Source organism: Mytilus galloprovincialis, chromosome 7 (assembly GCF_965363235.1).
Source record: "Mytilus galloprovincialis chromosome 7, xbMytGall1.hap1.1, whole genome shotgun sequence".
NCBI lineage: Eukaryota > Metazoa > Mollusca > Bivalvia > Mytilida > Mytilidae > Mytilus > Mytilus galloprovincialis.
In genome coordinates, this window is record NC_134844.1 from 93592549 (window position 1) to 93664637 (window position 72089).

Sequence of the window (72089 nt, forward strand, 5' to 3'; positions counted from 1 at the left end):
TTCTTAAATAAAAGTCAACAGAATCGAACAAGCATGCAAAACATACCCATCACCAAAATTGCTGAAATATAGTTTCTTAAACTTAATACATATATTATATGTGAAATGTATGCTATGGGGTAAACTTTGTTTAGTAAGTAGAATACTGAAACAGTAAAATGAGAAGCAAAATTTCAAAACTTCATGTCTGATTTCTAGTTTGTGTAATCGGAACATACTACATGTGCTAGAACAAATTTTTTAATACGTAATGTTAACCTTTTGTAGGAGATTAAAGGAAGCACTACTTTTTTTTATACCTTTTCTGGTTCAAATTAGTCAGTTACAGAACATGTAAAAGATAACATCTATTTTTTAGTTAAATTAATGAAAGAAGGATGAATAATTGGTAAAATTAACTTTCTATAAATTCTTTAACCAAGTTCACTGATTCTTCACAAGAAGAATTTTCATAGTGTGGAGTGTACACCTTCAAATATGGAATTGTTTGAGAAATTTTGTCTATGATGATTCCAAAAAACAGGATCCAGACTCTGAAACTGTAACCATGTTTACTGACAGGACTACTTTAGACTTTCTGTGGTATGGCTTAGTCTTTTATTTTGAACAGACTGTTTCATTAAGATTAGTTATTATTGACAATTATTGAACTTGTTATAGTATTACTTGTTGTATTTGTTGTTATTTATATAAATTAATTTTATTATTATATAAGTCAATTGGCAATTTGTTTCAGCACAGCACAGAAATTTGAAGACAACTCCAGGATCCTGTGTTTGAAAAACGAAGTTACAAAAATACAAAAATTTTCTTTACAGTAAAATTTTAATTAAATATACAGTAACATGTTAACGTCCAATTTGAGGTTTGAAAGAAGATGAATGCAGAAAATTTCTTAATATTTCAAGATGATGCCCATGTTATCATTTTTTCATGATATAACTTCAAAATGTAGGAGTTAAATTTAAATGGATTTTCAAAAATATATCTCATGTGGCAATAAATACAACCAAATGAATCTTCAGCATTTTTATTTACATGTACCAGAAGCATTGCGAGAAAGGATTTTAAGTCACATGTTTTGCTTTACATGTCAGAGTGTTGTGCCTCAGCATGTAGCCTTTTGAAAATGTTATGTTATGGTATTTTTTCATAGTTTATTAAATTGTTCATCAAAATATTTATTAATCAAGTTAACTGAGGATTATGTAGTTGATATTTAAGTATAGAAGGAATGAAAAGTGTATCCTCTTTAATTATTGTATTTATATTAATTAACTTAATTGTAAGTTACTAATACTTATGTTTATGTTAAAAAAAAAATGCATAATACTTGTTCCTTTACTTGTGTTTTCTGTTATTGAATTGTCCAAGTCATCGTTGCAAAATATGTTGATTTATTGTCTCCCATTTTTATTTAAAATATAACCAGGTGCTCCACAGGGTGCAGCTTTATATGACCACAGAGGTCAAATGAAGCAAACGAAGACGACATCATACCATTATACTACAGTGTACATGTACCCCAAAAGAAATGTGCGGCCATATAAAAAAAGTTGTGGCATGATTGCAAATGAAAAAAAAATGTCACAAGTGAACAAATGACAAAAGGAAAAACAAGAAAGTGAGCAAATGGCTTTCAGCAATGAGCAAAGTCTATGCCACATAGACTCCTAAAACAGTCTCGAAAAAAAACATGTACAGCAATTCTAAAACAAAACAAACTCTGGCTTCTATTCCAATATTGTTATAGGGGAACAGCAGTAACAGTTCAAAATTAGTTAGTTTTCTCATTTAAATTGTTTTATATTGTCTTATCAGGGCCTTTTATAGCTCAGGGTTCTTGCTAAGGTTTTTTGAAGGTGCGTCATTTTTAGCCATGATGAGCCCAACAGCAAGAAGAAAATATTTTATTTAAGGAATGACTGTTCTATTTTTTCTGTCCATGAAGAAATAACATAAAAAATTTGGTGCACACTGAATAACGCGTGTAGCGGGTTATTTAACAGTGTGCATCAATTTTTTTATGTTATTTCGAATAGACAGAAAAAATATTACAGTCATTTCTTATAATTTAATTCTAAATTCCTTTTGAAACCGTAGCTTATCCTTGAATTTGAATCAGGTTAATACCTTAACTAGGTTTGTAAGTCCATAGTATATTACATGTTAACCAGAGTGAAGAAAATTACCCAGTCTGAAACCAAAACTTTTGAGGGTACTAGTCCACTGGACTAGTCAATGCTAGTATTTATTTAAATTTACTAGTCCTGAAAAATTCCCACTAGTCCAACACTTGTAAGTGTCGTGAAGCGACCCGAATCAGCTAGGGGGTTTCGGGGCATGCACCCCCACTCTCAAATCTTGGATGCAAAATCCTGCATTTTGAGCATACCTGAAAGGGTTTGAGCTGGTTGAAAATTATCTTTTTAGCTAATTTTAAGGATTTTACATTTGCAAAAAATGATTAATAAGGAAAACTTTTACTCTTTTTATACGACCGCAAATTTTGAAAAAATTTTCGTCGTATATTGCTATCACGTTGGCGTCGGCGTCGGCGTCGGCGTCGGCGTCGGCATCGTCGTCGTCCGGCGTCCGAATACTTTTAGTTTTCGCACTCTAACTTTAGTAAAAGTGAATGGAAATCTATGAAATTTTAACACAAGGTTTATGACCACAAAATGAAGGTTGGTATTGATTTTGGGAGTTTTGGTCCCAACATTTTAGGAATTAGGGGCCAAAAAGGGCCCAAATAAGCATTTTCTTGGTTTTCGCACTATAACTTTAGTTGAAGTTAATAGAAATCTATGAAATTTTGACACAAGGTTTATGATCACAAAAGAACGGTTGGGATTGATTTTGGGAGTTTTGGTCTCAACAGTTTAGGAATTAGGGGCCAAAAAAGGGCCCAAATAAGCATTATTCTTGGTTTTCGCACAATAACATTAGTTTAAGTAAATAGAAATCAATGAAATTTAAACACAATGTTAATGACTACAAAAGGAAGGTTGGTATTGATTTTGGGAGTTTAGGTCCCAACAGTTTAGGAATTAGGGGCCAAAAAGGGACCCAAATAAGCATTTTTCTTGGTTTTCGCACCATAACGTTAGTATAAGTAAATAGAAATCTATGAAATTTAAACACAAGGCTTATGACCATAAAAGAAAGGTTGGGTTTGATTTTGGGAGTTTTGGTCCCAACATAATAAGGGGCCCAAAGGGTCCAAAATTAAACTTTTGTTTGATTTCATCAAAATTGAATAATTGGGGTTCTTTGATATGCTGAATCTAACTGTCATGTATGTAGATTCTTAACTTTTGGTCCCGTTTTCAAATTGGTCTACATTAAGGTCCAAAGGGTCCAAAATTAAACTTAGTCTGATTTTGACAAAAAATGAATCAGTTAGGTTCTTTGATATGCTGAATCTAAAAATGTACTTAGATTCTTGATTATTGGCCCAGTTTTCAAGTTGGTCCAAATCGGGGTCCAAAATTAAACTTTGTTTGATTTCATCAAAAATTGAATAAATGGGGTTCTTTGATATACCAAATCTAACTGTGTATGTAGATTCTTCATTTTTGGTCCTGTTTTCAAATTGGTCTACACTAAAGTCCAAAGGGTCCAAAATTAAACTTAGTCTGATTTTAACAAAAATTGAAATCTTGAAGTTCTTTGATATGCTGAATCCAAAAATGTACTTAGATTTTTTATTATGGGCCCAGTTTTCAAGTTGGTCCAAATCAGGATCTAAAATTATTATATTAAGTATTGTGCAATAGCAAGTCTTTTCAATTGCACAGTATTGCGCAATGGCAAGAAATATCTAATTGCACAATATTGTGAAATATCAAATTTTTTTTTAATTAGAGTGATCTTTCTTTGTCCAGAATAGTAAGCAAGAAATATCTAATTGCAAAATATTGTGCAATAGCAAGATTTTTTTTTAATTGGAGTTATCTTTCTTTGTCCAGAATCAACTTAAATCTTTGTTATATACAATATACAATGTATATTCACTTTTTACTACCAACTGATAAATTAAAATAATCTTTACCATTCAGTGATAACAAGCAGTTTTTTTACATCTTAATATTTTATGATGTATTTAAATGAGTAGTTATTGTTGCAAACTCCATTAGAAATTTTAATTGAGATTAGTTTTGGAATAAGGGAAAGGGGGATGTGATTAAAAAAATTGGGTTCAATTTTTCTCATTTGAAATTTCATAAATAAAAAAGAAAATTTCTTCAAACATTTTTTTGAGAGGATTAATATTCAACAGCATAGTGAATTGCTCTAAGAGAAACAAAAATTTTAAGTTCATTAGAACACATTCATTCTGTGTCAGAAACCTATGCTGTGTCAACTATTTAATCACAATCCAAATTTAGAGCTGAATCCAGCTTGAATGTTGTGTCCATACTTGCCCTAACCGTTCAGGGTTCAACCTCTGCGGTCGTATAAAGCTACGCCCTGCGGAGCATCTGGTTATTTATCATACCTGCATTAGCATAATTTGGAAAATATTATATGAAATTTCAGTACAGTACAATGTATAATTGTTATTCAGGGTTCACATGTACAGGGGATATGCATAGTATTTTATCTGACACTTGTTCATGTTTTCATTGATCTTATTGCCTAGAATATTTGTTCAGATTATAAACAGAACTATATATATAACTGTGAAATATCAGGCAATCACATTTTAGTGCAGCAGCATTGCATGTCCATCCCTGTTTAAAATTTGATAATCAAATGCATGCAACATCAGTCATACAAGCAGGAACTTTTGGCACATGTAACAGTTATGTCAACTTTTCATGAAGCAAATGCTGGAGATTTGGCCAAAATTGAAACGATCAATGGAAAATCACACCAAAAAATCATGAACATGTACAAGTCTCACACTTAAGCTAAATGCGTGAGAATTAGCAGTCGTGCATGTACAGCCTACAGGTATTTTTTGTGAATTTACTTATTTTATTCCTTATGGAGTTATTCACAACCAAATTACACCATGTACATGTAAGTTCCTTGATAAAAAAAAAATTTAAAAGATGTGAAAATTCCAAATAAGTTCTCCACTGTTAGCAACTTCTAACTAGATCTTTCATGATCTGCAATGTATGTATGTTCATGTGTCAATGGAACTCACTTTTGTCCAATGACTGTAGTTGGAACTTCTAAATGGGGGTACAAAAAGTTGCCTTATAGTAAAACACGTTGAATATATGCAAACATAGTTTACTGTCTAGTGTTTCGTGTAAAAACAATAATTATGAAGATCCCTTGATAGATATCAGATCGCCAATAAATCATCAAAATGCCACCAGAATATGCTAGCAAGTCTCATCGCCAGACATCGGCAAATATGAAAATGGAACTCCGAATTTTAAGTCGGTTTTTTTACCTTAAAACAAACTTTTTTCAACTGAAAACACTTACGTGTCGTTAAAACTGTATAAATAACAGTATTTATATTTTTATAATCGATATTAATTGTCTTTATTTGGTCACATTTCTTGCATTTGGCGGTCTTCCATCCGGTCGACCTTTTGACCCAAGATGGCGGATAAATAGCGATAAGGTGTCTAACAGTAAAGGAAAGATCAGGTGTTTCTAGACGTCGCATTGATTTTGACAATGGTCATGACCATTCATATACCAAGGATTCACCTTCATGTGACCTCAGACAAATCAGCGACCAAGATAGTAAGTAACCTGATTGAGGCTTTACTGTGCCAAAATTTGGATAGGTATATATATAATATTAATAATAATAAATGAATAAATAAACTTTATTTGGAGTCTGTAAGGTATACAAACAGAGACAACATATGCTGAAGTGAGCTTTTAACCGACATATCATTTATGATTTAAGATAACCAGACTCTTAATGCAGCCACACAAAGTATATTTGAGAAGTGAATCTTCTGTACAATACATTTTAATTGACAATCAAGACTAATTTTAACATGTAACATAAAATGTTGATATTAACATGTACATGTAAGTATCTTTGTCATAAATGGTTAGAGTGATGATACAGATCATAACATCTTAAGTTCACAGAAGTATAACACTGAGCTTTCTTATACATTTATACATGTATGTATGTCCTCCAATTGCATAAAGGAAAGATCAGGTGTTTCTAGACGTCGCATTGATTTTGACAATGGTCATGACCATTCATATACCAAGGATTCACCTTCATGTGACCTCAGACAAATCAGCGACCAAGATAGTAAGTAACCTGATTGAGGCTTTACTGTGCCAAAATTTGGATAGGTATATATATAATATTAATAATAATAAATGAATAAATAAACTTTATTTGGAGTCTGTAAGGTATACAAACAGAGACAACATATGCTGAAGTGAGCTTTTAACCGACATACAGTGGCGGATCCAGAAATTTTCATAAGTGGGGGCCCACTGACTGACCTAAGAGGGGGCCCGCTCCAGTCACGCTTCAGTGATTCCCTATATAAGCAACCAAATTTTTTCCCAAAAAGGGGGGGCCCGGGCCCCCCCCCCCTAAATCCGCCTCTGACATATATCACTGGCTTAATTTATGATTTAAGATAACCAGACTCTTAATGCAGCCACACAAAGTATATTTGAGAAGTGAATCTTCTGTACAATACATTTTAATTGACAATCAAGACTAATTTTAACATGTAACATAAAATGTTGATATTAACATGTACATGTAAGTATCTTTGTCATAAATGGTTATAGTGATGATACAGATCATAACATCTTAAGTTCACAGAAGTATAACACTGAGCTTTCTTATACATTTATACATGTATGTATGTCCTCCAATTGCATAATAAGGGTTTTTTGGCGCTGTCTTTCTTCTTTTAGTTGGACACCAGGTTCGAGCCCTGGGAACCCGAAGCAATTACTATATTGGAATGGATATATATACTGTATACTGTACATGATCATCATATATATATTTATGCATGTACCATATGGTTTAAAATAGACACATGCATGTAGCATATACATGTATATAGAAAGATATAAAAAAAAATCTTCTGTTTACAATGATCAAAATATTTGGTTGACATGGTTGTGTAAATAAGATACAACTAATTTTTAATATTGACGTTTCAGTATCTTTGTACCGGTACTATAGGTAAGAGTTATCATGGTTATTGTACCAGTAGAATAGCACAACAATTGTATAGATATATATATATGTGAACTACTATAATCTTGGTGATGGACTAATATGCATGTCTTTATATATAATCCTACTAAATTGAATATATGTCTTGTGCATTGTATAACTTCATTTCATTAGATAGTTTTTCTTAGGTGCCATGATTGACTCTTTTTTTTAATATTCTGCTTTTTCTGTCAATGTCTGACTCTTTTACATATTGCCTTGTAAATCATCTAACCTTCATGCTGTTGCATTATGTACTCGTACAACCTATTATTATATAGTATTCCATAGTTTCTGAACTTTTACTTGTTATGTAAAATTTAATTACCTTATGAAATATAATTGAAATGAATGTACATAACACTCATAAAGTCTTTAAAATCTCCTCATGTGGGAAATAATCTTCATCATATTAAAAATCTATAATTCAATGTCCAAATAATGTCAAATACATGTAGACTATGTAATGGAAAATGGAAAATAATGACATTTTGTTTTAAAATTTATGATTTTATTTTTAAACTCTTTGAAATATGACTATTTAATTCAATAAATATGAAATTGTACTTGAAGACTTTCAGTTAATTGTATTGAAAACTTGACTTTTTAATATTTATAATTTATAGTTAGAGAACATCAATAAAGTTGACCATTTTAAATATTTCTGAAGAAAAAGATGATGATAGTCTCAAAATCATTTTTTTGCAGTGAGTATGACAGTATTTGCAAAGAGATCAGCAAGCAGCTTTCTGAACTTGGAAACACAAAGAGCCTTCTTTTGAAGAATGATATTGGAAGACTACAGAATTCTGACATGTTTTTAGGATGTATTCTTGTTGAATACATGCCAGGATTTCAATGGATGAAGAAAGTTTTGCCAGATCATATAGATCATCCTCACAAAGAAGAGATGAAAAGAAAATCTGTGGTACATATGCTCCCTCTTTCCTTGAACAACGAATGCTCCTATGACGGATGTGTCAGAATTATGGATGAATATATTGAAATGATTAACAGATGGTATAGAAAAGCTGGCAGAGGTTGGTATTTTTCATGTACATGTATTTTACATTGGCTAGAAGTATAAGGGGAGGGTTGAGATCTCACAAACATGTTTAACCCTACTGCATTTTTGCGCCTGTCCCAAGTCAGGAGCCTCTGGCCTTTGTTAGTCTTGTATTATTTTAATTTTAGTTTCTTGTGTACAATTTGGAAATTAGTATGGCGTTCATTATCACTGGACTAGTATATATTTGTTTAGGGGCCAGCTGAAGGACGCCTCCGGGTGCGGGAATTTCTCGCTACATTGAAGACCTGTTGGTGACCCTCTGCTGTTGTTTTTTATTTGGTTGGGTTGTTGTCTCTTTGACACATTCCCCATTTCCATTCTCAATTTTATTCCATTCTCAATTTTAAATCCTACAAATGAAAAATGCTTAACATGGACAATTTATCATTTATATAACTAAATTATGTAATCATACCACTAAGAAACTATAAAACATTTTGATACTTTGTATTTTTCTATGTATTGTGTGCCATTGTGTCCCATATACATTTACTCTCTCTCCCATTCTCATATTTGTAACAACACAAATAAAACAGTTTAAAATTTCCTAAAAGTCTTTTAGGTGATATACAGAAACATCAGGACTAAGTATACATACATTTCTTTAATATTTCAATGATTGTATTGATTACATTTTCAATCCAGTACTATTTATTCTGAGAAATATCAATTTTTATGAAGATACAAATAGGAGAATGGGAGAGAGAGTAAATGTAGATGGGACACAATGGCACACAATACATAGAAAAATACAAAGTATCAATGAACATACTAGTTTTTATCATGTTTATTTTTGTTCATCATCTTGATAGTTATGAAGGGTCTTCAACAATGAAAGAATCATTCATACCCTTCAACAATGTAAAAAATAGACAGTTGTATATGAGTACCAGTCAAAAGAATTATGGAAACAAGGGCCATTCTAAAGTTTAATTTGTAGAATGGTAAATGTTCAGTGTCTTTTTTGTAATTGTTACATCATTTGGGAGGCCCCTCATGGGGGGTCCTAGTAATCACATAATCACCATTTTTTTGCCAATATAATCACATAATCATTAAATATTTGCTTATCTTTAGTAATCAAATAATCATAAACTAAAAATACAGTCCTAGGTAATCAAATAATCATGAAATATTTGGCTTAATAATCAAATAATCATTAAAAAAACGGCCAAGTAATCACATAATCAAAAACCCCATGAGGGCCCTCATTTGGTCTCTGTTCATGCTGTTTCACATGTACATTATGCCTATCCTTTTATTTTATTTTTTTAAGAAACTGACCAAAAGATTTCTCAAACTAGGTAACAGCAGAGACCAGGGGACTTTAGCAAACCTGAAGATTTTGATTCAGAGGTCAAATGTCAATGGAAAGGTGAAAAGTAGATTTAAGGTATGTGCGCATACTGTTTTAACTTCAGGTACTTTTAAAAATGGATCTTAAAATGAAAGCTAAATTTACCTCCAATTAATTTTGTCCTCTTTAATTTTAGAATGTGTACATCAATGAAATATGAAAAAAATTGGTGAACATAAGTTCAATAGCTAGATTCTAAAGGGAACAATTTTTGTTTGTTTGGTGATATATAAAAGAAGGTGTGGTATGCTTCCCAATGAGACTTATCTCCACAAGAGACCAACATGACACAGAAATCAACAACTATAGGTCACCGTATGGCCTTCAACAACGAGCAAAGCCCATACCACATAGTCATCTACAAAAGACCCCGAAAAGACAATGTAAAACAATTGAAACAAAAAAATTTATGTACAAAAAATTAATGAAAAATAATTATGTAACAGATAAACAAACAACAATCACTAAATTACAGGCTCCTGACTTTGGACAGACACAAACATGTATGCATTTATGTTATTAGTAAAACTCTTTTATTTTACAGCATCATAGCAATCAACACAATTTTAGGTTCATTGTTTTATTTCCTCTTGATAACAAAATTACATGTATAAATTTGTCAAATAATATTTAACTTTTTTGTTTAAAAAATAACCTGGTTCAAAGTATTTTTTTATAAAAAATACTGTGTTATTATTTATTTTGGTTTGTTTTTAGGCCCATGAAGACTTTGTCCTTACTGTAGGGCATTCTTACTTCCTTGATTATGTGATGAAAAAATTTGATATGAAAGACTTGGACGACACACCAACCCACAAACTGTTACCTGAAAATATTAAACAGTTACATGCTCCTTCAAAACAGAAGATTTTTGATGCCCTTATGGAGGAAGTGATAGCAGATATTTACATACCTTATGAAACTCAGGTATAATTGAATAGAATTCTACACTTATCAGTTAAACCATTTTTTTTTTTGGGGGGGGGGGGGGGTAATTCCATTGCATGCATCAAAAAAATGATTTCATTATTGTAAATTTCCAATATTTTTCTTTAATTTCACATTAATGTAGTAAATATAAGCAATTATATATCACAATACAGTCTTGTATATTGCATTCAGTTTATTTTAGTTTATGAAACAAATGTTCATTCATACCACAGATTTTTTATTCATATTTTCTATACATGTATATATACTAATTTCAGGCACCCAAAAAAGTGGATCTAAAACTACTGATAGCTAACCAGACATACCAATGTTCTGCATCATTAGACAATAACACAGCAGTAGTTCCACTCTCTATTAATGGTAGACAGACTATCATACAAGTTCCTGTTCCTAGACTACAAGAAGGCTGCATCATAAATGTGAATGGTATTACAATTTTTATTCAGGAAGTGAAAAAGGGACAAGATGACCTGTTTAATTATGTTCACAATTTTCTTCAATGGTATTTTATTATTTTGCAAATGGAAGATGCTATTCATGAAGGAGATATGGTTAGAACAAATGTAATCATTAAGACAATGATTCCATTTTTTTTTCTCACACTCAGTTCTTTCTAAGTATTTTACCGAATGTATTGACTTCATTCTAAAGACCGAGTTCACTTTGCCACCTCATGTTGCTACAGAGGTTAGGGCTGCATCTTTTGTTAACGTCCATGGTGGTATTGGGAAAAATAAGGCTGCAGACATGCACAAGGAAAATGAAGTGAAGTTAGTCAAAGATTTGATCAAAGGTCTTGGGGCAAACAAGACAGAAAAATCTATTATCACAATGTCAAAAGCAGCACCAGTTATAAACGACGTAACAACAAACTTTGACAAAATGTTGAAATTGAACGACTTCAAAACAAAACATAATAAGAGATCATCGGAAGAAGACATTCGTACTCTAGTTAAGAAGCTAAAAGACCTTGATCTTTGGAATTTTCATGAAAACAGAACACTAACATTATTCACTGGTATAGGTCAATCACCTTTCAACTTCGATACTGATGTGTTTTTAAGGAATATGAAATCAACCATATTCAGACTGCAAAGGGATTTGCCATGTGAGGCAAATGATGATAACAATCATGATGATGATGATGACGAAGAGGAAAGTGACATGGAAGATTAATTAAAACATATACATGTACTTGCATTTAAATAATTTACTGGTCATACATGTACATACAATTTATAAAAATCAAAAACGAAAAATGAAAAAATCTGTTATTGATGTGTAAATAAATTAATATGAAGTAGAAAGTTGAATGATGATGGAATTCAATTCAAGTCAATTCCATGCCATGGTTCACTCAACAAGGGGAATTTTTGACAATACTATAAGAGTAATTGAATATTTTTTACAGCATTTTGAGAAATGATTTTGCTATGAAAATGTGTACTATAAGTAAAAAAAAACTCCTTTAAAAAAACGAAATTTCTGTATAACATGATAAGGTCAATAGTTAGGTTGAATTTTTAAGCTTAAACTGTAATGGTTTAACAAGGATAATGAGTGTTTTAAAATATATGTCTAAATGTCAAAGCCGACTTACTTCTTTGCTTTTTTTCATAATAAAAAATAAGGCTATTAAAAACTTTCAACAAGTTGTTATTTTGAATTAAATGCTGCACGTCAACACAATGTAAAACAGTGAGTTGTCTTATAAAAAATATATTGCATTTTTCACTAAAAAAAATTCTATTTAAATCTTAAGGTAACTGTAAAGCAAATTGAAAGTCAAAATATAATGTGATATCATGAAATGGTAATTTCAATCAAAATTAGGCCACAATTGTCTACCTTACAAGACCTTGTTATGGGTTATAGTGAAAACATTCAAAATAGAATAATATATATGTACTGTTATTTATGAGAGAACATTTCAAATGGGTTCTGTATTTTAATCTTTGTCACTTTTGTTTATTGTAACTGCAACATTCATGCATTGGTCCATTAAATTTGGTTTCATTAAAGCCAAAGTATTGTAGCAGCTGAAGTCTGAGACATTTATCTTTTGTCTTGCAGTACTGCACCATAGCGTCCGATAAACCCTTACGATTTTTCGCTAGATCGTTGTTATTGTAGTACATTAACGCCTCAGCTTTCTGACCCTTTCTTCCTGCTCTGCCGACCTCCTGGAAATATTTCTCCAATGTAGTTGGGGGCCTACAATGTATGATTCTAGTAATTGCAGGTGCATCTAGACCCATCCCCAATGCCACAGTTGCCAAAACCAACCTAAGTTTTGGTTCCTCTTTCCGTAGTTCAAACAGAATGTGTTGTTTCATTTGAGATGTATAATCCTTGTGAAATTGGCCAAAAATTCTATTTTCAGGAATTGCCTCACCTATGTACTGCTCCTCTTTTAACTCATAATTTATAAATTGGTAGAAATACCCCAATGCTTCTAAACTTTCTATGTACACTATTGTTAATGGGAACTTGTCCTGCTTAGTTGTGCTGGAGGAACAACAATATCATCGTATTTGCTAAACTTCTGAAGGTTTGACAATCTTGTTTTTATTTCAAGGAACAAATTCGGTCGGTCCGGGTTTACTTTAATAATAGTTGGGTTAATATACTAAAGTATTTTGGAGAGAGATTGTATACAACTTGGTGTGGCAGTTGCTGTTACAGCTAGGTGAGCAGCATTTGGAAAAAGAGCTGTTAATTCTCCAATCTGCTTAAACTTTGGTCTGAAATCTTCTCCCCTGCAATTTTAATTATATGAAATTTGACAGCAGAAAAGAAATCAGTAAAGGGTATGACTTTTTTCTTCAGAAAATAACATAACAAAGCCTCCAAATACATGAAATAACATCACCTAAATATTAAATTTAAGTTAAAAATCATAATTTCAGACTCATTAACAAGAGCAAGTCACTGCATGATCGTCATGAGGTGTTATGATTTTGTAGATATGAAAATTAGTATGATTGGGAAAAAGACATGTCTAATATTTGTAAATTATTTGTATGCCAATGTTTGAAGTATTTGCATTGTTGTTTATCACTGTCATTGACTGCACATATGTTGGGTTCTATCAATAAAATTGTTTTTATCTTGAATAACTGGAAGGAAATGATAAAAACATGTAGATGTCTTTAGATCAGAAACTCATTAAATAGATTTTAAAGTGAAAAACAAAAACATTATGAACTTTACTAAAACTAGATATTCTCAAAATTTCTAGCAAACAACCAATAATTTTGAAGTTTTTTTCTCTCAATCTTTTTAAAATAAGGCATTGGTAATCGTTAAATTAATCTTTATTTTCCTTTAGCTTATATGTTTATATATATAAGAAATGTACCATTGTATAACATCATTGTAAAATTAAAACGAGACATGATATATCATTTGTATACATGTATTATGTGTATAATATATTTGCAAATCATGTAAATAAATAATAAATGAAGTTCACTTATCATCCAAATCAGTGTATATATAATGTAATACAGAATGGAAACCCCTACATGTATAAATGTGACATTCAGTTGCATGTGTTTAAGACTATTAAGACTATATTTAAGACTATTTGCAACATAGGATCTGGAGTAATGGGACAAAATATCACACAACGCATGAACAAAGAGAAAAATTATCAACGAAACAGGCCTTTGATTTTTGTTCTTCATCTTGATAGATGATGTAGGGTCTTCAACAATTTATATGAATATGGTGATCATGTACAGTATATATATCCATTCCAATATAGTAATTGCTTCGGGTCCCCAGGGCTCGAACCTGGTGTCTTACTAAAAGAAGAAAGACAGCGCCAAAAAACCCTTATAATGCAATTGGAGGACATATGCATGTACATGTAAAGAAATCACCATTTCAACTTAGAACTTGGTACACATGTAAAAAAAGATCACACAAAATTATCTAAAATAAAGGGGCATATTATTGTGTTTTTTCTGATCTTCAAACTTAAGTTTTCTTTAATAACAAGTGCCTCTGTTCTTGTCTTTTCTTTATTCAATCACTTTGGTATCTCCATTTTTTTTAATATACTCACCACTCCTCAATCATGTGAACTTCATCAACTGCAATGCAGCACACCTTTTGCTGAAAGACTTTGCTGCGTAGTATTCTGCTCAAAACTGGAGTGAACATAGCCTCAGGATGGCTGTACAAAATCTCAATGTCCCCACTTTTAATCATTTCCATATCAGTCATTGTAACCTACAATTGAAAATATTTAAGGGTCATCTTGAGAGGATTTACTGAATTATTGATCAGACATATTAATTGGTAAAACTTATTTCAATATACATGTACATTTGTTAGAAAAATTTGGACTGAATTCAGAAATTATTGCAAAAATGTGACATGTGTGACAGGGTTGTTATCATAGTAATTTGAACTCACTTTTTAGATTTGGACATGAATGAAGCAGAATTTTTCTCAATAACACTAAAATAAAAATCACATTTTGTTTTAAAAAGACAAAAACCAACAAAAAAACGCTTGCAATAATTTCTGATTTTACAGTAAAAAACATTTTCAACACCAGATGCACATTTCAACAAAGCTGTCTCTTCAGTAATGGCCAATGCAAAATCGATCTGAAAATCAAAACATTACAAAAGATGAAGATCTTATCAATAAAAAGTGTAGCTACAGGGATCTCCATGACCTGTTTAATGTTGGAGGTGCTCCATAGATGGTCTGTTCCTAATCCTGAATTCACTCAAACCAGATATTGTGTTGAATAGCTTTTAACATGTTTTATGAAAAATATTTACTAATTAACATTTTCTAAAATAGAAGTACCTATTCTAAAGTAACTTTGGGAGCTCATCAACTTGGACCATCTACAAATAATGTATGAAAAAAACTTGAACTGTCAAAACATGCAAGACAACTTGTAATATAAGTATAAAATAAGACTTTTGACAAACTTAGTTGTCTTATTGACAATCTGAGTTATCTTTTTTAGATAATCCAAGTAATCTTCTGACTTGTTTCTGGGCCAAATTGTCCTGCATTCTTCAGTATCAGGTTTGTTTGCGCCCAATACACTTTCGCACCTCGCACATTCGAACTCTACACGTTCACGCCAAACTTTAATTCAAATTTCAGTTGAATAATTGGAAAATCATGATTGTTGTTATAAATTATTTTGGTGTAAGTAAAACATTTAAAGATTTTAAATGAAAAACACGAAAGATAATTGTTTTTAATAACAGCTTGGTCCCTTTGATCTGAAACAACATATACAATAAAATATAGCAATACACTATTATAACTAAAAGATGATGAAATTTATTCAACACACAAAAAAAAAAACGTAGTCAGAATCTCACTTTATTTTTAAACAAGTCGATGAAATAAAGTTATAGCAATACACTTACCAAAACATGATTAAGAGTTATTCAACACAAAATAAAATGCTGTCTCACTTTATTTTGAGACAAAAACAACAAATATACATGATATAAGAATAAAATTGCCAAAACTTGATTACAAAGCTATAGTCATTAAAACACAAAACCAATTAAAGTTTGGCATGAACATGAAGGGTGCGAAAGTGAAAGGGGCGAACATGAAGAGTGCGAAAGTGAAAGGGGGCGAACATGAGTAGGTGTGAAAGTGAATGGGTGCGAACAGACCCGGATTCGCATTCTTCTGTCATCAAAAAAAGAATATCTTAAATCAGCATTGACAGTTATAAAATAAAAGGCATGGCAATATACATGTACATATAAATAAGACAACTAGACAACTGTCCATACAATTGAAAGTCACAACATATTTAAAGTTAACATATTATATATATAGATAAAAAAACACCTAGAAACATGTATAAATCACATAAACAAACGACAACCACTGTACATCAGATTCCTGACTAAGGACAGGTGCAAATATTTGCAGCAGGATTAAACTTTTAAATGACTATTAAAGTACATATGTACATGTATGTCCTTCAACATGGAGCTTCGGTTCATACCCAAAAGCAAGAATAGATGGAATAGTAACATTAAATTGTGTTTGTTAAGTTCCAATGACAGATATTCCGTACACCAGCATTAATTACATTAATTTCAGATTTTTTTTGTAATACTCACAGTTTGCGGCTTGGATTCATCGGAGTCCTCATTATCACTGTTGTAGCTGTAAGCTACAGTCCCTTGAAGATTAACAAAGGAAGCCCGGATACCTTTTTCTTTCAGGGTCATCACTTGGTCCTGCATAATGGAAGTCAGTGGACAAGTACTATATATACCATGGTTTTTACGAGTTAACATATTTAAACAAACGAATCCGAAGGATGAGTTTGTTTAAATATGTTAATGAGTAAGACACATGGTATATAAAATTTGTAATATAAATAAAATGATTGACAGCTTCAAGACCTTCAACTAATATTGGAAATTGATCACGTTACAGTTTTATCCAATGAAATGGAAGCTCGCGCAAGTCACTTTTGCGCTTCGTGTAAGTCACTTTTGCGCTTCGTGTATGATCGTCTGTGTACTTCATGCAATAGAACCCCTGAATTTGCAGAAAGTAAAGAAAATGTCGGATTTTCCCTGATTTGTTTTTAGTTTTGCGCCCCGTGTATGATTGTAGGCGCAGGTAATTTCATAATGTCATCAGACTGAGGTAAACAAAAATGTCGGATTCCAGCGACAAGGATTAAATAATTATTCTAATGACGGTAAGAATTGTTTTTTTTTTTTTTTCAATGTATCATACAAATTAATCATATTTTACAGAATATTCATCTAGTAATTGAAAAATGCTTCTCTTCCGTTATTTTATTAGATTATTTATTAAAACACAATTTTAATGATAAAATAATAACAGTGGAGGATCCAGGGGCGTAGATAGTGTACGTCCCCTAATCATGTTTTTTCACAGATATTTGTAGCCGATATTTATTCCTTTTTGTATAGGTACCCCCCTTTTTAAATCGAATTTAAATTGAATTTTCGCAAAGGAAATGATAGTGTTACATTTATTTTTTTCAAAACTGAAAAAAGAAACATTTAGTAATTGTTTCCAAAATGAAGGGAATTCGTAACAATTCTATGTAGTTTGAAAAGGGTTTCTTGAAATGTGGTACACATAATTTATTGCTTTTTCTTATAAAATGAAAACAAATGAAGATCTTGACCTTTTAGTACGTTTTACAGTTTCCTAAATATTTTAGAGGCGGATACATTTGAAAAAAAAAAAGGTGGAGCTTCAGCCATGGAATAACATGAAAATGAATATGTTATACCATGGCTGAAGCTCCGCCTTTTTTCCTTTGGATTCTAGTCGAGTTGCATATTTAATTAAGTATGGTACAACATAAATTTGCATATAATATACCATGGTTTTCCCTCACCACACTTTTTAAGCAAATTATTTCATAAAAACATCAAATGAAAAAATCCAATGTATGTTACAAATAACTATAACTATCATAGTTTCATCTTTCATAAGGACCCATGGCAGCATTTGAAAGATCAGACTTTTCCCGTAACCAGTCGGTAGAATGCTGATACAATCATTCCCAAGATCTAAAGCCTGTAACGTTTCTATCTGTTTGTCTTTTAATGGATACGTTATCTTGAGTTATTGTACTGCATAGCGAGAATGGCCGAGTAGTTACGATTGAAAACGAGACACTGAATAACGGTATTAGGACAAGTCGGACCAAGAAAACTCGGACCAGCTTTAAAGAAACTCGGATAAGATTGACAGGCAAATCGGACCAGTTTGAAACACCGATTGGGCCGATTTAAAGGTGATTCATAACCTTTTCTAAAACAACTAGGAGCATTGGGAAACACTGATTGGGTCCATTTTGAGAACGCTAAACGGCTTCTGAGTGGTTGATTCAAGGGGAGGGGGGGGGGGGGGGGGGGGTGCTAAACGGCGGAAACGGAAAACTGAACGGAAACGGAAACGGAAACAAACATTTATAGACGGAATTTAAGGGTTGAAAAAATAAAGAACTATGAATATCAATAGATCTTGCCTTGCTGGTAATTTTTGCTATTTGAAGTTTCTATCTATTTATCATTAGGGCACTCTATTTCAATATAACAGGCGAACATGCGAGTGAGAAAATTCGTCATAGAAGGTCGATTACTCCTATTTATAAGAAGTCATGAGAATGAAAACGGGGAATTTGGAAAAAAGGCAACAGCCCGACCAAACACACACACAAAAGACTAACAAAGGCCAGAGGTTTCTGACTTGGGACAAGCGCAAAATGCAGCGGCGTTAAAGATGTTTTGTGGGGTCCCAACCTCCCCTATACCTCTAGCCAATGTAGAATAAACTACATATGATGTATTTAATATATAAATATATATAAATGTACTTTAATCATTCTAATCATTTTCTGTGCTTTATTTTGTAATTCATTTGATTGTATAGCTCAAATTTTGGCTAATATTTAATAAAATTATCTATCTATCTATGAAGCAATACACACAGTAAATCTCATTTTAAAAGAAGTCCGAGAACGATGTCAGATTAAACATGTTTTTCACATCAGGTTTTCGTTATTCATAGCGTTTTTTAAAAGACAGCACTTGCATGTTATCCCTATGTTTTAATTTTAGCTATGTCGGCTAACTTGGCCGACAGGCAGGGTTATCCAATACAGTTTTTAAACTAGATACACCAATGGTAATTGTTGCAAAGTTTAACCGAGACTATCAGGCGACTCCATAAAAGACGCGGCAATAACATTTGGCCCAGTAGTTTCAGAGACTGCGAAGTTTTGTAAAAGTTAACAAAGCAAAATCGGACGACGAACGCCAAGTGACGAGAAAAGCTCACTTAGCATAAAAAAAATGATCGAAAAACAAATATGTAACGCATAAACAAACGACAACCACTGAATTACTGCAGGCTGCCTGTCTTTTGTACATAAATAAGGCCGTTAGTTTTCTCGTTTGAATTGTTTAAAATTGTCATTTCGGGACCTTTTATAGCTGACTATGTGGTATGGGTTTTGCTCATTGTTGAAGGCCGTACGCAAGCAAAGAGTCGTGGTAAATTGAACAACCTCAAACAGGTCCAACATGCCGTTGATTCTTGGGGATCTCAAGGAACTGTTCTAGGTCAGGTCTTATTTAGTAATACTATCAGTGATATCTTGGAAAATCGGGTCAGGTGTTATTTAGTAAATGGTATCAGTGATATCTAGGAAAATCGTGTGTATGGCCAGTAGAAACATCCAAACGATCAGATGCGTAGCGTGAAATAAAGTATCATTTCCGTCATAAAAAAATAACAGAACAGAATGAGTTTTCAGTTTTCTTGACATAGAACCAAAATCAATAAAGACTACCAATATAAATAAAAGTTCTTTTCAAATTTCAATATTACTTTTGTGTGAATGTATATGAATACATGTCTATGTTAACAGGCGTCACATGTGAAGCTGGATCTATTTACCCTTCCGGAGCAGCTGAGATCACCCCAAGTTTTTGGTGGGGTTCATGTTGCTCAGCCTTTAGTTTATATGTTGCATTTTGTATACAATTAATTGTATGTCTGTTTGTCTTTTGGTCTTTTTGACCTTTTTTCTTTTTTAGTCATGGCTTTGACGGTTTGTTTTCGACTTCTGAGCTTGAATAACCCTTTGGTATTTTTCGCCTATCTTTGTATGTTTTCTACTATAGTAAAACAGCATACCGAATAAGGGACACTATTTACAATTGTAATATTATGAAACAAAAGTCACGGCTGTTTGAGAGGAACTGAATTTTCAGAGTAGAATTAAGAAGCATGATATTTAAAGCAGCGTGGACAATTTGATTTTGAAAACCTTAGGACATAACTACGACTAACTTGGCGAGGACACTGTGCAAATCGTATATATCCATGTAAGCTTCTAATTGTTAGCCACTTTTTGCACATTAATTCGTATTTATTGATTTAAATTCAAGAAGATATAATGCTTTTCCTATGTAAATACCAAACAGCATACTTCAAAATTGCAAGGATTTACTATACAAATCCTTGAGTATTGTAAAAGAGCGAGAAAGGCTTTGTGTAGTGAGAGATTTTGTCATGTTTTTCTTAAAAATAAAGTACATACAAGTTTCTATTCTAGTTCCCTGGTTTCCATATCGGATTTTGTCCATACACCATTGTCCTGTTTCTTTATTGTTTCCTTTCCCGCATTATACAAGAAAAGATTCAACGAAAATCACCAGTGCAGAACAACCCAGCTCAAGCTAGCAGCCACTTGCAGAACAACGCAACAAGATACACCACATCACTAATCTTGAATCAAGGCAATTAAAAAAGAAGCACAAAAAAAGATGCAAAGGATTTATTAGGCTTATTTATTAAAAGTTTATTTCTTATTTCTTAAAAGTTTATTACTTATTTCTTAAAAGTTTATTACTTATTTCTTAAAAGTTTATTACTTTACAACCTATAAGAATCGAGGCCGATGTAAATCTTTGTTAAGGCCTATAGAATATTTTTTGGTGTTGTTGGGTTGCTATTGACATTGATCAAACTTATAAAAAAAAAAGAAAAGTCGAACAGACTATCCTGAATCGCACGAACGATTACACATGACCTTATCAAATATTTCAAAAACATACTGTAGTCTCATCATCTGGTAATTATTTCAATACTTTTTGCTTTAAAATCTTTTATTTTAAATTTATTCCTCTGGGTTTTTTTTCCTTTTGAACATGTGTATACTATATAAAACATGACTATGTAGATAAAATAACCAAAAAAGAAAAGATGTTAATTCTTCCTGTTTCCGTTTTCCGTTCCGTATTCCGTTCCGTTTTCCGTTTCCGCCGTTTAGCAACACCCGGTACGTACGACCCGGCACACCGTTTCATTGATCCGATTCGTCTTTTAAACAAGTGTGATTTGTCTTTAAAAAAATAATCCGACTTGTCTTAAAATGATTTTGAAAAACTGTCAATGCTTTATACATAAATGTCTATACAGCTACTAAACCACTCTTGAAACGTTCCCTCTTACACGGAACGAACACGCGAATGGAATGAAATGAGAACAAACGAGTTAAATCAGTCAGAATCGTGTATCTCCACTCATTTCGTTTATTACATGTACATAAATTATTGTTATTAATTATTATATTATTAATCAGTATTATAAAAAGATATGCCAAACGGAACCATTGATTCACTAGATTTGACAATGAATATTGACTGATTGCTGCAATTCCCCCAACAGGAGGATCTTTTACTTTGCCACCTTCGTGAGTGAGGGTCTGGAATTGGGGGATCATTAGAAACAGGCAAACGGTATCATCTGACTGGAACCACGCAAACCGCGTCACACCTGTATTATAAAAGGGGGTAAACATAACCCTATATCCCTAACATGTATAGCTTGCAAGTTACTTGAACCTACTCTTGCAAGCAGCATGATGCAACATCTAGAAATCAATAACACACTTTATAAATTACAACATGGATTTAGGGCAAAGCGATCATGTGAGTCCAAGTTATCTCGCTGATTCATGAATTATCACAAAAAAATGACAAGAACATACAAACAGATCTCATAATCATGGATTTTGCTAATTTAACAGCTTTTGACAAAGCACCACACAAAAGATTACTATACAAAATGAAATACTTTGGCATATAAGAACAAATCATAAACTGGGTCGAATCCTTTCTTTCAAACAGAACTAGAACAGTACTTTTAGAAAACATGACTTTGACATCTTCAAAAATACCAGTCATATCGGGTGTCCCACAGGGTACATTGCTAGGACCTATACTTTTCCTTATTTACATAAATGACCTTCCAGAATACATCCAAAATAGCAACATCAGACTCTTCGCAGATGACGGTATAATTTACAGTCAAATTAAATTTCAAACGACTGCATCAAACTTCAAACCATTAAAGACTGGGACAAATTATCCTCCGACATAACTTAAAACACCACTACAAAAAACCTTCAAGGATATACCAACTCACGATGTGCTCCCAGGGCCGTAACTACATTGAGGCAAATGAGGCAAATGCCTTATGTTAGAAATTTCAACACAAAAAAAAAAATGAAACAAAAGATTGTCTTAATATCAAATTGTTTTCACAGAAAGTGTCTAGCAAGAAGCAAGTTCTCTTCACTCTCTGGTGTCGCCCATGCATGTTTTTCGTGATCCATGTTGCTATTTTTCTTTTAGTTTTCAGAGTTGATGGTCTATTGTTTGTACTTCTGTGTCCCGGGTACCGGTCTTTTGTCTTTTGTTCAGTTATTGTTCTACTTTGTGACTAAAGTCTGAGTGTTGATTTTCATTTGTAAACGTGTGGTTTTGCAATGTGTCATGCCCACCGATGTTCAGATATTGTCCGAGAAAATATTTTAAGATTATACGATGCTACAAGACACAGAAAAAATGGTCGTTCCTGCATGGAGAATTGAACTTGATATCAAAGGATACAAAACTGTCTTTTTTTGGTAGATAAAACTAGATAGCTGACATGGTTTGAATTAAAGTAAGCTCACCAATTTCCCGGTATAAAATAATTTGAAAAAAAACAATAAAGTATTGCCATATGACCTTTTACATTGAAGGGTTACACTTGCATTAAATCATGTTCAGAACCTTAAACAGAAAATAAAGGAATATGGAGTAAAAGTGCATGATACCTAATCGCACACAAAGTCAATGCACAGAAAAAATACTAATGATCCATGGTTGCTGGAGGGTCTTCAACAATAAAAGAATCATTAATACCGTAAAACAGGGTCAAGATGGCCCTTAGTGTCGACTTAAGCAGTACTAGTACTTAAAGTACAATTTGTACTGCACTGTCACTAAATTTAAATCTAGTCATAAAAAATCACCAAAGTCTAAGCACAATACAAGACAAGAACAGACAGACAGACAGACAGACAGACAGATCCGGTATTAATAAACTTTAACTTTATTGAAAAGCACTTTACGCCCATATGGGCCAATGGCTTAAACATGATACATAATATACAGTTTACATATATAAAGGAATGAAAATTAACAATGCAGATGTTCCAGACCGTATGAGTATTTGGACCGTACGCGTACGGTCTGGACCGTATGCGTACTTTTACAAAATACGCATACGGTCGGACCGTACGCGTACGGTCTGATTAATATTAAGAAGTTGGTCAAGTTTATTAGATACAAATGTATATAACAGATCAACATATCTTATATCTCAAATTAATATAAAAAGTGCAATAGTATGTGACGGGATTGCTTTCCTTAGAAAAACTTAGTAGATACTTAGTCAGCCGTAAGCGGTTGAGCTAGGGAAGTACTTCTTTAGCTCAGTCGGTTAGCGCGCTGCCTTGTAACACAGAGGTACCGGGTTCGAGTCGCGGTGGAGACAAGCAATTTTGTAATGAAATTAGTGCTCTCCGGTTACATTGGCGCCCAACAATAATAACCCACGGTTAGAAGAATTACCTAGCCAGGTTAAAATATAAATATAAAAGAAGATGAAGATATCATCATTATAGAGTATAATGACTCTTGAGGTGGGGGAAGTGTGACGGGATTGCTTCCCTTAGAAAAACTTAGTAGATACTTAGTCAGCCGTAAGCGGTTGAGCTAGGGAAGTACTTCTTTAGCTCAGTCGGTTAGCGCAATGCCTTGTTAATAAAGATAAAAAAAAAGCGCGCTGCCTTGTAACACAGAGGTACCGGGTTCGAGTCCCGGTGGAGACAAGCAATTTTGTAATGAAATTCGTGCTCTCCGGTTACAAGTAATTGAAATAAAAACGTAATATTTTAACTATTTGAAAACAAATCACACTGATTTAATCTGTTAATCTCCTGTATTTAGCATGTCAGTATATTTCAATAATTGCTGCCCATTATGCTCCTTGTAATTGAAGTTATCAGAAGAAAACATAATGTGGGAGGATAATTGTTTTAGAATATTTAGGAACTTTACAAAAAATGCATATGCATAGGAACATGCATGAACAAAACTTGTTAATGTGAAACAAATATGACGTTCCTTGTGGAAGAATTAAAGTCTCACCTTGGGCCAGAGTAACAAAATAGGATTCACGGATATAAAATTAAACAAACATTTAATTTCAATTGTTCGCTTATTTACTGAATCCATCTAATTGTAATAATAAGAATTTGTGTAACTAAAAATACAGATTATGATAAATATTTGTTTAAATTTAACCCATATGATCCCAAAACATGTATGATCAGCTGGACCGTACACGTATACTCATACGGTCCGACCGTACGCGTATGGTCGGACCGTACGAGTATACGTATACGGTCCGGACCGTACGCGTACGGTCCAAATACTCATATGGTCTGGGACGCAGACACTTTGAACTATAATTCTTGTCTTTCTTTAAATCAATATATACAAGAGATTTAAATCAGGTTAAGGACTCCCAGCCCTCAGTCTTAGTGATTTTTTTTAAAAAGGAGCCTAATTTGCAAGTGTCCTGTTTTGTTTCAGGATTGAGGATATGTTTTATTATGAGAATTACAATTTTTGCTTTATCCTACACATCGGTCTTTTAATGTTGTCCATAAAACCTAAAAATCTTGAATTACAATGAATCTATGTTTTTGCTTTAAGACCTGAACATTGTCGAAAAAATAGCTAAAAAATAATTGCGTTTCTATGTCATCTAAAGAGTCCGGGAAACGCTCAGAATGCTCGATTTTGCGTTATTTTTCTCAGAGCTTCTGGGAGCCTTGAGCGGCCCCCATACCCCTCGCCAATTTTTTTTCGCCTTGTTCCGGTCAGCGAATATACTTTGCCTCACTATTAGAAGTGGCTAGTTACGACCCTGGCTCCTCGATACCTTTCCACACCTGAAGTAAACAGGCAATCATGAGTTTATCTTAAATTTAAAGGTAAATAAAATAATATATTAGAAAAATTAAATAAAAACGAAAAATCTAAAAGCAAAGAAAAATTGTAAAAATTGATAGTTTATATATAATAAATAAGGCCGCTAGTTTTCTCGTTTGAATTGTTTTACATTGTCTTATCGGGGCCTTTTATAGCTGACTATGCGGTATGAGCTTTGCTCAGTGTTGAAGGCCGTACGGTGACCTATAGTTGTGAATGTCGGTGTCATTTTGTTCTTTTGTGGGTAGGTGTCTCATTGGCAATCATACCACATCTTCTTTTTTATATGATGAAAAGTTTGAAGAATTATGAATAATGTACCTTAACATCTGACTGGTGAAAATTTTTAAATAACGCAGTACAATCCGTAATATATATATATATAAAAAAATACAATATGCATTGCCCAGCGTAGATCAGCGTATCCCTTTAATTAAACAGTACCCCCTTCGGTATTATCATATCAATCCCTAGCCATACAAACACATACAGACAACTTCAGCGGCTTTCGTCTACAGATAACGTTGTTTATTATTTATTTTAATAAAAAAAAAATATTTGTGAAAAAAATATCTGTAGACACGTGCCTACAGTTCCTAACGGCAGCTATGCTCCTGTGAGTGTCTGTTCGTCCGGGTAAAATCTCTATTTGTCCGGCCATCCGTCTGCGCATGCGCAAATCTTCAATATCAATCAAAGATACCCTGGTATCCCGGCCAGATATCTAGCTGCGCGTCGTGTACTGATATGATTAGCCAGGACCCCAGGCTACAATCAAAGTGTACGCGGAAAGTGTCCCGGATGAGGTGCCGGATAACAAACGCGCGTATGCAATAGACGTTTTGAGAATCGGAGATCGTGATTTATATTTAAAGATGTCATAAAGAAAGCAAGAGAGAATGTGATTTGCTTTTAACGAATTTCTATAGGAGTGATTCAAGAACAATAGCGCGTATACATGTTAACTGTGAGGAATAAGCCTGAAATCAAAGTGAAATCATATCCAACTAAGTTAGACATCACGTGACTCTTGTGACGTATTCTAACCGTCATTTTGTATTATATTTCCCCATATAAAATGCATAGATGCTTCAATAAAGCTTTATTTTCTCATAAACCTGACACGTTTTCTAAGTTTTGCAAATCAATCCTTGATATTTAAACATATTTCTATCAAACAATGTTGGTTCTTACAGTTTAATTTTTGATTAAAGTCTGTCAGTTTAGACTTGTAAAAACATGCACTTTTCTCGTCATTTCTCCGTTGCCTCTATGCTAAATTACCGATACCCATGTCTACTTGTACAACAAATGAAGAAATTCCGTACAAAAAAAAACAAACTTTGCAAATCGATTAAGTATATTTAAACTTATATCTGGCGAAGATTACTACTTAAAACAGTTTAATTCCAAGTCAAAGTCTGTCAAACATCGATTTAAAAAAGGGAATTTTTCGGGATTTTTCAAAATGGCGGACAATGTATATGGAAATGTTGCATCAAATCAAGGATTTGTATAGTAAGACTTCCTAGATTATATTAATATTTTCATGCAGAATCTCTGATGTTTCTGTTATTTTCTTTGGTGATATTTCGATATGATTGATTTCAAAATTTCTTGATAAAAAAAAAATATTTTAAGTGTGACACGGGAACATTTATTTGACAGATATCCAGGATATACTGTTACCAGAAAATAGCTTGCAATAAAATTAAAATTAAATTTTTCTCTTCTTTTTTTAAAGGTGTTTTTCTTTAATTTTATCTTTCTTTAGAAAAATATTCATGCATCCCTTTTAGAACAAAAAATGTTCTTCGCATGAGAAAAAGAAACCCAATGCACCACAATTGATATAGATAAATATTCTATACCTTTAAAATTTCATCCCTTTACAGAACAGGTGAACTCTGACTTGGGTTATAATGTTCCATAACAATATATTGTCAGGTAGACGTGCAAACAAAAAGCAACCAGGTGACATTAAACATCCTGTGTACACATGCATTACCAGAGTTTAAATTTTGCGATATACAAAAGTTTTTACATGTTTTACAAATGTACAAATATTCAATGAATCTTTAAAAAGTTTAACATATGTAAAAAGTAGTTTATTGTTAACATTTAAACAGAGACGTATAATACTATTGCTCTGATTCAACAATATTCTATACCCTATAATGTCTATCGACAGAGTTATCGGTCCTGAATAGGACTGATATAGTTGGATATGGGAGGATTTCTTGATCCCCAATTTACCTTATGGAGGCAAAACGAATTCGGAAAACATACTACAATCATGTATATTAAACTTGCTTGGATGTATTATTTTTAAGTTATACTACAACGAAGATCTATCAACATGCACTGATATGCCTGGACTGGGATATGACACCAGGGTTGGGTTATCCCCCCTTTTTTCTGTTGTATCATTTATATCATTCTGTGTCATTTTGGTCTTTTGTGGATAGTTGTCTCATTGGCAATCATACCACATCTTCTTTTTTATATATACATTTTTAGCTCACCTGGCCCGAAAGGCCAAGTAAGCTTTTCTCATCACTTGGCGTCCGTCGTCTGTCGTCGTCCGTCGTCCGTCGTCGTCGTTAACTTTTTACATTTTGAACTTCTTCTAGAGAACCACTGAATGGAATAAAACCAAACATGGCATGAATGTTCCTTATGAGGTGCTGACTAAGTGTTGTTACTTTGTAGCTGATCCATCATCCAAGATGGCTGCCAGCGGGGGGACTTAGTTTAACATAGGACCCTATGGGAAATGCATACAAATGACTTCTTCTAGAGAACCACTGAATTGAATGAAAACAAACATGGTATGCATGTTCCTTATGAGGTGCTGACCAAGTGTTGTTACTTTGTAGTCGATCCATCATCCAAGATGGCCACCAGCGGGGACTTAGTTTAACATAGGACCCTATGAGAAATTCATACAAATGACTTCTTTTAGAGAACCACTGAAAGGAATGAAACCAAACATGGCATGAATGTTCCTTATGAGGTGCTGACCAAGTGTTGTTACTTTGTAGCCGATCCATTTTCCAAGATGGCCGCCAGCGGGGGACTTAGTTTAAGATGGGACCCTATGGGAAATGCATACAAATGACTTCTTCTAGAGAACCAAAAAATGGAATGAAACCAAACATGGCATGAATGTTCCTTATTAGGTGCTGACCAACTGTTGTTACTTGGTAGCCAATTCATCATCCAAGATGGCCGCCAGCGGGGGACTTAGTTTAACATGGGACCCTATGGGAAATGCATACAAATGACTTCTTCTAGAGAACCACTGAATGGAATGAAACCAAACATGGCATAAATGTTCCTTATTAGGTTCTGACCAAGTGTTGTTACTTTGTAGCCGATCCATCTTCCAAGATGGCCGCCAGCGGGGGACTTAGTTTAACATGGGACCCTAAGGGAAATGCATACAAATGACTTCTTCTAGAGAACCAAAGAATGGAATGAAACCAAACATGGCATAAATGTTCCTTATGAGGTGCTGACCAAGTGTTGTTACTTTGTAGCCGATCCATCTTCCAAGATGGCCGCCAGCGGGGGACTTAGTTTAACATGGGACCCTATGGGAAATGCATACAAATGACTTCTTCTAGAGAACCACTGAATGGAATGAAACCAAACATGGCATGAATGTTCCTTATGAGATGCTGACCAAGTGTTGTTACTTTGTCTCCGATCCATCATCCAAGATGGCTGCCAGTGGGGGGGGGGGGGGATTTGTTTAACATAGAACCCTATGTGAAATGCATACAAAAGTCTTCTTCTAGAGAACCAGGGAATGGAATGAAATCAAACATAGCATGCATAGTCTTTCCTTATGCGGTGCTGGCCAAGTGTTGTTACTTTGTAGCCAAATTTTATCTGTTTTTATATGATTTCAAAAAAACCAAGTAGAGTCAGGTGAGCGATACAGGCTCTTGAGAGCCTCTAGTTTTTCTAAAAAAAAATCTATCGAAAACACAATCCTACTTTTGAGGACAGGTTACACGTGCCTACCATTTTCTCTGATTTCCTATGAATTAAAAATCGCAGAACAATTTAAATGAAGAATCGTGCATAATCGTTTGAGGACCTTACTTTAACCAAACTTCACAACAACAATACATTTAGGATCTTTTAAAATCATAGATGTTTAATGAAGCCAATAATCATTTGCCCGACTATTTACCTTACAAGAAATTCATAGGCAGAACAACAAAAGAGAGAATAATGATTGTCCCCCCTAAACCCCTTCCCCAATTCCTTTAAAAAAAATCTGAATCAAATGTAAAGTTTACTTTTTTTTTTATTAGAATGAGTTCTTTTTAATAAAACGATGAATCAGTGGCGGATCCAGAACTTTTTCTAAGGGGGCGAGTGGGGGGGGGGGGGGGGCGCCCGCTCCAGTCATGCTTCAATGATTCCTAATATAATCAACCAAATTTTTCCCACGAAAGGGGGCCCCCTGGATCCGCCGATAGACAATATATTTTAAAACTACTCATGCTTGATCTATCTCCTTCAAAACACGATGTTATATCTTCATCATTATATTTTTGGCCGGACAAATAGCAAAACACCGTAAAAATGCTATTAGTCCGGCTTGCCGGATGAATAGACATTTTTGACTATTTATCCGGCTAGCCGGACGAATAACCACTGCCTAGTTTTTACGGTCTTATATACCTATATGGAGTTATTTTCTTTCAGAACGATAGGTCATTCTTTTTCAGAATCAACCCAGACGATACCATTTTTCAATACAATGTGCTCCATGTCACAGGTCATTATTTTATCCTAATTAAAAAACTACTTAAACTGGTTGTTAACAGATTTAATTCATTTTATTTTACATAAATTGATCATAACGAAACTTTGAAGGAAAAGAAGAAAAGTTGCAAGTCACATTTTTCTTGTCACTCTCGTCTGTTGAACATTCAACCGAAGCACTACCAACTGGTGCACCTGCAGCTGCTGATGGTTTTGCCTTCTTACTTCCGTCTGACGGTCTTAATCCATATAAAATATTCGATGCCTCTATTTGTTGATCGGCACAAGTTCTTTTGTATACTCTAAATGCATTACTACGATGACCTGCAAAGCAATTAAAGGTTAATTATTTTTGTGTTTTTGTTTTTGTTTGTTTTTTTTATTATTGAACTGCATATTCCACATCACAATACAAGAAATAAAATAATATTCAAAATTTAGAGAAGTAACTCAAGCATGACGGACAAACAGACGATCGGACGAGTAATGGTAGATCTGATTACCCGAAATATCGTGGTCGTGACAGATGCAATCATTTATCTTGATAAAAAGTTTCCTGAAGTCTCTGTACATAGATAATTATACATTTTTCTTACAATCATCAGTTCTCTTTTAAAGCAATAGAAAAAAAAACTGGGAAAAAGAACGGAATTGGGTAATATCACGCAGACAAGGAATACCTTCGTGTTTTTTTTTTATTCCATTTTGTGTTGGATAAATAAGAATATTGAAAAGAAAAGACTAAAAATTATAATGTTTCATTCTACTATTATATTACCTGTTGTTTCGGCAACCCGTTGTTCTTCTATGCCAGCATTAAAGGCGTGTTGCTGCAGATGCTCGGAGGCTATGGTTTGTGCGCTTTCCTGTCAGTCCAATACTTGTGCACAACCGTTTAACAGTGCCTTGTAAAGTGCTGTGTCCAATAGGACTGTTGCCATACCATTGTCCATCTCAGATATGTTTTAAAGATGTTAGGTAGAAACAATCCTTTCTTCCATTAGATGGACTGAAATAAAAGAAAACTTTATGTAACATTTCACTTCAAACACACATAATGAAATAATGTAAAGATGATTTTAATTATAGGTAAATTACAGCTAATTTCTTATTGCTTGTGGAGTAACACTTACTCTGGCTTACTTAATTTGTTTGTATAAATGTAAGCTGAAGCATTGTATTTAAGATTGACATCTGCAATCGATATTGTATTATTAAACAAGTATATATTTGAATTTGATTGAAAGTTATCCCAACTACAATATATGTAACAGGGCAAACAAGCTAACCAATGTATTAACCCACATGCATTAGGAAATAAGCTGTAAAAAAGAAATTATGTTAAAGATTAGATAAAAAAACTATTTCAGATTTTATCATATTTATTGAAGCACGATGAGAAGATGTATTAAAGAAAACAGTATGAAATCCTGTAGACTCGTATTGGAAAATTTATAGCAACCTTTATAAGGAAATCGGTACAGAGACGGCTTTTAAATTAGGGGAAGGGGAAACAGTTATTGACTAATCAAATCGGTATATATCGTTTCATCTGCACGGTCGGGATGACCCATTAACCAGAACTCCTACGTCGCTCGGGTGAAGTAGGGTCACCGGAGCCGTGCAGATTAAGTGACATATACCCACTTGCTTAGTCAATAGCTAAAACATAACATGCCTACATAAAATGTGTGTACAAGTAAATGCTGTTACTTAAATTACAAAACATATCTTAAGGTGCTTCTATTCACGGGTGTCATTCGGTATATCGAGAGAAATGATCGTGAAAGAATAACTAACGGTGGTCAAGTATTGCGATCGGATCTTGAAAGATCTGGTATCGGATCGTGAATGCAATTAAGTATTATTCTACTTCCAAATCTGTGAAAAAATTGCTGTATTTTCAAAAGGTGGAACAAATCAGAAAAAAAATATGTCTGTTAAAATGATTCCTCTTCCTTAATAATACTGTGCACTTAGTTAAAGAAAAAATGTAGTACTTTTTAAGAAAACACAAAAGGCGACATGCAATCCTACGAGAATCATTAAGAAAAAATCACGTTTTGTATCCATAATGTTCATAATCCAATATATCATGTTATATTTGCAACTTAATCTGTAATGTATCAGATAGTCCAGTAAAATATGTTATTACTTGAAAAAGTTCATATTAATTTTGAAAAAGTAAATTATTGTCGATTTTTAATCAAAATTGATCGTGAAAGATCATTCAACGCATTGTTTTGCTCGTGAAAGACAAGGCGTGACCAGACTTAATAATAAAACAAGAATGTGTCCTCAGTACACGAATGCCCCACTCGCACTATCATTTTCCATGTTCAGTGGACCGTGAAATTTGGGTAAAAACTCTAATTTGGCATTAAAATTAGAAAGATCATATCATAGGGAACATGTGTACTAAGTTTGAAGTCGATTGGACATCAACTTCATCAAAAACTACCTTGACCAAAAACTTTAACCTGAAGCGGGACAGACGGACGGACGAACGAACGGACGGACGGACGGACGAACGAACGGACGGACGGACGAACGAACGGACGGACGGACGAACGAACGAACGGACGGACGAACGAACGGACGGACGGACGGACGAACGAACGAACGGACGAACGGACGCACAGACCAGAAAACATAATGCCCCTCTACTATCGTAGGTGGGGCATAAAAACAGCATTTCTTTTACCAGTTGATATACTTGTAATTGGTTGAAGCATGTATTTATTTACTAAGAACGTATGTTAATGCTTTTTTTGTTGTTGGTGATATATAAATATATGTTAAGTGCGATGTGGACGCTAAAACGCGATGGTCACGCTAAAAGTGCGATGATCTACGATAATGTGCGATGGTTTGATACGCTAAAGTACGATGGTCTGTGTTATTAAATGGACCACACTAAAGTGCGATGTGGACGCTAAAACGCGATGGTCACGCTAAAGTGCAATGGTTTACGCTAATGTGCGATGGTTTGATACGCATAAGTACGATGGTCTGTGTTATTAAATGGACCACGCTAAAGTCCGATGGCTCAATACGGTAAAGTGCGTTTTCCCGACAACAATTGAAATCAACAAAAATGAAAAAGCAGATTACCTTAAAAGTGATGCTGCGAATGAAACACTTTGAACACCATATTTTTCAGTAGTTCAGTAAAATTAATTGATAAAGTAATATAAACTAATTGTTGCTTGTTGAAAGTACAGTGGCAAATATCCCATGCATATACAGGACGATCATACGAATGATCATTTGATCATTTAATCTACAATGCTACATGTAACTAGGCATCCAAGTTAATAAGACCAACTGGAGCGTAAATTGTTGAAAAGTAAATATATAATGCGTAATGCATCCACTAATGATTGAATCGAGAGATGGTCGGGGGGTCTTCCCCTGGAAATATCTTAATATGTACGTTTTTGTTTTCGTAAGGGTTAGATCAAATAAGCTATATCATTTAATTTTATATGCAGGTGTAATGAAGATGTTCTTTCCATTAACAATACAAACTTTTCTGATTAGGTCCCATTAAAACTCATGAATTAGAGATTACAGACCCCACATACACAGCTTCCCCGGCCTCATTTTTAGACATATACCCTGAATTTGACTTCAGCGGTCATCTCAGAGCCTATGACAAACTTGATGATTTCAATTTTGAAATTATAAATGTTCCTCACCTTAGCAGCGATTTACCAACTTTATACGCGTATGGAGCATACATTTCTCAACCCATACGATTTTCAGAAGCTTGGTGCTGCTACACAGAGTTTGTAAAACGTTATCAGTGCCTTAGCAAAAAATTAATGAGCCAGGGTTTTGTGTAAGAATATCTCGTGATAAAAAAGTTCATTGGAAAGTTTCAAGACATAATAAAATGATATTCAGTATAAAAATAAGGAGATGTGGTATGATTGCCAATGAGACAACTATCCACCAAAGTTCAAATAAAGGGGATGTAAGAAATTATAGGCAACGGTACGGCCTTCAACAATGAAAACAAACCATACCGTATAGTCAGCTATAAATGTCCCCGACATGAAAACTAACGGCCTAATTTATAACAAAACAATTTACGAAAAACAAATATGACAGCCGTGAACCAAACACAACCGCTGAACTACAGGATCCTGACTTGGGACAGGCACATAAAGAATGTGGCGGGGTAAAACATGTTTGTGAGCGCTCAATCCACCCCTAACCTTGGACAGTGGTGTAACAGCACACCATAAGAACAAACTATAAAACTCAGTTGTAAAGGTTTAACTAATCAGATCGATACAAAGAAAAACATCAAACAAAAACACAGACAGGACGTGGCACGGTATATATTCATCCCTCATCTATAACAACACAAAAAGACACTAAGTACAGATCTGTGAGTTCTCGCAGTTACTGACAGCTAGTTCAAAGCCAATAACAACTAATGAAAAAATCATATATCTAAGACTGAAATATCAATCAGTACACATCGAACATCCAATGTGTCTACTTACCAAATAATACAAGATGGTCTAGAGTTATAGATTCTAGGTACTGATTGTGTAGCATTTTATCTACCTTTATAGTTTTACCTTTATTTGTCTTTGTACTTTTATGTCCCATTTGATCTTATGTCTATTGGCATAGTTCGGTATAAGTGCATCCAGCTTTAAGGTTATGTTTTTGCTTTTTGCGTTCCTTATGTGGGTGGTTCCAGAGAAATATTTTCGTTTGTCGGAGATTTAATCTGGTGCGCAACAGATTGAATCTCGTAGAACATTTGGAAACTGCCGCGTACAATTTTCAAAAACAGGTGCGCACGACTTTCAAACTAGTGTTTGCACGAGTTTCAAAGTCGTGCGAACCAATGCTTGAAAGTCATGCGTTAAATTTAGAAAGTCGTGCTCACTATTTTGAGAGTCGTGAGCACGAGTTTGAAAGTCGTGCACATCATTTTGAAATTCCTGCGTGCCAGTTTGAAAGTCATGCGCACAAGTTTGAAAGTCGTGCACAAGAGCTGAAAAGGCGTGCGAGCCAGTTTGAAAGTCATGCGCACCAGTTTGAAAGTCATGCGCACTAGTTTGAAAGTCGTGCATATAAGCTGAAAAGGCGTGCGCACGATTTTTCAAACTGGTCCCTACCAGATGCAATCTCCGGCAAACGAAAATATTTATATTTACATGACCCTTAAGGGGCTCCGTATTTAGACTTACCACACGGACTATTATCTACTACAAAATCATTTTGTTGGCGTCTTTGTATGATTTAATTGTGAGTGCCATGTTAACCAATTATGTCTGTATGGGTTGATCACCCAATTTGGCCATCTTACGGAACATTAAACAATCATACATTTGGGCGTATAAGCTGGCTAGAAAACCAGATTTAACTCACCATTTTCTTAGAAAGATGCCTGTGCCAAGTCTGGAATATGACAGTTGTTTTCCTAATGTTTTTTTTATCAATGTTTGTTTTTCCAATTATGCAAAAATTAACAAGGATCTTCCTTTTATAGATTATGACTGCATACAAATTAATGGAAATCAGACGAGACGATCTTAACTTTTCAAACGACATAAAACTTATGCAGGACGGACAGACGAACTTATATTGTTATAAGAAAACTAGTGGTCTTAGTGGTTTATCAAATAATCAGATCCAATGGCATTGAACCATCATAGCCCAAAACAAAAGGGAAGCGGAATAAGTCATACAAATCCAATCTTTTGTTATACCAATTACAAATATAAATTATCGTTTGTTCAAAGAAAGATTTTATTGTTTTCGTGGATGTTTTGCAATAATGAATAAGCGACAACAGATCTTTCACGATCCTTTTCACGATCATCAAAATGCGGTACCCGATCTTTTACGATCCGAAAAATTAAATTTTTACAAATATTACCGTTTTTGCAAAGTTTCTAATTAAACTAAATCAAAAAACTTGAAGAACTATTTTAAACAGAAATATTGAACAATATTCGTAAGAGAAAAGTAGTTCATGCTTTAAAAATTTAAAAAAAATCATGTTTGTTTACATTTTTATTTCTCTGAAATTTCGAAGAGCAATCTGCCTTTTGTAGTTTTGTTAAAACGGTGTACTTTTAATAGATATAGGAAGATGTGGTGTGAGTGCCAATGAGACAACTCTCCATACAAATAACAATTTAAAAAGTAAACCATTATAGGTTAAAGTACGGCCTTCAACACGGAGCCTTGGCTCACACCGAACAACAAGCTATAAAGGGCCCCAAAATTACTAGTGTAAAACCATTCAAACGGGAAAACCAACGGCCTAATCTATATAAACAAAACGAGAAACGAGAAACACGTATATATTACATAAACAAACGACAACTACTGTACATCAGATTCCTGACTTAGGACAGGTGCAAACATTTGCAGCGGGATTAAACGTTTTAATGGATCCAAACCTTCTCCCTTTTTCTGAAACAATAGCATAACATCACAACAAAGAAAAACATACGATAAAATATCAATTGGCAGACTTAACTCAATCAAAAAACGTATGATTAAACAATGAACGAATAAATTCGATCTGCGATATCTGAATACAAATGCACAGTTAATTTAATATTAGAGACAAACTTTCATGACCAAAAAGCTAACAAACAAATTCAAACACATGACTGAGAAATATTTAACCAATCAATGTTCACTTTAGAAAAAAACCGGTTTTTTTATAATCTTGAAGTTTATACAAATGTTGTAAGAATAAGTGAAAAATTGAAGATATTACAAATAATCAAAGCTGGTGTACAGACAAGATCCATATAAATAAAAAATAACAAAAAGCATTATAAACAGTATCAACAGGTCGAATTAACAAGAAAATACGATTTGAGAGTACTCGCAGTTACTGACAGCTAGTTAAAAGCCAAAACCAATTAATAATAAAAAAATCATGCATCAGAGACTAAAATCGACTAAAACACATCACAGGGATTTAGTATTTTAACGTCATTAATAGTCAAAGAAGACATGACTTGTGCAATGCCAAAAATAAATGTATCGACAGGTAGTAGTATAGTGAAGAGCGACTTCTATAGAAATAAAAGTTAACGTGTCTGTGTCTCTATACATCTCGCCTCAAAAGATAATGAAATTTAGTTATGTTTTAAGCCTTGATTTTTCTCGGATGCTGATCATAATATTGAACTATTTTGACAGACAGTTTTATTTTTCCAATATTTGTCTTTATAAATAATTGATTAAATAAGATTATTTACTGACGGAGCATGTGTCTTCTCGATAATATTTCATTCACGATCCTATACCAGATCTTTCACGATCCAATCGCAATAGTTGACCACCGTTACTTATTCTTTCACGATCATTTTTCTCGATAAACCGAATGACAGCCGTGCTATTGGGTCGTACATTCAAATACATAATATCCTTTGCATGATAGAGTAAAATTTGATAAATCTTCCTATATCTAGGCTGATGAATAATTTGTTACTATTTCAATGGGAACACGACGTACTTCTACAAACTCTTACCCAACTTTTGTTTTATCATTATTGACTTTTGTGTTTCATTAAATAGGTTATATAGAACATTTAATGTTTTATTTTTATTTTGTAATTTTATGTGTAAGTTGCAATATTATAAGAAAGAAAATACCAACTATAATGCATATAAATAAACATAAAATAGTGGTGTAAAGTAACATTATTTGAACTATTCAGTATATAATGCTAATCACAAAATCTGGCGTTATTGTGTAAACTTTCTTCACCAGTTTATTAATTAGATCGAATTTTGTCGATTTAATATTTTGTGTATTACTATATTTCAATTTTATGTCACTGAAAGCTTATCGTAGGTTTAATCAGAGTTATCGAACTTTTTCATCAACCCATGTGATGACAAACTATCTCGGACAATTTATCTTGGAATTTCCATAAGCTTTGGCTGACCACAATGTAAGAACCTTTTTATTTACTATAATATGAGTTTATAATACTGTTCAAGTAATTTTTGATACAAGTTTAATGATTATTTTCTCGCATTTTGCAATGTTTATGTCGTTGTATGGTATGTCGGTTTGACAATCAAAATACATTGTTTTGTAAACAATACTTACCTGGTATGATACTTACGTGGATAATACTTACCTTTTCCCTTTTTTTGTAATTCCCTTGACCTGATATTCCCATTTTTTCGGGTTTTCAGTTGTTAATTCTATACCCCCTTTTTTCGTGTGAAAAAATGTATGGAACACACTTCGTGTCATATTTGTAATTTATTATTTTTTGGTAATTTCATATAACAACTCGATATGGCTGTTATGATCATGTTTTTGTATTATTTTTTGTATTAACATTTTTTATAAGTAGTTTTTACTTTCTTTGTAGCTCTTCACCACTCTATCTTGTTCAGTCTACATTGATGAATAAAATGGTTTAAACTGTCTGCATTAGTTACATTACTTAGTGGCAGAACAGTGAAGAGATTCAATACAGCAATGAGTAACATGGATCCATTAGAACAGAAGAATGATCAGATGTCCAAGGATGGTCTCGAGTTAGATAAGGAAACCAGATTAAGGACATTAACCGAAAAAGCTCAAATTGAATATGACCAAACGGTTACAAACTACTTTTCAAAACTTTCAACATTGAAAAGAAACGTGGATTATGAAATCGGAACTTATAAATCCGAAGATCAAACAAAAGAATCAATATCCGTGTGCCAAAAAAGGATAGAAAATTCACTTGACAAATACCTCAATATGGCAGAAGAAATCTCGCAATATCTCAAAAGGAAAAACACAGCAGATAGCCTTCGAGAACTCGAAAATCACGAATCGGTGTATACTAATGTAGAACTATCCGCAGACGAAGTATTTCTTGATATGCAAAGGATACAACAAAGGACTAAAACAAAATCTGTTAAATCAGTTAAATCAAATGGACGATCGTCAGTAGCATCATCAACCACGAAAATGAAAGCTAGAGCTGAAGCAGCAAAAGCATCATTAGAATTCGCAGCTAAAGAAGCCGAACTTAAGAAGGCAGATGCAGAAATACAGCGAAAACAGATGGACATTCAAGCAGATCTAGAATTTCTTAGTAAGCAAAAAGAAGCAGCTGTAGCATATGCAGAGTACAAAGCAGCTATGGAAGACGATGATTCACAGCATGATGCTAAGTCATTACAAGGAATACCTAAACAAGACGAGTTAGATCGAACTAGACAGTACGTCGAAAGTCATAGAAATGTTACATTTAACAGTCAGAACTTCCGTGATAATCCGGTTCACAGCAATACTCACTTGGGCGATAATACTAGTGCTCCATTTATCCCAAGTACCCACCAGGATCAAATGCCTGTATCGGGACCTGTTGAAACTCACGATACGAACAACCCTAGTTTGAGCGAATTTTCGCGATTTCTATTAAAGAAAGATCTTTTGATGTCGAGATTTAACCGTTTCAATGACCGTCCAGAATCGTATGCACTTTGGAAATCCGGTTTTAAAGCTATTACAAAGGAACTTGAAGTGACTGCTGTTGAGGAAAGTGAACTTTTAATTAAGTGGCTTGGACCCGATTCATCAAAGTTTGGGCAAAGCATCCGGACATCAAACTTAAGTGATCCGTCGATAGGATTACGAAAGATATGGCAAAGGCTAGAAGAACGTTTTGGTAGCCCGGAAATGATAGAAACGTCACTGAAGACAAAGATCAACGAATTTCCTAAAGTAACATTTAGAGAAGTGAAACGATTATATGATTTACAAGACGTTCTTTCGGAAATATTGTCAATTAAAGAGAATCCTGTATATGAGAAGCTTCTAAGTTACTTCGACTCTTCAGTAGGAATCAACCCGATAATGAGTAAATTGCCACAATCGCTACAATATAAGTGGAGGGATAAAGCAACAAACTACAAGAAGTCAAAGAATGTTCCGTATCCGCCATTTTCGTTTTTTGTTGAATTCATATCCGATCAGGCTAGTAAGTACAATGACCCAGGATTCAAATTTGAAAGTGATCAAAACAACAATTCACCACAAGCACGGGATAAAGAATCCGGACGTTCATCTCAGAGACCACGCTTGAGCGCGAGAAACATAAATGTTAGTAAGACAGAAATTGCTACTACCACAGAGGGTATTAAACCAATTAAGCTTAAATGTGCTATTCATAAGACTAATCATTCGTTAAATGATTGCAGGTCGTTTTTATCCAAGTCTATAGAGGACCGTCGTAAGATAATTAAGGAAAACGGTATATGCTTCAAGTGCATCAACTCGAAAGATCACCTCAGTCGCAATTGTCCTGAAAATGTTCAATGTAAGGAGTGTGACAGCTCTACTCATAGTTCAGGAATGCATATTTACGGACAACAGAAAATGCAACCTTTGGAACCCCATGGCGGGGAGCAATCTGAAGACGCAAGTAAAGTTGTTAAGGCGTGTTGCATGGACATATGTAATGGTAAATTTTCTGGAAAGTCATGTGCGAAAATACTTCCGGTATTTGTTTCACATGAAGATGATCCATCCAAACGCATCAAGACTTACATTATATTAGACGAACAAAGCAATAGGTCTTTGGGTAAGAAAGAACTGTTTGATTCATTTGACATTGTATGTAAACCAGAGGAGTATACATTAATGAGTTGCTCGGGTCGGACAAGAATGACTGGTCGACGTGTGTCAGGATTGTTACTCGAATCTTTAGATGGGTCAACAAAAATGCAATTGCCAACAGTCATAGAATGTAAGGAGATACCAAATAATCGCGATGAGATTCCGACTCCAGACGTAGCTAATTATCACGATCATCTTCGTAGCATTTCACATGAACTTGAACCTTTAGATGAAAATGCAGATATTCTTTTATTGATAGGACGAGACCTTCTAGAAGCTCATCACATAATTGAACAACGAATCGGACCAGCTCATTCTCCATATGCACAAAGATTAGCTCTGGGTTGGGTTATAATCGGAGATGTTTGTATTGGAAATAGACATGTCACAGACTCTGTCAAGTCTTACAAGACATACATTCAAGCAGGTGGACGCCCGTCACTCTTAAAACCGTGTCCAAATGTAATCAGTGTACGGGAATTGCTGAAAACTCAAAACAAACTTGATAATATTGACTTTGATGAAACAAAATTGGGAGACGGTGTATTTGATCGCACTGAGTTCGATGACACACCTGGAAAGTCTATAGAAGACAAAATATTTCTTGATATAATGGAGAAGGATTTCCACAAGAATGAACATGGAAATTGGTGCGCACCTTTACCCTTTAAACCTAATAGGGAACGATTACCAAACAATTTTCCTATGGCTTTACGTCGTGCTAAAACACTTGATAGAAGTCTTCAGTCTAATAAAGAAAAACGTGAACACTTTTTAGAATTTATGCACAATCTTATACAAAACAATCATGCAGAAATAGCACCAAAACTTGATGAAGGAGCAGAATCTTGGTACCTACCTGTCTTTGGTATCTATCATCCAAAGAAACCTGGAAAGATCCGTTGTGTTTTTGATTCCTCTGCCAAATTTGGAGATGTGTCACTCAACAAGGTATTGCTACAAGGACCAGATCTAAATAATTCTCTTCTGAGTGTCCTCATGCGCTTCAGAAAAAATCGTATTGCTGCCTCAGCTGACGTTCAGCAGATGTTCTATTCGTTTTCTGTTGATGAGAAGCATAGAGACTTTCTTCGTTTCCTATGGCACGAAGACAATGACCTTGATAAACAACTAGTAGCCTTTAGAATGACCGTACACGTATTCGGGAATAGCCCCTCGCCAGCGGTTGCAACATATGGACTACGAAAGTGCTCAAATTTGGCTGAACCAGATGTTAGAAATTTTATTCAGAGACACTTTTATGTTGACGATGGCCTCATGTCATTAGATAGCAGTCAGGACATGATAGATCTGCTAACACGAACTCAGAAAACCTTATTGGAGGAAGGAAATATACGCCTTCACAAGTTCGCATCAAATAGTGATGAAGTAATGTCCGCTCTTCCACATGAAGATCTTGCTCAAGACTTGAAGAGTATAGACTTTGATTCAGATAGTGTTCCGCTACAGAGGAGTTTAGGGTTGTACTGGGACCTAGCTACAGACTGTTTTACCTATCGAATTTCTGAAGAAAGCAAACCTTTTACACGCCGTGGTGTATTATCTACACTTAACAGTTTATTTGACCCGCTAGGCTTTGTCGCTCCAGTCATAATTAAAGGTAAAATTATACTGCGTGAGCTTATGGCGCAATCTGTTGATTGGGACGAACCCCTGCCGGAACACAGCAGATCGGAATGGGAAACTTGGAGAAATTCGCTTAGTGCTCTTCAGAACATTACAATTCCACGCATGTATGTAAGTTCTTCATTAAGTAAAAAACCTACCTTTGAACTTCATGTCTTTGCTGACGCATCTGAAAAGGCTATTGCAGCGGTATCATACTTACGAACAATAAAACCTGATGGCAACTTTGAAACTGGATTCATTTTAGGAAAGGCAAAAGTCGCACCTCACCATGGACACACTATACCGAGGTTAGAGCTGTGTGCAGCTGTTTTGGCGGTTGACGTAGCAAAGACAGTTGTTGAGAACTTTGATGAGACTTTCGATGTTGTTAAGTTTTACACCGACAGCAAGGTGGTCCTGGGATATATTTATAACCAGACACGTCGCTTTTATGTTTATGTGGAACATAGAATCGAACGCATACGTAAGTCAACGGTCCCAGAACAATGGAATTACGTTCCAACATCAGTCAATCCCGCAGATCAAGCTACAAGGTCAGTTTCGTCAGAAGATATTGGTTCTAGTTGTTGGTTGCAAGGACCAACTAAGTTTCTAAGCGGAGAACTACAAGCTTCTGCATCTACTGAAACTCTAACGACACTGGTCAATCCAGATTTAGATAAAGAAGTACGACCTATTGTGACAGTTACAAAGACTACAATTGAAGACAGTCATTCTATTGGATCTGAACGATTTCAAAACTTTTCATCATGGAAGTCACTGGTAAATGGAATAGCCGTTCTACAAAGATTCATTCAGTCGAGATTCAAAAAGGTTACTTTACAAGATATCGATGTAGTTAAGTCGCTCAATGAGTCAGAAATATTTATAATTAAGACAATACAAAGTGAAGTTTATAGTTCAGAAATAGACTGCATAGTAAATGGACAAAATCTTAGGAAAAACAGTAGCATTATATCTTTAGATCCATTTCTGGATAGTGAAGGCATTTTGCGTGTTGGTGGAAGACTCAATAAATCAAATCTGCCATACCAAGAAAGAAATCCACTCATTCTTCCAGGAAAATGTCATGTGTCAAAATTACTAGTGCAACATTTTCATGCCCAAGTCAAGCACCAAGGAAGACATTTTACAGAAGGTGCCATTCGTGCAGAGGGTTACTGGATTACAGGCTCGAAACGTCTCGTATCATCAGTTATACACCATTGCGTCCCGTGTCGTAAACTCAGAGGTTGTTTGGAGGTTCAAAAGATGGCTGACCTCCCTACAGACAGAATAGAACCCACTCCGCCATTTACTAATGTGGGGGTCGATGCATTTGGTCCCTGGTCTGTTATTCATCGCAGGACTCGTGGTGGCTGTTCAAATTCTAAGAGGTGGGCTATACTTTTTACATGTCTCACGACACGTGCAATACATATAGAAATAGTCGAAGAGATGTCTTCGAGTGCTTTCATCAATGCCTTACGCAGATTCATTGCAATCAGAGGAAAAGTGAGTGTTTTTAGATCGGATCGCGGTACTAATTTCATAGGTGCAGTGGATCCTTTACATATCGAGGCTATTAACGTTGAAGATGACAAAGTTAAAACTTTTATGCATGAAACAAGGACGATTTGGATTTTCAACCCTCCCCACTCCTCGCACATGGGAGGAGCGTGGGAACGATTAATAGGCGTAACAAGAAGGATTTTGGACTCTATTCTTACAGATTCAAACACAAAATTTCTAACTCATGATGTTTTAGTTACCTTCATGGCTGAAGTAGCGAGTATAGTGAATCATAGACCAATAGTTCCGGTTTCTTCTGACACTGATAATCCGTTTATACTTTCACCGGCAGTGCTTCTTACTCAAAAGACAAAATCTACAATCGAAACCGATTACATTGGAGAATTTGACACAAAGGATCTTCTCCGTGCCGAATGGAAGCGTGTAATGGTTCTTTCTGACATGTTTTGGTCAAGGTGGCGCAAAGAGTATCTGAACAATCTTCAGTCAAGGAGAAAATGGCATAAGGATGTTCCAAACATAAAGGAAGGAGATGTCGTTTTATTAAGAGACAAAACTCTAATTCGTAATGAATGGCCTCTTGGACTTGTAATTCGTGCATTCGCGAGTGATGATGGAAAAGTGAGAAAAACAGAAATTCGTGTGATAAGAGATGGCAAACCAACAGTTTATGTGCGACCAATTACAGAACTTGTTCTTCTTGTCTCCGATCGAGAACAATGTGTTTGAACTTTAAATATAAATTGTATTTGTTCAAAGATTTATTCAGTTATAGTGATATCCAGAAGACTGATATCAGACGGGGAGTGTAAAGTAACATTATTTGAACTATTCAGTATATAATGCTAATCACAAAATCTGGCGTTATTGTGTAAACTTTCTTCACCAGTTTATTAATTAGATCGAATTTTGTCGATTTAATATTTTGTGTATTACTATATTTCAATTTTATGTCACTGAAAGCTTATCGTAGGTTTAATCAGAGTTATCGAACTTTTTCATCAACCCATGTGATGACAAACTATCTCGGACAATTTATCTTGGAATTTCCATAAGCTTTGGCTGACCACAATGTAAGAACCTTTTTATTTACTATAATATGAGTTTATAATACTGTTCAAGTAATTTTTGATACAAGTTTAATGATTATTTTCTCGCATTTTGCAATGTTTATGTCGTTGTATGGTATGTCGGTTTGACAATCAAAATACATTGTTTTGTAAACAATACTTACCTGGTATGATACTTACGTGGATAATACTTACCTTTTCCCTTTTTTTGTAATTCCCTTGACCTGATATTCCCATTTTTTCGGGTTTTCAGTTGTTAATTCTATACCCCCTTTTTTCGTGTGAAAAAATGTATGGAACACACTTCGTGTCATATTTGTAATTTATTATTTTTTGGTAATTTCATATAACAACTCGATATGGCTGTTATGATCATGTTTTTGTATTATTTTTTGTATTAACATTTTTTATAAGTAGTTTTTACTTTCTTTGTAGCTCTTCACCACTCTATCTTGTTCAGTCTACATTGATGAATAAAATGGTTTAAACTGTCTGCATTAGTTACATTACTTAGTGGCAGAACAAGTGGGTACAAGTTGGTAGAAGTACAAGTTGGTAAATATAGGATACAAGTTTGTTGAGTACAACGTGTACAAGTTGGTAGCTAGAAATACGAGTAGGTAAATATAGATGACAAGTTTGTTGAGTACAACGTGTACAAGTTTGCAAAGGTACGAGGATGTTAATGAAGGGTACAAGTTAGTTGAATACAACGTGTACAAGCTGGAAGCTAGAAGTACAAGTTGGTAAATATAGGATACAAGTTTGTTGAGTACAACGTGTACTAGCTGGTAGCTAGAAGTAAAGTTGGTAAATATAGATTACAAGTTTGTTGAGTACAACGTGTACACGTTTGCAAAGTATGAGTAGACAAATATAGGATACAAGTTTGTTGGGTACAGCATGTACATACCACATCTTCTTATCTTTATATATTAATAGATTTTCTTATGTAACTATTTGTTATATGAATGTAATTCTCCATATATGCATATAGGTCACTGTACAGCCTGATTTATGTACATATACAATAACAATAAATGAAAAATAAATATGATACACAAAAACAAATGATGACCAATTTTAATCAGGAGCAAAAAGAAAAATGCATCAACTTGTCACGGAATAGAAGTTCCTTCTTAATATAAGTTCCAAGTGGAGGAAATATTCTGTAATATTGTTTCAATTGGAATAAATATTACAGTATTTGTTCCTTACGGAATAAAGGGTATATGGTATTTGTTCTCACAGGAACATTTATTATACCAAAGTTTTCATGGGAACTTCTGTTAGGGAGCTACCATTTGATTTTTATGGGGGAAAGGGGGGGGGGAGGGAATTTTTGTCCTGCATTTTTCTTTAGTTGTAATCTCTGTCCTGCTTTTTTTTATTTTTCACTCTATTCAGTCCTGGCTTTTTTTATTAGTTTATACTTACTTTTTTTTCAGAAAGTGTTATCCTGCCTTTTTTTTACTCAAAACTCCTTTCCTGCCTATTTTTTTAAAATTTCATCCTTGAGAACTCTGGTATTTTTATACTATTTGTAAGAATTATACCCTACACCATGTCCACCAACCTTTGTTAAAATATATATTTAATTTAAAACCACATCAACAATAAACAATTTCCTTACATGCTTATGGGAGCAACCATTTAACTTCCAGGGGAGGGGTTATGGTTTCCGCTACAGTTAGCATCAAATGAGTCTTAATTTTATATCTCGTATCTTATTTTGTAACTACTTGGCATCAAAAGGAGTAAAATGTTTTTCTTTAACGTTATTTGCACAAATATTTAACGTCATTCGCCATTTGGCGTGTTTGGGGTTCATCATTCTTACCCTTTTGGCATGTTTGGGGTACCCCATTCTTACCCTTTTGGCGTGTTTGGGGTACCCATTCTTACCCTTTTTAGCATGTTTGGGGTACCCATTCTTACCCTTTTGGCATGTTTTGGGTACCCATTCTTACCCTTTTGGCATGTTTGGGGTACCCCATTCTTACCCTTTTGGCATGTTTGGGGTACCCCATTTCTTACCCTTTTGGCATGTTTGGGGTACCCCATTCTTACCATTTTGGCATGTTTGGGTTCACCATTCTTACCCTTTTGGCATGTTTGGGGTTTACCATTCTTACCCTTTTGGCATGTTTGGGGTACCCCATTCTTACCATTTTGGCATGTTTGGGGTACCCCATTCTTACCCTTTTGGCATGTTTGGGGTACCCCATTTCTTACCCTTTTGGCATGTTTGGGGTACCTCATTCTTACCCTTTTGGCATGTTTTGGGTTCACTATTCTTACCCTTTTGGTATGTTTGGGGTTCACCATTTCTTACCCTTTTGGCATGTTTGGGGTACCCCATTCTTACCCTTTTGGCATGTTTGGGGTTCACCATTCTTACCCTTTTGGCATGTTTGTGGTTCACCATTCTTACCCTTTTGGCATGTTTGGGGTACCCCATTCTTACCCTTTTGGCATGTTTGGGGTACCCATTCTTACCCTTTTGGCATGTTTGGGGTACCCCATTCTTACCCTTTTGGCATGTTTGGGGTACCTCATTCTTACCCTTTTGGCATGTTGGGGTACCCCATTCTTACCCTTTTGGCATGTTTGGGGTAACCCATTCTTACCCTTTTGGCATGTTGGGGTACCCCATTCTTACCCTTTTAAAATCCTATAACTCTGGCATGACACAGCCAATTTTATTTCAAATTAAAATCTTGATATTGTTGTGATCAAATTACATCCTATTTAAGTTATCGAATATGTGTACCAAGTTTCAAGTTGATCGTACTTCAAAAACTACCCTGACCAAAAACTTTAACCTGAAGCGGAACAAACGGACAAACGAACGAACGGATGAATGAAGCGGGAAAGACGGACGAACGAACAGACGCAGACCAGAAAACATAATGCCCCTCTATAATCGTAGGTGGGGCATGAAAAAATACTACTGGTACATTTTTTAAATCATTTAACAAAAAAAGAACACACATTTTCTGTTGCATTGTAGAGTCCAAAACTGTCTAACTTTTTTATTATGTGGCAACAAGAAATCCGTGGAAAGTTCCAGGCCTCATTAAAAATAATACAACATGTATGTGGTTTGATTACCAATCATTTGAGACAACTAGCTACAAGAGACCAAATAAAGTAGATGTTAACAACTACTGTAAAATCAGAAATTATTGCGATGTTTTTATTATTTGGAAAATGCGACAGGGTTATAATCGCAATACTTTAAACTCGCATTTTGAAAATTTTTATTTGAATTCAACAGGATTTTTCCCAATTTCGCAAAAATTAAAATCGCATTGTAGTCTAAACATTCTAAAATAACAAAATCGCAATAATAAATGCACGCAATAATTTCTGAATTTACAGTATATGTCACTGTATATCAGGTACTTGTATAAATGTATTCTGTAATTTGTTGGTCTCTAGGGCCTATAGTGTTTGAGGTGTTCCAACAACTATATAAAACTACGAAATAAATACAAGCAATATTAATAGAGGAGGATTTAGGAGGGGCTTTGTGGGAAAAATTTGGTTGATTATATAGGTGATCACTGAAGCATGACTGGAGCGAGCCCACTTAGACAGTCAGTGGGCCTCCACTTATGACAATTTCTGGATCCGCCACTGATTTAGTGTTATTTACAACTACATGTTCCTCAACATGCTCAAATGAAGCAAGCCTACATTGTTTGTATTTAAGCCAAGACTTAACAGACTGGTACATGTACAGAGGCTCTGCTTCATGATTCGACTAAAATGAAATTAACATTGTACAGTATATATACCCAGCTAAAAATTGTACCAAGATAGAACCTCCCCCTCCCAAAGAAAATAATATAAAGATGAATGGTTGGTACATGCATATCCAAAACTAGATAGAACCTCCCCCTCCCCCTAAAAATAATATAAAGATGAATGGTTGGTACATGCATATCCAATACTAGATAGAACCTCCCCCTCCCCCTAGAAATAATATAAAAATGAATGGTTGGTACCTGCATATCCAAAACTAGATAGAACCTCCCCCTCCCCCTAAAAATAATATAAAGATGAATGGTTGGTACATGCATATCCAATACTAGATAGAACCTCCCCCTCCCCCTAGAAATAATATAAAGATGAATGGTTGGTACATGCATATCCAAAACTAGATAGAACCTCCCCCCTCCCCCTAAAAATAATATAAAGATGAATGGTTGGTACATGCATATCCAAAACTAGATAGAACCTCCCCCTCCCCCTAGAAATAATATAAAAATGAATGGTTGGTACCTGCATATCCAAAACTAGATAGAACCCCCCCTCCCCCTAAAAATAATATAAAAATAAATGGTTGGTACATGCATATCCAATACTAGATAGAACCTCCCCCTCCCCCTAATAATAATATAAAGATGAATGGTTGGTACATGCATATCCAATACTAGATAGAACCTCCCCCTCCCCCTAGAAATAATATAAAGATGAATGGTTGGTACATGCATATCCAATACTAGATAGAACCTCCCCCCTCCCCCTAAAAATAATATAAAGATGAATGGTTGGTACATGCATATCCAAAACTAGATAGAACCTCCCCCCTCCCCCTAAAAATAATATAAAGATGAATGGTTGGTACATGCATATCCAAAACTAGATAGAACCTCCCCCCTCCCCCTAAAAATAATATAAAGATGAATGGTTGGTACATGCATATCCAAAACTAGATAGAACCTCCCCCTCCCCCTAGAAATAATATAAAGATGAATGGTTGGTACATGCATATCCAATACTAGATAGAACCTCCCCCTCCCCCTAGAAATAATATAAAGATGAATGGTTGGTACATGCATATCCAATACTAGATAGAACCTCCCCCTCCCCTAGAAATAATATAAAGATGAATGGTTGGTACATGCATATCCAAAACTAGATAGAACCTCCCCCTCCCCCCTAGAAATAATATAAAGATGAATGGTTGGTACATGCATATCCAATACTAGATAGAACCTCCCCCTCCCCCTAGAAATAATATAAAGATGAATGGTTGGTACATGCATATCCAATACTAGATAGAAGCTCCCCCCTCCCCCTAGAAATAATATAAAGATGAATGGTTGGTACATGCATATCCAATACTAGATAGAACCTCCCCCTCCCCCTAGAAATAATATAAAGATGAATGGTTGGTACATGCATATCCAAAAATAGATAGAACCTCCCCCTCCCCCTAGAAAAAATATAAAAATGAATGGTTGGTACATGCATATCCAATACTAGATAGAACCTTCCCCCTCCCCCTAAAAATAATATAAAGATGAATGGTTGGTACATGCATATCCAATCCTAGTTAGAACCTCCCCCTCTCCCTAGAAATAATATAAAGACGAATGGTTGGTACATGCATATCCAATCCTAGATAGAACCTCCCCCTCCCCCTAGAAATAATATAAAGATGAATGGTTGGTACATGCATATCCAATACTAGATAGAACCTCCCCCTCCCCCTAGAAATAATATAAAGATGAATGGTTGGTACTTGCATATCCAATACTAGATAGAACCTCCCCCCTCCCCTAAAAATAATATAAAGATGAATGGTTGGTACATGCATATCCAAAACTAGATAGAACCTCCCCCCTCCCCCTAGAAATAATATAAAGATGAATGGTTGGTACATGCATATCCAATACTAGATAGAACCTCCCCCTCCCCCTAGAAATAATATAAAGATGAATGGTTGGTACATGCATATCCAAAAATAGATAGAACCTCCCCCTCCCCCTAGAAAAAATATAAAGATGAATGGTTGGTACATGCATATCCAATACTAGATAGAACCTTCCCCCTCCCCCTAAAAATAATATAAAGATGAATGGTTGGTACATGCATATCCAATCCTAGTTAGAACCTCCCCCTCCCCCTAGAAATAATATAAAGATGAATGGTTGGTACATGCATATCCAATCCTAGATAGAACCTCCCCCTCCCCCTAGAAAATAATATAAAGATGAATGGTTGGTACATGCATATCCAATACTAGATAGAACCTCCCCCTCCCCCTAGAAATAATATAAAGATGAATGGTTGGTACTTGCATATCCAATACTAGATAGAACCTCCCCCTCCCCCTAAAAATAATATAAAGATGAACAGTTGGTACATGCATATCCAATACTAGATAGAACCTCCCCTCCCCCTAAAAATAATATAAAGATGAATGGTTGGTACATGCATATCCAATACTAGATAGAACCTCCCCTCCCCCTAATAATAATATAAAGATGAATGGTTGGTACATGCATATCCAATACTAGATAGAACCTCCCCCCTCCCCCTAAAAATAATATAAAGATGAATGGTTGGTACATGCATATCCAAAACTAGATAGAACCTCCCCCCTCCCCCTAAAAATAATATAAAGATGAATGGTTGGTACATGCATATCCAATACTAGATAGAACCTCCCCCTCCCCCTAGAAATAATATAAAGATGAATGGTTGGTACATGCATATCCAATACTAGATAGAACCTCCCCCCTCCCCCTAAAAATCATATAAAGATGAATGGTTGGTACATGCATATCCAATACTAGATAGAACCTCTCCCTCCCCCTAAAAAAAATATAAAGATGAATGGTTGGTACATGCATATCCAATACTAGATAGAACCTCCCCCTCCCCCTAAAAATAATAATATAAAGATGAATGGTTGGTACATGCATATCCAATACTAGATAGAACCTCCCCTCCCCCTAATAATAATATAAAGATGAATGGTTGGTACATGCATATCCAATACTAGATAGAACCTCCCCCTCCCCCTAATAATAATATAAAGATGAATGGTTGGTACATGCATATCCAAAACTAGATAGAACCTCCCCCTCCCCCTAGAAATAATATAAAGATGAATGGTTGGTACATGCATATCCAATACTAGATAGAACCTCCCCCTCCCCCTAGAAATAATATAAAGATGAATGGTTGGTACATGCATATCCAATACTAGATAGAACCTCCCCCTCCCCCTAAAAATAATATAAAGATGAATGGTTGGTACATGCATATCCAATACTAGATAGAACCTCCCCCTCCCCCTAAAAATAATATAAAGATGAATGGTTGGTACATGCATATCCAAAACTAGATAGAACCTCCCCCTCCCCCTAATAATAATATAAAGATGAATGGTTGGTACATGCATATCCAATACTAGATAGAACCTCCCCTCCCCCTAATAATAATATAAAGATGAATGGTTGGTACATGCATATCCAATACTAGATAGAACCTCCCCCTCCCCCTAAAAATAATATAAAGATGAATGGTTGGTACATGCATATCCAATACTAGATAGAACCTCCCCCCTCCCCCTAAAAATAATATAAAGATGAATGGTTGGTACATGCATATCCAAAACTAGATAGAACCTCCCCCCTCCCCCTAGAAATAATATAAAGATGAATGGTTGGTACATGCATATCCAATACTAGATAGAACCTCCCCCTCCCCCTAGAAATAATATAAAGATGAATGGTTGGTACATGCATATCCAAAAATAGATAGAACCTCCCCCTCCCCCTAGAAAAAATATAAAGATGAATGGTTGGTACATGCATATCCAATACTAGATAGAACCTTCCCCCTCCCCCTAAAAATAATATAAAGATGAATGGTTGGTACATGCATATCCAATCCTAGTTAGAACCTCCCCCTCCCCCTAGAAATAATATAAAGATGAATGGTTGGTACATGCATATCCAATCCTAGATAGAACCTCCCCCTCCCCCTAGAAAATAATATAAAGATGAATGATTGGTACATGCATATCCAATACTAGATAGAACCTCCCCCTCCCCCTAGAAATAATATAAAGATGAATGGTTGGTACTTGCATATCCAATACTAGATAGAACCTCCCCCTCCCCCTAAAAATAATATAAAGATGAACAGTTGGTACATGCATATCCAATACTAGATAGAACCTCCCCCTCCCCCTAAAAATAATATAAAGATGAATGGTTGGTACATGCATATCCAATACTAGATAGAACCTCCCCTCCCCCTAATAATAATATAAAGATGAATGGTTGGTACATGCATATCCAATACTAGATAGAACCTCCCCCCTCCCCCTAAAAATAATATAAAGATGAATGGTTGGTACATGCATATCCAAAACTAGATAGAACCTCCCCCCTCCCCCTAAAAATAATATAAAGATGAATGGTTGGTACATGCATATCCAATACTAGATAGAACCTCCCCCTCCCCCTAGAAATAATATAAAGATGAATGGTTGGTACATGCATATCCAATACTAGATAGAACCTCCCCCCTCCCCCTAAAAATCATATAAAGATGAATGGTTGGTACATGCATATCCAATACTAGATAGAACCTCTCCCTCCCCCTTAAAAAAATATAAAGATGAATGGTTGGTACATGCATATCCAATACTAGATAGAACCTCCCCCTCCCCCTAGAAATAATATAAAGATGAATGGTTGGTACATGCATATCCAATACTAGATAGAACCTCCCCCTCCCCTAGAAATAATATAAAGATGAATGGTTGGTACATGCATATCCAAAACTAGATAGAACCTCCCCCTCCCCCTAATAATAATATAAAGATGAATGGTTGGTACATGCATATCCAATACTAGATAGAACCTCTCCCTCCCCCTTAAAAAAATATAAAGATGAATGGTTGGTACATGCATATCCAATACTAGATAGAACCTCCCCCTCCCCCTAAAAATAATAATATAAAGATGAATGGTTGGTACATGCATATCCAATACTAGATAGAACCTCCCCTCCCCCTAATAATAATATAAAGATGAATGGTTGGTACATGCATATCCAATACTAGATAGAACCTCCCCCTCCCCCTAATAATAATATAAAGATGAATGGTTGGTACATGCATATCCAAAACTAGATAGAACCTCCCCCTCCCCCTAGAAATAATATAAAGATGAATGGTTGGTACATGCATATCCAATACTAGATAGAACCTCCCCCTCCCCCTAGAAATAATATAAAGATGAATGGTTGGTACATGCATATCCAATACTAGATAGAACCTCCCCCTCCCCCTAAAAATAATATAAAGATGAATGGTTGGTACATGCATATCCAATACTAGATAGAACCTCCCCCTCCCCCTAAAAATAATATAAAGATGAATGGTTGGTACATGCATATCCAAAACTAGATAGAACCTCCCCCTCCCCCTAATAATAATATAAAGATGAATGGTTGGTACATGCATATCCAATACTAGATAGAACCTCCCCTCCCCCTAATAATAATATAAAGATGAATGGTTGGTACATGCATATCCAATACTAGATAGAACCTCCCCCTCCCCCTAAAAATAATATAAAGATGAATGGTTGGTACATGCATATCCAATACTAGATAGAACCTCCCCTCCCCCTAATAATAATATAAAGATGAATGGTTGGTACATGCATATCCAATACTAGATAGAACCTCCCCCTCCCCCTAAAAATAATATAAAGATGAATGGTTGGTACATGCATATCCAATACTAGATAGAACCTCCTTCTCCCCCTAAAAATAATATAAAGATGAACAGTTGGTACATGCATATCCAAAACTAGATAGAACCTCCCCCTCTCCCTAAAAATAATATAAAGATGAATGGTTGGTACATGCATATCCAATACTAGATAGAACCTCTCCCTCCCCCTAAAAATAATATAAAGATGAATGGTTGGTACATGCATATCCAATACTAGATAGAACCTCCCCCTCCCCCTAATAATAATATAAAGATGAATGGTTGGTACATGCATATCCAATACTAGATAGAACCTCCCCCTCCCCCTAATAATAATATAAAGATGAATGGTTGGTACATGCATATCCAATACTAGATAGAACCTCCCCCTCCCCCTAAAAATAATATAAAAATGAATGGTTGGTACATGCATATCCAATCCTAGATAGAACCTCCCCCTCCCCCTAAAAATAATATAAAGATGAATGGTTGGTACATGCATATCCAATACTAGATAGAACCTCCCCCTCCCCCTAAAAATAATATAAAGATGAATGGTTGGTACATGCATATCCAAAACTAGATCGAACCTCCCCCTCTCCCTAAAAATAATATAAAGTTGAATGGTTGGTACATGCATATCCAATCCTAGATAGAACCTCCCCCTCCCCCTAAAAATAATATAAAGATGAATGGTTGGTACATGCATATCCAATACTAGATAGAACCTCTCCCTCCCCCTAAAAATAATATAAAGATGAATGGTTGGTACATGCATATCCAATACTAGATAGAACCTCCCCCTCCCCCTAATAATAATATAAAGATGAATGGTTGGTACATGCATATCCAAAACTAGATAGAACCTCCCCCTCCCCCTAAAAATAATATAAAGATGAATGGTTGGTACATGCATATCCAATACTAGATAGAACCTCCCCCTCCCCCTAATAATAATATAAAGATGAATGGTTGGTACATGCATATCCAAAACTAGATAGAACCTCTCCCCTCCCCCTAATAATAATATAAAGATGAATGGTTGGTACATGCATATCCAATACTAGATAGAACCTCCCCCCTCCAAAAAAATAAAATAATATAAAGATGAATGGTTGGTACATGCATATCCAATACTAGATAGAACCTCCCCCCTCCAAAAAAATAAAATAATATAAAGATGAATGGTTGGTACATGCATATCCAATACTAGATAGAACCTCTCCCCTCCCCCTAAAAATAATATAAAAATGAATGGTTGGTACATGCATATCCAAAACTAGATATAACCTCCCCCTCCCCCTAAAAATAATATAAAGATGAATGGTTGGTACATGCATATCCAAAACTAGATAGAACCTCCCCCTCCCCCTAAAAATAATATAAAGATGAATGGTTGGTACATGCATATCCAATACTAGATAGAACCTCCCCCTCCCCCTAAAAATAATATAAAGATGAATGGTTGGTACATGCATATCCAATACTAGATAGAACCTCCCCCTCCCCCTAATAATAATATAAAGATGAATGGTTGGTACATGAATATCCAAAACTAGATAGAACCTCCCCCTCCCCCTAAAAATAATATAAAGATGAATGGTTGGTACATGCATATCCAATACTAGATAGAACCTCCCCCTCCCCCTAGAAATAATATAAAGATGAATGGTTGGTACATGCATATCCAAAACTAGATAGAACCTCCCCCTCCCCCTAAAAATAATATAAAGATGAATGGTTGGTACATGCATATCCAATACTAGATAGAACCTCCCCCTCCCCCTAAAAATAATATAAAGATGAATGGTTGGTACATGCATATCCAATACTAGATAGAACCTCCCCCTCCCCCTAAAAATAATATAAAGATGAATGGTTGGTACATGCATATCCAATACTAGATAGAACCTCCCCCTCCCCCTAGAAATAATATAAAGATGAATGGTTGGTACATGCATATCCAAAACTAGATAGAACCTCCCCCTCCCCCTAAAAATAATATAAAGATGAATGGTTGGTACATGCATATCCAAAACTAGATAGAACCTCCCCCTCCCCCTAAAAATAATATAAAGATGAATGGTTGGTACATGCATATCCAATACTAGATAGAACCTCCCCCTCCCCCTAAAAATAATATAAAGATGAATGGTTGGTACATGCATATCCAATACTAGATAGAACCTCCCCCTCCCCCTTAAAAAAATATAAAGATGAATGGTTGGTACATGCATATCCAAAACTAGATAGAACCTCCCCCTCCCCCTAGAAATAATATAAAGATGAATGGTTGGTACATGCATATCCAATACTAGATAGAACCTCCCCCTCCCCCTAGAAATAATATAAAGATGAATGGTTGGTACATGCATATCCAAAACTAGATAGAACCTCCCCCTCCCCCTAGAAATAATATAAAGATGAATGGTTGGTACATGCATATCCAATACTAGATAGAACCTCCCCCTCCCCCTAGAAATAATATAAAGATGAATGGTTGGTACATGCATATCCAAAACTAGATAGAACCTCCCCCTCCCCCTAGAAATAATATAAAGATGAATGGTTGGTACATGCATATCCAATACTAGATAGAACCTCCCCCCTCCCCCTAAAAATAATATAAAGATGAATGGTTGGTACATGCATATCCAATCCTAGATAGAACCTCCCCCTCCCCCTAGAAATAATATAAAGATGAATGGTTGGTACATGCATATCCAATCCTAGATAGAACCTCCCCCTCCCCCTAGAAATAATATAAAGATGAATGGTTGGTATATGCATATCCAATACTAGATAGAACCTCCCACTCCCCCTAGACATAATATAAAGATGAATGGTTGGTACATGCATATCCAAAACTAGATAGAACCTCCCCCTCCCCCTAATAATAATATAAAGATGAATGGTTGGTACATGCATATCCAATACTAGATAGAACCTCCCCCCTCCCCCTAAAAATAATATAAAGATGAATGGTTGGTACATGCATATCCAAAACTAGATAGAACCTCCCCCCTCCCCCTAAAAATAATATAAAGATGAATGGTTTGTACATGCATATCCAATACTAGATAGAACCTCCCCCTCCCCCTAGAAATAATATAAAGATGAATGGCTGGTACATGCATATCCAATACTAGATAGAACCTCCCCCTCCCCCTAAAAATAATTTAAAGATGAATGGTTGGTACATGCATATCCAATACTAGATAGAACCTCCCCCTCCCCCTAAAAATAATAATATAAAGATGAATGGTTGGTACATGCATATCCAATACTAGATAGAACCTCCCCTCCCCCTAATAATAATATAAAGATGAATGGTTGGTACATGCATATCCAATCCTAGATAGAACCTCCCCCTCCCCCTAAAAATAATATAAAGATGAATGGTTGGTACATGCATATCCAATACTAGATAGAACCTCCCCTCCCCCTAAAAATAATATAAAGATGAATGGTTGGTACATGCATATCCAATACTAGATAGAACCTCCCCCTCCCCCTAATAATAATATAAAGATGAATGGTTGGTACATGCATATCCAAAACTAGATAGAACCTCCCCTCCCCCTAATAATAATATAAAGATGAATGGTTGGTACATGCATATCCAATACTAGATAGAACCTCCCCCTCCCCCTAAAAATAATATAAAGATGAATGGTTGGTACATGCATATCCAATACTAGATAGAACCTCCCCCTCCCCCTAAAAATAATATAAAGATGAACAGTTGGTACATGCATATCCAAAACTAGATAGAACCTCCCCCTCTCCCTAAAAATAATATAAAGATGAATGTTTGGTACATGCATATCCAATACTAGATAGAACCTCCCCCTCCCCCTAGAAATAATATAAAGATGAATGGTTGGTACATGCATATCCAAAACTAGATAGAACCTCCCCCTCCCCCTAAAAATAATATAAAGATGAATGGTTGGTACATGCATATCCAATACTAGATAGAACCTCTCCCTCACCCTAAAAAAAATATAAAGATGAATGGTTGGTACATGCATATCCAATCCTAGATAGAACCTCCCCCTCCCCCTAAAAATAATATAAAGATGAATGGTTGGTACATGCATATCCAATACTAGATAGAACCTCCCCCTCCCCCTAAAAATAATATAAAGATGAATGGTTGGTACATGCATATCCAAAACTAGATCGAACCTCCCCCTCTCCCTAAAAATAATATAAAGATGAATGGTTGGTACATGCATATCCAATCCTAGATAGAACCTCCCCCTCCCCCTAAAAATAATATAAAGATGAATGGTTGGTACATGCATATCCAATACTAGATAGAACCTCTCCCTCCCCCTAAAAATAATATAAAGATGAATGGTTGGTACTTGCATATCCAATACTAGATAGAGCCTCCCCCCTCCAAAAAAATAAAATAATATAAAGATGAATGGTTGGTACATGCATATCCAATACTAGATAGAACCTCTCCCCTCCCCCTAAAAATAATATAAAGATGAATGGTTGGTACATGCATATCCAAAACTAGATAGAACCTCCCCCTCCCCCTAAAAATAATATAAAGTTGAATGGTTGGAACATGCATATCCAAAACTAGATAGAACCTCCCCCTCCCCTAAAAATAATATAAAGATGAATGGTTGGTACATGCATATCCAATACTAGATAGAACCTCCCCCTCCCCCTAAAAATAATATAAAGATGAATGGTTGGTACATGCATATCCAAAACTAGATAGAACCTCCCCCTCCCCCTAAAAATCATATAAAGATGAATGGTTGGTACATGCATATCCAATACTAGATAGAACCTCCCCCTCCCCCTAATAATAATATAAAGATGAACAGTTGGTACATGCATATCCAATACTAGATAGAACCTCCCCCTCCCCATAAAAATAATATAAAGATGAATGGTTGGTACATGCATATCCAATACTAGATAGAACCTCCCCCTCTCCCTAAAAATAATATAAAGATGAATGGTTGGTACATGCATATCCAAAACTAGATAGAACCTCCCCCCTCCCCCTAAAAATAATATAAAGATGAATGGTTGGTACATGCATATCCAATACTAGATAGAACCTCCCCCTCCCCCTAATAATAATATAAAGATGAATGGTTGGTACATGAATATCCAAAACTAGATAGAACCTCCCCCCTCCCCCTAAAAATAATATAAAGATGAATGGTTGGTACATGCATATCCAATCCTAGATAGAACCTCCCCCCTCCCCCTAATAATAATATAAAGATGAATGGTTGGTACATGAATATCCAAAACTAGATAGAACCTCCCCCCTCCCCCTAAAAATAATATAAAGATGAATGGTTGGTACATGCATATCCAATACTAGATAGAACCTCCCCCTCCCCCTAGAAATAATATAAAGATGAATGGTTGGTACATGCATATCCAAAACTAGATAGAACCTCCCCCCTCCCCCTAAAAATAATATAAAGATGAATGGTTGGTACATGCATATCCAATACTAGATAGAACCTCCCCCTCCCCCTAAAAATAATATAAAGATGAATGGTTGGTACATGCATATCCAATACTAGATAGAACCTCCCCCTCCCCCTAAAAATAATATAAAGATGAATGGTTGGTACATGCATATCCAATACTAGATATAACCTCCCCCTCCCCCTAAAAATAATATAAAGATGAATGGTTGGTACATGCATATCCAATACTAGATAGAACCTCCCCCTCCCCCTAAAAATAATATAAAGATGAATGGTTGGTACATGCATATCCAATACTAGATAGAACCTCCCCCTCCCCCTAAAAATAATATAAAGATGAATGGTTGGTACATGCATATCCAAAACTAGATAGAACCTCCCCCTCCCCCTAAAAATAATATAAAGATGAATGGTTGGTACATGCATATCCAAAACTAGATAGAACCTCCCCCTCCCCCTAATAATAATATAAAGATGAATGGTTGGTACATGCATATCCAATACTTGTCAAAGTCAAAAATTAAACTTTCTCTTGATCTTTCCTGTTCATAAATCCTCAATTTTAATGCCCTACTTTTCTAATTCAATATCAGATATTTAGGAATCGGATTTTCAGTAGTTGTCGTTTGTTGATGTGGTTCATAAGTGTTTTTCATTTCTCGTTTTTTATATATAGATTAGACTGTTGGTTTATACCTTTTGAATGGTTTTACACTAGTCATTTTTTTGGGGCCCTTTATAGCTTGCTGTTCGGTGTGAGCCAAGGCTCGGTGTTGAAGTCCGTACTTTGACCTATACTGGTTTACTTTTACAAATTGTGACCTAGATCGAGAGTTGTCCCATTGGCACTCATACCACATCTTCTTATATATCTATATAATAGTTGTTTCTTAGAATCTTTACTGTACATTCTTAGATTATTGTATAACATTGAGAATGGAAATGGGCAATGTGTCAAAGAGACAACAACCCGACCAAATAAAAAACAACAGCAGAGGGTCACCAACAGGTCTTCAATGTAGCGAGAAATTCCCGCACCCGGAGGCGTCCCTCAGCTGGCCCCTAAACAAATATATACTAGTCCAGTGGTAATGAACGCCATACTAATTTCCAAATTGTACACAAGAAACTAAAATTAAAATAATACAAGACTAACAAAGGCCAGAGGCTCCTGACTTGGTACAGGCGCAAAAATGCGTATTATAAATGTGCATTTATTATTGTGATTTTTTAAAGAAAGGACAAACATATGAGGTTAATTTAATATTGCAAATTCTGTGACAGGAAAATCTGCATACAGATACAAATGTAGTATCATGCTGATACCAGAATGTGAGTTTTTATTTATATTGTGATACTCATCCAGTCGCATTATTCACGTTCATGAAAACCTCTTTCTGAATTTACAGTACTAAAGAATTTACTACCTTGACAATGTTTTCTATAACTGAAGTACATACTGAAGTACATACATGTACATGTATATAGATATCATCGGCATATGTTATTTAAATCTAAATACTGATGATATTTGTAACCATATCTAAAAAGAACATGTCAAGGTGGGCAGTCATGATTAACAAACTACATGATATATCTATTAGTCCAATAATGTTTTGTCATGAAAGGCTTCTTTATTTTTTGGATACATGATGCCTTCCTCAGCAAATCTGCCTTTCAAGAAATCATAATATTACAATGTATAATAAATATTTGGACTATGCATTTATCAAAATTGGTCAGTTCAATCAACAAGTATATGAATGTGCTATTGGTCATACTGATGACTTTGAGTACAAGTACATGTGAAAAATACTATTTCTAAGATAATTTATCCAAGGTGCAGGCATTTTTCAGAGAAAGATGCAAGGTCCAGGATAAGTCCAAATAATTATGACATATATGAAAGAATTTCATGCTGTTTTTTGCTTTCGACGTTTCAACTTCCATGACTTCAAGTAGGAGTCTATAAAAATAGGGGAAAGAGTTCCATTTATTATACTTCATGTCAAAATACCAGATTTTAATTGGTTTATACGAGGGAGACAATGTACTCTATCCCATGGCAAATACTCTATTACCCTTCATGGAGACACTTGCTCAAGTGTGCGCTTAAATAAATACGGATGATTGTTATGTACAAGACGACATAGATTATTACTTTGAATTTGAAATTTAATAGACAGTAATAACAGAACATTCAGTATAATAAATTAAATAACACATATCTGGGAGGGTGATAGAGCAGATTGTTACCCCTCGAAAAGACATTGTTAACCTTGGCTTCGCCTCAGTTGACAATGTTTTTTCGGGGTAACAATCTGATCTATCAACCCTCTCAGCTATGTGTTATTTATATAATGGCACCCCCATGGAATAAACTGTAATACATTATTGTGTTCTTTTGGTATGGTGGGGGTGCCATATGAAACTCTTACCAAAGTAGGTGTTGAAAAATACCCAACGCCTTCAGCAAAAACTATTATAATCTGGACTTGAGACTGGAATCAGGGGACAACATCACGTGGTCTGTGGTCTCCAAATTAAGGGATCAAGGGACAACATCACATGGTCTGAGGGCTCCAAATTAAGGGATCAGGGGACAACATCACATGGTCTGTGGGCTCCAAATAAAGGGATCAGGGTTCCTTGTGTCCCAGGCCCCAAATTAGGAGCTCATGGTTCATTCGAACAAGGTTGTGTGCCCAAGCTCCAGTGTTTGGTCTCCATGCTTTGGGGGTACATGTAGGGATCCCGGCTCCAGCAATGTGGGCACCGGGCTCCGAAGCAACTGTGGAGCCAGTGTTAAAATTTTGCGGTCGTATATTGGTATGACGTTGGCGTCGTCGTCCGGCCGAAGACACATTGGTTTTCGCACAATAATTTGTGTGTTAGTGTATGGATCTCTCTGACATTGTACCACAAGGTTCCATATCACAAAGAGAATGCTTGGATTGATTTTGGGGGTAATTGCCTCAAAATTTTAAGAATTAGGGGCCAAAAAAAGGTTTCAAAAACAAGCATTTTTCTAGTTTCATGATAATAACTTGTGTGTAAGTGTATGGATCTTTCTGAAATTGTACTACAAAGTTTCATATCACAAAAGGAAAGATTGGTTTGTGCTTGGGGGTTATTGCCCCAAACGTTTTGGAATTTGGGGCCAAAAAGGGGCCAAAAAACAAGCATTTTTCTCGTTTCCACACAATAACGTGTGTTCAAGTGTATGGATCTGTTTGAAATTGTACTGCAAGGTACCATACCACAAAGGGAAGGCTGGGATTGAGTTTGGGGGTGATGAATCATAAGGGGGTTCAAAAAAAGGGGGAGGTTTGTTTCCTTATTTTCCTTTTTTTTTCTTTAAAATTTTCCATTTAAAGTTGGTTATTTCTGATCTACATATGAAATCAAATAATAACGATATTACAGGAGATACACACCAAACAGGATATGTAAATTGTCATATTAAGTATGGTGCAATAGCAATAAATTTTCAATTGCACAGTATTGCGCAATAGCAAGAAATCTTCAATTGCAGAGTATTGTGCAATAGCAAGAAATCTTCAATTGCACAGTATTGCGCAGTAGCAAGAAATATCCAATAGCACAATATTGCGCATTAGCAAGAAATCTTCAATTTCGCAGTATTGCGCAATAGCAAGAAATATTGAATTGCACAGTATTGCGCAATAGCAAGAAATATTGAATTGCACAGTATTGCGCAATAGCAAGAAATCTTCTTTTGCACAGTATTGCGCAATAGCAAGAAATATTGAATTGCACAGTATTGCGCAATAGCAAGAAATCTTCTTTTGCACAGTATTGCGCAATAGCAAGAAATCTTCAATTGAAATTTAATACAAATTTTTTAACCCATTTAAAATTTTTAGATAATTCACCACATTTAGTTTGTGTCAGAAACCTATATTATTTCAAAAATTTGATCACATTCCAAAATCAGACAGTATCAAGCTTGAATATTGTGTCCAAACTTGCACCAACTATTCAGGGTTCGACCTTTGAGTCGTATCATTCTGGGTTCAGCGAAGCATTTTATTCGTTTTGAAATATCAAAAACAAAAAACAAAAGTGTTTTCATTTTTCGTTTTTGATTTCTCAAAAACACAATTTGAAAAACAAAAGTGTTTTCGTTTTTCGTTTTTGATTTCTCAAAAACCAAAGTTGAAAACAAAAGTGTTTTCATTTTTCGTTTTTGATTTTTCAAAAACCAAAATGAAAATCAAAAAAATTTCGTTTTTTTCGTTTTTGATTTACTAACAAGAAAAACATCAACATTTGGATTCAATTTCTGTATTTTGGTCTATTTAATTCTCGTTTTACGTAGTACAATGTTTTACATAGCCATCGCTTCCCTGGTGTATCTATTACTTAATGTAGACAGAATAGACCACCTGACTTATGATTTGAACTAAGGTGATTTATAATGAATCAAAGACTTTCAAATTTCCTTTTTTTAAATCTATAATAAAATAAAATTACTATATTTAAATATTAAATGAGTCACAAATTTGAATAATACAATGAAATATTATATCAAGATGGTAAAAATAAAACGATTGATTACAACTTCACATTAACAAGGGAGATTACTACTTATCCGATCAGAAAACTAGCCCTGTCGTTAAAGTATGCACAGCGGTTACATGTGTATCAAATCAATATTATTTAAATCGGAGATATTCTCAACCAATGGAAAAAGACTTTATCAATCTGAACAATAAGTATGCATGATCTTTACTTTTAAGTTATAAAGGTTGGTTATCTTAGATTATTAGAATTAGATGATGACTGAGGCCAACAGCCAATATTACACGAACATTAAAGCTCAGCATTCAAGACGATAATATATGTATACGCTATTTAGATTATTTTAAAAAAAAAGTTCACACTCCAAGGCGGGGTTTATGAGTTCATCTTAAGAGTTACCCGGAAGCAGTCCAAAAGAAGATGTCTATCACGATGCTCGGCACATTATTGTACTGACCGCCTCACTTGATTTATATCAAAATATAAAACATGTGATAAAATTGCTACGATTTTTTTTTATTTAGTCACAAATCACAAAACATAAGGTTGTGAGACTAATTGAGTTTGATCAGTTTCTTATTATTTTGCCTCAATAAATGGTGGTTTATTTTGTTCGTTTTGACTTTGCGTGATGGCATTAAAGATATTTTGATAATTATTCATAACCGTGAAGACCATTTTTTTCAAGCAGTAAAGCATCAAACGTATTTGATGGTAGCATGTAGGGTCAACCACAGAAATAACCAAAAGCTCAGGCACTTGAGAAACATGTGGCTGTCCTCCAATTTTTAGGAAAAGGGGGGTGGACTTTGAAAGTGACGAGGCCAATTTTCACTGGACTTATTTCACTCACTGCACAGGGTCAAAATCTAAAATTGGTCCGCACATTACAAATTGAAAATGACGTTATATATATTGTAACAATGGTTTACATATTCCCCGGAAATCAAAATACTATTCAGTGCTATATGTTTCTGTTGAAGGCATTGTAATACAAAATTGCAAAGGGTTAGAGCCTAATTCTAAACAACTTATTTTTCTCTTACAGGGTCCAAAATGTGTTTTTCATACTTGAAATGTAATACTAAAAAGTTTAAATTATACATTTCAAATATCTTTTTTGTAATTTTAGTTCATTTATATGTTTCGGAGTTTACGGTGTGTTAAAAACCAATAATTGGTTCAGGTTCATCTGACGAAAGATTTTGACCACTTTTTAAACATTTAAGTGTCTATTTCATTTGAATCAATTAGTTTATGTGAAAGATTTGAACTGATTCAGTCATTAAAAACCTTCCGATTCAAGCTCAAATATGTGAAATCTACCAAATATGCCGAAAAATGTCACTTTTCATACGTTTTTTGTCAAAAATGAAAGTGGCCGCATCCGTGTTCATCCTCATCCTTTATATATGTTATGTATTATCATAAAATACAACTTACATTTCAATATTAAGGATGAACACGAATGCGGCCACTTTCGTTTTACACGAAAACCGTCTAAAATTTAACTAAAATGCTTGAATTGTGAAGATTTCAGTAATTTAGCATGACTTAATGATGCTAGTACCCGATATATATGGATTGTATTGTCAAAAACAGCCCATATCTATGTAGCAGAAGCATTCTACTGTCCAATAAATAACTGAAAGTTTACATTGAACAATTTTGTGAAACTGCTATATTTTGGGGCCAAAAAGGAGTCTTACTGGACCTACTCCTGCATCGAAGGCCGTCGATAGCCAAAATGAATTAGTGTCCTAAAGACAATAAATAGCTTTACTTCTAACACAATTTTGGATTAAAAAAAAAAACTCTTGTCAGGTGTGTAAAATTTTCATTATCAAATAAGGTATTTTTCTTCTTTTGTATATCAAACCGACTTAAAATTGAATATATACAAATGGAGTAAAATTTTCATTGAAAAAACATCTTTTACAGCTGATCGTAATATTATGAATGAGCCACATGTACTGTTGTCGTTTTAGACTTCGCTTCTCATTCAAAACGTGAACCATTTTTATATGAAGACAAATATTTGCTTGAATTAAATCGTAGTGAGGACATTGCTATTGTGACTGTACTGTAAAAGAAATAATCTCGTGTCAGTTATTCTTGTGATAATAAAAGATTATATTTACACCTATAACAATCTTCCTTTAAAACTGTCATCCCTTTTCCACAGTCAAAAGACAAAAAAAATACAAATGATTGTCCCGTTGAAATAATGTTATGAAATATTTACCTAAAGCCCCAGTCCCACTAGACCACGATCGCACCACGATCTAAATTAAATTCGATCGTGGTGAGGTCGCGATATAAGCGGCATGAACATGTAAATTTTCGTTGCTTTCAAGATGCTACTACGTTCTCATTACGCTTCTACGACGATCCCGCTACGATTATACCACGTTCTCACCGCGCTTGTTCTGCGACCTCACTACGCTTATCAAGATATTTATACGCTCATCACGTTCTCACTACGACCGTACCACGAGTTATCCGATTGCAACACGTTCTTACTACACTTCTACTGAGATTATAGCACGTTCTTTCCACGATTATACGTTCATATCGCGATCTTACTATGTTCTCAGCAATAACGTCAACATCGTGTTTCAGATCCATTCCTTCTATTTCTGATTAATACGTAAATTTCTCGGAAACAATACAGTCATGCCACCAAGTTATACTAGAACACATGGGCGTGGTGGTAGGGATTGATGTAGATACAGAGGGAGCTCTGGCCTCACGGTCATAAAACTTTCGAGCATGATTTTTGTACTCAGACTCGAAAATCAACCAATCAAATTGTGGATTTCATGTTTTGAGCATGATTTTTGTGCTCCGAGCATTGAGCAAAGTTTTATGCCTTCACGGCCAGATAGTAACGAATCCTGATCAAGCAGAGATGAACCATTGTAGGCCAAAGTACGGCCTTCAACACGGAGCCTTGGCTCACACCGAACAGCAAGCTATAAAGGGCCCCAAAAATTACTAGTGTAAAACCATTCAAACGGGAAAACCAACAGTCTAATCCTTATAACAATAAGAAGCATGATTGAGCCGTTAGAGACAATTGACAACAAGAAGTCTTAATTTCGTACAAACAAACAAAACCTGGAGAGATTTAATATATTCTATGTAAAAATTACAATGAGAATAATGGTCGCAGTATGAACGTAGTCAGGTCGTAAGAAGAGCGTGATGAGGACGGAAGGGCGTGCTAGAATCGTAATATGGTCGGGAACAGCGTGGTATAGTCGTAGTGGAAGCGTAATTGGGTCGCGGTGAGAACGTGATAGTCGTAGTGAGGTCGTAATAACGTCGCTGTGAGATCGTAGCGCAGTCTCTCCTAATAGAATCACGCTTTCGCTACGCTGTCGCTACGATGGTACAGCGACCTTTGCGATCTTACTACGATCTTAGTTCGCTCTCGCCACGCTTCTACTACGGCCTGATTTTGCCACGACCGCATCACGATTGTTTTGAACATGTTTAAAGTTGACCACGCTCATCACGATCTTAAAGACTTCAACACGACCGTGATACGACCTTACTGCGATCTACACGATCGTACTACGATCATCAAATATTGTATTTTGTTCACAGATCGTAGTGCGATCGTGGCTTAGTGGGACTGTGGTGTTAGCCAGTATATGTCTCTGCCTACGCCCAAACAGAGACATATAATACCTTTCAAAAGTAGTGTCTTCCGTGTTGGTTTTTTGTGTGACCACGGCACTCCCTTCAAGTTTTTGTTGCACAAAGGCCACACATATCTATGTATAGATGCACTATTGTTCAATTAATTCTGTTTTTTAGCTGGTCTCTTACTTATGTCTTCGTCAATCGCTATCAAGAAAGAGTTCGTTATCAGTGTATTCACCTAGTCGGTACTTTTAAGACCGTCATCTCACGAAATAAAATCGGATTTGCCTTATTGCGTTCTCATGAAAGAAGCTTTGTTCAAATAAGAAATTAATTGTAATTTTCTATTAAATATTAGTTCTGAATACACATTTAGAACACATAGAAACCATAAATTTACCGGCAATCATAGAAAAAACCAACGCAATGCAAGCCCATACAAGCGAAACCCCAGTTGAAATTAAACAAAAGAAATGGAACTCTTTGTTAGAAAAGGTAAAAAAGGCGAAGTTAGTAAATTTGAATTGTTTACATCTGTTTCTATGGGCTTTAAAAGTTTAATGAATGTGTCTAATTTGGGATTTATGCATCTTATGTATGTGCTTTTACTTAAATTATTGAATTGAGCTGCGAGATATTTGTAAACTTTTAAATTGTAGATACATTTTCACAAAACAGTCGTTTGTGGTAGGTGCAAATTCTTGTGGATCTTTTTGTGCATAAGCATAAATTCCGCCGAAAAAAAAATCCAAAGAAAGATAATAGATTTATCTTCTTAAAGCATCAGGGTTGGCAAAAACCCGGGTTTTATGAGTATTGCCCAGCCCAGTGAGAAATACTGGTAAAACCCGGGTTTTACTGGGTTTTAGTGGGTAATACTGGGTAATATAAAATACTGGTCTAAATTTTATAGAGGATCCAGTGATCAAACACAAATGTTATACATTTAAGATATTTGTCTAGATTATTCATACTGTAAATATAAAGCAAAAAAATAAGTATAACTCCTATTATGAATTAACAATTACATGTAAGAAAAATTACATTTGAATAATGTATATATGTACTGTCACTAATTTTAAATCAGTAATTATTCAGATTAGAACACAGATTGGTTTATGTTACAATAATAAGCCTTTTCAATTCTATAAATGTTAATGGCATGACCCCTTAGGGTATTTATTCAGCAATATGAATGTAAAAAACAATTAAAATAACAATTCACTTAAAATCAAAGTTTGGATTATTGAAACAAATGAATGCTTGGTAATTAACAAGGTATCCTTAAAGATGTGCAAATTTGGTTTTCTGCTTACATATATATAGAATAAATGAAGAACAGAATGAAATTGAATTTCTCATTCTACTAGAAATGACTCAATGGTTATCTGTATAAAAAGTATATATTTAGCTGTGATACTGTAAAATTACACCAAGTCTTTATTATTTTGTGTTAAAATAAGCTTAAAAAATCATATTGCCCAGTAATGCCCAGTATTACCCATTTCTGGGAGTATTGCGCAGCCCGGGAAAACCCGGACCTGGAAATTCCAGGGCGGGTAATACTTGGCCAACCCTGTAAAGCATCAATTTGCATCTCTGTCTGCCCCCGGTGACATTTTTTTTTTGGAAAAAACCCAAAATAGGCAATAGTTTCATCGAAAAGAGAGTCTGAGTACACCTCTTTAGGTTCAGGCGTCTTTGAGTTGACTATTCTGTCTTGAAAAGGTATAAAAGAAAAATATTTGAAACATCATCTCGCTTCAGATTCTCATATTTTTTATACATTTACAAAAAACATTAAACATGTACAGGACTAAAAGATGAAATATATGGGTCAAGTGAAATACCTTTCTAATGAGTCATAACAACAGAGTAGGCGTGTTCGAATAACATTTTTTTCACTAAAAGTACTTGACGACAATTGTTTCTGGTGGATCTTAAAAATGCATAACTTCAAAGCACTTCATTTGTTGTGTGTTTTGTCTAGGGTAATTAGTCTTCAACCTCTGAAAATTTTTAGTCTGCCCTTCCACGAAATATTTTATTTTAATTAAATTTTTTTTTAAATTTTTGAACTTTCGAAAAATTCCCCCTGACAACCGATCAAACAATAGTTTTAAGTTGACCAAATGCATGAAAGTACATTAAATGGTGCTCAATAGCTAGTAGATACATTTGTCTTTTAAAATACAACTGGCATATAAGGATCGTAATGATACTATGTGGATACATTTGTCGGTTTTCAAGAGCTAAATTGACAGCGCGTCATCACTACAATGGCTTCCAATTTTAGGATTATAAACCGGGGAGACAATTTTCTCGAAGTAGAATCCTGACTGCATAATGAAACTGTCAAAAAAACACTTAGAAATCATACATTTGCCGACAATCCTAAAAGGTAAAACAAAATACAAGGTCAATTAATAATGAAACACAATAATTAATCAAATGCTTATGATTTAAGCCTCGGTAACACCTTACAGGATAGCACGAACGGACGCCTAAGGCAGCAACCATTTGATTTTCTGGGGGGGGCTATGGGGTTTTTTTTCTGGACAAATTTTTTTTTTCGCCTGCGGCGAAAAACAATCTATTTTTTTCGCGACAAGTGGAAAACAATTTTTTTCTTTCAATTTTAGCATTACATATAGTGGCAGCTGAGGGTGAAACAAACAATTTTTTTTTCTCAGAATCAAAAACAAATTATTTTTTTCTCCAAAAACTGGAAACAAACTTTTTTTTCCAAAAAAAACCATAGCCCCCCCCAGAAAATCAAATGGTTGCTGCCTAACAGATGAAAATAAAAGTTGTTCGTTGACAAAATTGTTATCCGTTGGGAGTCCGTTGATGTACTCACCGAATAAAACGGACGTGTAACGAATGCATAACGGACACACACCGGATATGCAACGTACGTGAAACTGAAACGTACCGGACAGAGCAGATGTCGAACTTACATCCAACGGACGAGTACCGCATAAAACGGACACCTACCGGAAGCATACCGGATAAAACGGATGAACAAGATATGGAAAAATTAAAGGCGACAATAATAATACATGTAAATCGCTTAAATATTCAAATGTTTCTGTGTAACTGGTTTTGGTTTGTTCTTTAAAATGCCGCCAAAGGGCAATGTCTGCCCTAAATAAGATCTGCTTGATTGGGAAGACGTGCCTTACTCTAAGTTCGATTATGAATAATAGGAATTCATGAACCTTAAGAAATCTGACATACCTATAATTGGCATTTCTGACGCGAAATTTTCAATTGGCATTTATCCGTTTCGGATCCGTTTATCATCCGTTTCATCCGTTATACGTCTGGTAGAAGTCCGTTTCTCATTCGTTCAACATCTGTTTTATCCGTTAAACGTCCGATAGAAGTCCGTCTAGAGTCTAGCTCCTGGAGTGTAACAACTTCTTGTGTGCAAGGTGTCGATTAAAGCTAATTATAACATGTTGTGATTTACAGGGTCATAGAATAATTCATAGCTAATATACATGTCACACTGAAATTTATGTCTCTGACACAGTTGTATATTCAATTGAAGCCCATTATGAAACTATCAAATAAAAATGAACACAATACAATTAATGAACTGTTGATTATATTATATCAATAATACAAAACTTAAATCAGAGTTATAAAAAAATAATTAAAATAAAGTAATTATATAATTTTATTATGATAATCTTAACACTGAAAGCAGATCTATTTCATACACAGTTTATGATGTTATGCTAGAACATTCATCATTACTTCGAG

General features: G+C 34.9%; 3 long non-coding RNA genes and 1 pseudogene across 3 annotated transcripts; 3 read left to right on the forward strand and 1 right to left on the reverse strand.

Annotated features, from left to right (window-relative positions):
• Nucleotides 1-9556: 9556 nt before the first annotated feature.
• On the forward strand, nucleotides 9557-11167 carry LOC143082061 (uncharacterized). Its single transcript, XR_012980248.1, has 3 exons — nucleotides 9557-9645; nucleotides 10327-10536; nucleotides 10818-11167. It is a non-coding gene; the product is annotated as an uncharacterized LOC143082061 (long non-coding RNA).
• Nucleotides 11168-12518: 1351 nt separating this feature from the next.
• On the reverse strand, nucleotides 12519-26516 carry LOC143084324 (ATP-dependent DNA helicase Q1-like; annotated as a pseudogene).
• An 11592-nt stretch (nucleotides 26517-38108) lies between these two features.
• Nucleotides 38109-38690, forward strand: LOC143083999 (uncharacterized). The gene is made up of 2 exons (XR_012980974.1): nucleotides 38109-38200; nucleotides 38633-38690. It is a non-coding gene; the product is annotated as an uncharacterized LOC143083999 (long non-coding RNA).
• Nucleotides 38691-45018: 6328 nt separating this feature from the next.
• LOC143084000 (uncharacterized) lies at nucleotides 45019-45600 on the forward strand. The gene is made up of 2 exons (XR_012980975.1): nucleotides 45019-45110; nucleotides 45543-45600. It is a non-coding gene; the product is annotated as an uncharacterized LOC143084000 (long non-coding RNA).
• The last annotated feature ends 26489 nt before the right edge of the window (nucleotides 45601-72089 follow it).